This window comes from Rana temporaria, chromosome 6 (genome assembly GCF_905171775.1).
Source record: "Rana temporaria chromosome 6, aRanTem1.1, whole genome shotgun sequence".
NCBI lineage: Eukaryota > Metazoa > Chordata > Amphibia > Anura > Ranidae > Rana > Rana temporaria.
The window spans coordinates 203,034,356-203,106,444 of record NC_053494.1 but is presented as its reverse complement, the minus strand read 5'-3'; the positions used below and the strand labels follow the sequence as shown (position 1 = coordinate 203,106,444).

General features: G+C 44.6%; 1 protein-coding gene across 1 annotated transcript; it reads right to left on the bottom strand.

Moving 5' to 3' along the window:
• Window positions 1–12,422: 12,422 nt before the first annotated feature.
• On the bottom strand, window positions 12,423–70,181 carry TTLL4 (tubulin tyrosine ligase like 4). The gene is made up of 19 exons (XM_040358116.1): window positions 70,093–70,181; window positions 54,536–55,906; window positions 51,725–51,816; window positions 51,578–51,638; window positions 49,162–49,286; window positions 47,146–47,256; window positions 46,923–46,999; window positions 45,480–45,674; window positions 44,740–44,822; window positions 43,515–43,643; window positions 43,042–43,164; window positions 41,624–41,722; window positions 38,172–38,306; window positions 28,322–28,453; window positions 26,849–26,948; window positions 18,152–18,362; window positions 16,260–16,333; window positions 13,972–14,036; window positions 12,423–12,777 (listed from the first exon to the last, which is right to left on the bottom strand). The coding sequence occupies exons 2-19, from the start codon at window positions 55,822–55,824 to the stop codon at window positions 12,642–12,644; spliced, it is 3,237 nt and encodes a 1,078-aa protein (XP_040214050.1). The 5' UTR covers window positions 55,825–55,906; window positions 70,093–70,181; the 3' UTR covers window positions 12,423–12,641.
• Window positions 70,182–72,089: the final 1,908 nt, after the last annotated feature.

The window sequence follows — 72,089 nt, the reverse complement described above, 5'->3', positions numbered from 1 at the left end:
TACGTTTTCTCTTTTTCCCCACTTTATTTCCCCATCACGTTTGTCAGGAATCAGGTCTGCCAGTACTTACAAACTTCCTCGAACTACAAGCCTAAGGTTTCATCAAATGACTCCCGCGTACATCCACGTACAGTCTCTCTACCTTGACATCCTCTCTCCAGTCTTGCACCAACCAAAGGTAATAAAGCTACAAACAACTTATTCCAATGGTATTTTAAATGACCTCTTTCAATGTACGGGGGCTCAACCACCCTGCTAAACGAGCATTCCTGTGGAAAGAATCTCTCCAGGGGAGGGCTGGCAGGGGGGGCAGGGTGGAAATCTCCCCTCGGGCTGGTGACACTATGCACAGCCACCACTACCAAATGCTGTTTTTGCAGAGCAGGAATATGCCTGCTGGAGCTCTGCTAACACAGGTCACGGCCGCTGCTCACCTCCCACTGTGCAGCCGTGCCTGTGTCAGCTCCGAGGTAGATGGCTGCAGAGCTGAGCTATGTCTCATCTCACACATAGCTCAGCCTCAGCGCTGACATCCCCTTCTCTCTCTGCACAGACACGAGGAGAGATAGAGCTCATCTGCTCCTCCTCCTGAGTCTGCCCTGCCCACACTTCCCAGGCATGTGTGGGCACTGGACAGGAAGTTTGAACCCAAAAAAGCATCAGACAGCTTGCCTGTGCCTCAGCCTCCATCCTGGTAAACTCACCCTCTCTAGTCTCTCCTGCCTCCCAGTGTATAAAAAGGGGTGCTCTGTGGACATTGTTAAAGGAAAGGGGGGGGGCAGGCTTTGGTGAACAGAGACCCTCTTTACACAATAGTCCACAGCATGCACCCTTAAATCAAGTTTCCCAGAACACCCCTTACATCAGATCTGATGTATATGGGGTCTGTGCGGACTCCGATGTATAGGGGGCCTCTGTGCGGACTCTTGTGATCATGAAATTTTTTAGACTGTTTTCCTCGATCCATCACTTTTCCGCGCTTTATGGGCCACTTGACTGGACTTGCCCCCCAGGCAATCCCCTGAATCTCTCTATTTGGGATCTGATCTGACATGTGTGCAGGAGACATATTTTCAAGCTTCACCCACACCTCATTTTAACCACAAGCAGTTTCCACATATCTTTGCTGCTTCTGCACCACAAGAAAAAAAGGAAAGGAGTCCATATTGGGGTCAAAAACACAGTGGCCTTCACTTTACATGAATGCATCTGCAACCCCGAAGGCAGATATCCGATACTCTTGTGCGATATCAATATCGGACCTTTCACTGTAGTGAACATCTATGCCCATAACGCATACCAAATTCGCTTTATCCATAAACGCTTTTGCAAAATCTCAAAAATCAAAACGTGGCTCTCTGGTGGTATGCAGAAACTTTAATTTAACTGTGGATTGCCACATAGACCTATCCCTCCAAACCTAAAAGACTCCCTTTAGCCCTACAACCAATATTCCATAAGGAAGAGGTATATGACACGTGGAGGTGCCAACATGTTGGAGAGGAACTACACTTTTCATTCTCCTTCCCATAACTCGTAATCTAGAATTGATATGATACTAGTTGACATTTTTGTTGCAGGCTGTGTCCTCCTCCACTATACACGATAAAAAAAATGGTCAGGCCATGCCCCTATTGCAATATCCGAGTGGTGGAGGAACACACACCGAAACATGCTTATATCTGGAGAGTCAACTCTCAGCTATTCATCAGCCATTAATGTCCATCTCATCAATCAACATCTCCAAGAATACTTCCAGATGAACTCTCACTCAGTTTCGGACCCTTATACTGTATGGTGTGCCCAGAAGGCCTTTATAAGAGGTATATTTATACCAATGTCTTCGCGTATGAAGAGGCAGAGGTCAATGCAGCTTGACAAACTACTGAACAATATCAGGACCTTGGTCTATCTTAGTCAAACCTAAATTACACTCAGAGCGAAGACTTCTGCCAATTGAGGAACACGGCAAACACCTTAGAGCCCTTAAATTGACACATTATTCCTCAGGCAATAATGCGGGCAGATTCCTAGCCAATCGTTTTAAAGCAAAAATAATCCAATCTAAAATTGAGTTCCTAATAGAGCCACAGTACAAGACCAAAATAATTGACACAAAGAAAATTGCTGATGCCTTTGCATCCTATTATGGCTCTCACTTTAACCTAAAAAAGACGACCCGACACCCCCAACCACAGAACCACGAGATTGGCTCGTTCCTAGCTACCCTCCACCTACCTACTCTCACCGATGCTCAACTACAAATGCTCAGCGCACCTATAACTCCACACGAAATTGGTAAGGCCATTAAATCCCTCCCAATAGGGAAATCCCCCGGTCCTGAAGGTTTGTCAAACGACTATTACAAACAATTTATGGAAACCCTTATTCCATCTCTCTCTTCGCAGCTGCGGTGTCCTCGGCCTCTTTCCCTTCCAAGATGCTACAAGCCTATATTGTAACAATACCGAAACCAGGGAAAGAACCTACTACTCTAGCTAATTATAGGCCAATATTGTTGTTGAACACTGATGTTAAATTGTACGCAAAAATCCTGGCTCAAAAGGCTAATCCTCGTCTTACCAACTCTGATGAACCCAGATCAAACAGGCTTCGTTTCCAGGCCTCGGACACAACCAGAAGAGTGTTGGGTATAATTCGGCATGCTAGGTCTGGTCGGGTGCCTTCTCTGCTCCTATCTTTGGATGCTGAGAAGGCATTCGACCGTATTCAATGGCAGTACATGCATAAGACACTTAGAAAGTTTGGGTTTGTGGGACCCATCTTGTCCGCTATTTCAGCACTGTACTCAGCACCTTCTGCAAGCGTTTACATCTTTCCAAACCCTTCTTGATCACGAATGGTACCATTCCTGTCCCTTATCCTCCTCCATCTTCAATTTACTAATTGAACCACTTGCTGAAGCCATCAGAACTTCCCCAAAAATCACCGGGTTAAAATTCCAGAAAAGGTCCCATACTATAAACCTTTTCGCGGACTATTTTTAACCAGTCCAGAAACCCTTGCAGCGACTCATGACATTCTCACAACCTTTAGTGAAATTTCCTATTACAAAGTAAATGTTACCAAATCATTGCTACTAGACCTAGAGATAGACACTGCTTTACAATATAAAGTCCAAACTTCCTACCCATACACCTGGAGCACTGAAGGTATGCCCTATTTAGGTTTTCGATTGGTATCTGATGTCGCACAGCTAGTTGATGTTAATTACCTTGCTCTCATCGACAAGCCAACATAAGCTGCCAAGTGTAAACCATCATGGACAGGCCACCTCACATCCTTTTAAAATGATGCTACTCCCCCAAATACAGTGGAACCTCGGATTACGAGCATAATCTGTTCCAGGAGAATGCTCGTAATCCAAAGTACTCGCATATCAAAGCGAGTTTCCCCATTGAAGTCAATGGAAACCAAAAAATTTACTTCAATGGCATGCAATACTGCATGCGGCCAGAGGTGGGGGGCACCGGAGAGCCTCTGAAACGACTGGAAAGGCCCAAGGACAGCTCGGCTGACCTCAGCAAACCTTGGAAAGGCTCGGGAGCATAGTATTTCCAAGCAGTTACCGATTAAACACCTTCCTCTTCACACCCAAGCCTCTCTAATAGCGCGGAGAGCCTTTTGTTCCCTAAATCCTCCAAGCTCAAACAGTGGCAATACCTATCCTGCTAAAGGTACTGGAAACGATTATGCCCAACCTTTCCGTCACCAGGTGGGAAAAACAGAATTTCAACCCAGTAACATATGCTCAATGGCCAAAACCTTAATACAGCTCCAAGATGAGTTTTACATCCCATCCAGGGACCAATTCCTATACCTACAAATATCCCACTTTTTGAAATCCCTCACCTCCCCTCAAATACTGCTGCATAAACATAGTTGGCAATACTTCCAAAAAAGCATCTCCCTCTATCAAAGATACCCCCTTATTTTATAATCTACTGAAAAATAAACTTGTATTCCATAAATCCACCCTATACTTGAAATGGGAATCAGACCATAGGGAGACTTTCACCATTCACCAATGAAAATCAGCCTTTAAAGCAGTGGTTCTCAACCTTACTAGTGCCGTGACCCCTTGATAAATTTTCCCAAGTTGTAGGTCCCCTGGACCCGGAACTTGGCACACATATAGACCCATTTCTCCTCTACAAGTGTGCAAAGTTTGTTTGGGGTGGGGGGGAATTCTACAGCTGGGGAGCACCGATCTTTCAAATCTGAGCACCCCTTCAATAGACTCCCATGTTAAGCATCAGTCTAGTCATGGGCACAGTGAGGAATGCAGATGGACACCTTAGGCTTATACTCGAGTCAATACGTTTTCCCATTTTTTTTGTGGTAAAATTAGGTGCCTCGGCTTATATTCGTGTCGGCTTATACTCTTATATATATACGGTATATCTCAGAAATTATTGGAATTATCACCCCACCCTCTCCAGCCTAAACAATTTAACCTGGGAATAGAGATTTCCCCCCTGACTGCAGAGGAATTGTTACCCACATTCCGCTGGCAGCAAAGATGTTTATCACTAGAAGATGGAGATCCAACTTGGCAGCAATCATTTCTGAGGTGATCGACATAGTGAAGCACTATGGGAACAAACACCTCTGACCACAGCTGGAATGTCTGGAATTGATGAGCTGGAAATAACTAATGTTTATGTACGTTATTGGCATTTTCCTTGCCACCAACATATGCCTCGTTTCCACTGAGCGGATCGGTTCGGTACAGTACGCTATTTTGGGTGTTTCCATTATGAAAGTGTGCCATTAAACCGAACCATTCTGGGTCCTGCTTCAGATGTGGGGTCATAGATAATGGAACGGTTCCATTAAGGCGGAGATACAATACATTCCACTGATTGGTGGACGCGCTAGGCATTTTTTCTAAACCCTGAATGGTCCCTGACGGTCCGATTTGCAGTGGAAACGCTCACGAGAATAGACCGGTCCCATTCTAACCGCTCCAAATTTACTGACCCGAACCGTTGCGTTCAGTGGAAACAAGGCAATACAGACCTGCTCATCGAACCTGGCCAGACCACATTTGGGATAACGACAACCTACCCTACAGTTTTTATCACCTTTGTTTATTGTTCAACCCAATATTTTTGATTACTACATTACCAAGACAAAGTCTACTCTACTTTACTCCACCTTCAATATCCATTTTGTTTAATTCATTTTGCTCCCCCAACTTTCTATAGTTTGAAAGCTACATGTATAGAATGACTACTTATGTTCAATTATCATTTGTTCCACAACTTGTTATATTGTATAAGTGGTACTAAGAATGAGTTGGAAGAACATTTTGCAACTAATAAGGTTAATTGGCAACAGGTCAGTAACATGACTGGGTATTAAAAGTGCATCTTCGAGTCAGAGTCTCAGAACCAACGATGGGCAGGGATTCACCTGCGAAAAGCTGCATCTAAAAAGTTAAACCATTTCAGAATAATGTTCCTCAATGTAAAATTGCAAAGACTTTCAATATATCATCTACAGTACAGATCCTCAAAAGATTCAGAGAATCTGGAGAAATCTATAAGCGGAAGGGACAGGGCCGAAACACAATATTGGATGCCTGTGATCTTCAGGTCCTCAGATGGCACTGGATTAAAAACATGATTCTGTGATGGACATCACTTTATGAGCTCAGGAATGCTCAGGAATACTTCCAGAAATGGCCGTCTGTAAACACAGTTTACTGTCCCATCCAAACATGCAAGGTAAAGCTCGATCATGCAAAGCCATACCTGAACAAGATCATGTAAAATGGTCTGTTGCAAAGTGGAAAACTGTTCTGAAGTCCGATGAATCAAAATGTCCCATTCTTTTTGGCAACCATAGGCACTGCGTCACCCGGACTAAAAAGGAGGGGGACCTTCTGTCTAGTTATCAGTGCTCAGTTCTAAAGTCTCCATCTCCAATGGTATGGGGATGCATTAGTGCTAATGGAATGGGCAGCTTGTACAGTACATCTGAAAAGGCACCATAGAAGATATAACTAGGTTTTAGAGCAGCATACGCTCCAAAACAGATGTCTTTTTCAGGGAAGGCCTAGCACAGTGATGGCAAACCTTGGCACCCCAGATGTTTTTGGAACTACATTTCCCATGATGCTCATATAGTTCCAGGACAATGCTAAACCAGATACTGCATCTATGACAACAGCATGGCCTCCTAGTAGAAGAGTCCGGGTGCTTAACTGGTCTGCCTACAGTCCAGACCTTTCACCGATTGAAAACACTTGGCACGTCTTGAAATGAAAAAATATGACAAAGGTGACCCAGGACTGTTGAGCAGTTAGAATCCTATATCAGGTAAGAATAGGACAACATTCCTCTCCCAAAACTCCAGAGTGTTGTGCTAAACATGGCCCAGTGCCAGCTTTTCTGCGTCAAAATTACCTTTTTTTTTTTAAATAGTACATTTTCTTAGGTTAAACATTTTTTAGGTTTTCTATTGTGAAACAAAAAAAATAAAAAAAAAAGGGTTTGAGATTTACAAATCATTGCATTCTGTTATGTAGATTTTGCACAGCATCCCAACTTTTTTTTTCCCATCTGGGTATAGATCTAGATTTGTCCCAAGCATATTTAACCACTTGCTGCCCACCCACCGTCAAATGGCGGAGGGGGTGTCCCAGAATGGCCATACCGTGTTTCTAGGACACGGTGTGACCCCAATCTCTGTAAAGAGCTGTGGCTCTTTAACCATGTGATCGGCTGTGTCCAATCACAGCCGGTCACATGTAAACACGGCGATGCCGGTAATCGGCTCTCCTCGCCTCACACTGACAGCATGTGGCGAGGAGAGCTGATCAGCGGCATCTCCTCGCAGGGGACATCAAAACATGTAATCGGGGCACCAATTAGTGTCCATTAGCAATGCCAGTCAGTGCTGGCCATCAATGCCACCCAGTGCTCATTTGTGTCGCCTCATCAGGGCACATTAGTGAAGGAGAAAAATTTACAAAATTTACTGATAGAAACTAAAACTTCACCCCCTCAATTTTTTTTTTTTTTACAAAAAAAGGCCGAAAACAGCAGTGATTAAAGACCACCAAAAGAAAGGCATTTGAGTGAAGAAAATTATAACAATTTCACATGGTTACAGTGTAACATGTTCGCGCAATTGTCATTCAAAGTTCCTGGGCAGGAAGGGGGTGAAAGAGGCAAGTGGTTAAATTCACTTAATGTTGACTTATTCGCTACCTCTGCTGGCAGTCTCTTCCCAGTATCAACAATTCTTTCAATAAATCTTTCTCCTGTTAGTTTGAGGTCGTGTCCCTGCGTCCTTAGATCTTCACTCCATATTGAAAATACTGTCTTCCTGACCCTTATTTACACCAGGGCACAATGGTTTTCTACATCCCCTTTTCTCACAATACTGCATTGAGGTAGGTTGCAGTGCAGCAGACATGCTTTTTTTCCCCTGCAATGCACAGTAGGTCATCTGAAGTCACCATCGGTAGGCCAATAGAAATGAATGCAAGAAAAGACAAAATGCAGCACCTTCTAAGCGTAGCAAGCTGTTTAATGGGAGTAAAATGTTCAAAAACTTATAAAAGGCCTACTTACAAACATCAGTAGGTACAGGCAGAAATATAGAGATCATCCGCATATGTATCCCGGGGACCGTTTCGATGTCCTGGTGCAGGACATCGAAAGCCTGAGGAAGAGACTCAAAAGTTTCGAACGCGTGCACCTCCCGCACCCGGAAGTGACGTCATCTGCAGTCCGCAGTGGATACCTGACCTCAGCCTGTAGGTTCCGAGAGCGTCTCGGTTCCTGCCGCCGCTGCTGCACAGAGAGTGACATCCCCACGCTGCCTGCACCAGGACATCGAAACGGTCCCCGGGATACATATGCGGATGATCTCTATATTTCTGCCTGTACCTACTGATGTTTGTAAGTAGGCCTTTTATAAGTTTTTGAACATTTTACTCCCATTAAACAGCTTGCTACGCTTAGAAGGCGCTGCATTTTGTCTTTTCTTGCTTTTATACAGATTACACTTCATCTGTCAGCTGGCAGCCATCTAAAGCAAGGCTATAGTGATATAGTGCTATGGACATTTGATGGACTATATTTCCTTTATAGCACTGTCTTTTGGGACAATTTTTACTTTTCCTTGTCATTCATCCTTAGTCCCCATCCCTATCCAAATTTGTTTGTTGTGATCTCCAGACATCCACAGGGAGTGCGCTTGATTATCATGTTTTGTTTTATGTTCAATAGAAATGAATGCAATGTTAGAAGAAAAAAACAAAACAAAACAAAAAAAACGCACACACGATGCTGCCCCTCACCACCGCTACACACCGGACTCAGCCTGCATGCTAAAACAGACAGCATACAGCCGTGTACTAATTTTAGAGCATCTTGTAAGGAGTCTGGGTTTAAAGATGCTATTGAGACGCAATTAAGCCCAAGTCATTAGCAGCACCAGTTCAGATTGCTGGGTGTTCACATGGATAACACTGCATGCCCCACTGGAACATTAGATTTTTGAGTCTCCGATGAGGACATATTGTGTAACATCATGCGTGGTCAGATTGTGGAAATACCCCGGGTCAGTATTTTATGCAACCGATTTGTTACATTTCAACAGGTGGTGGTTTTATTATGCGATTAAGTATCAAAGGATCATCTTTTTGCCAATAAAAATAATAATAATTCTTGGTCTCCTTTCATCTCCTTCCCCATTATGATCATTTTATTTTCAAACCTAAAGTGTTGCTAAACCCACAAAAGTAAAATCAGTCTGTATATACAGTAGAGCAAGCTTGGTCTACTCGCTGTAGAATCTAAGGGGTTAATCCTCTGTATTGTGTAAAAAAAAAACCTGCCTCCCATTTCTTCCACTGTGCCCAATCTATCGCCCGATAACACAGAGCCTTGGACGCACTCTGCACATGCTCAGTTTAGTGTGCATTGCTAGAATTTTTTTATTTACATTTTTAGAAGGGTGCATAGGATCAGCACAGGGCCAATCAGCACTGTCCAGACAGAGGGTTAGGGGTCATTCAGCCTAAAGTGACAGCCAGAGGAGAATGAAAAAAAACTCCTCCTACAAGCTATAACCAGACAAAGAAATCATAAGACTGCTATATACAGCAATACCTTGGATTGCGAGTAACACCGTTTACAAGCATTTCGCAATACGAGTCATTTAAAAAAAAAAAAAAATCTGAACTGAGCGCTGTCCCTCAAGACGAGCAGGATTCAAGCCTCTGAGGTGTGCAGTACCGCATTTGGCTGGAGGGGGCGCTTGGGCATATATTCGGAAACACTCCGAGTGTCTCCGGCGACCCCCCCACCTCTGGCCTCATGCGGTACTACATACAATAGAAGTCGCCGTGGAACGAATTATGCGAGTTTCCATTGACTTCTATGGTGAATCTCACTTTGATATATGAGCGCTTTGGATTACAAGCATTCTCCTGGAACGAACTATGCTCGTAATCCAAAGTACCACTCACTACATCTACCATGTTTTCCTGCCTGGGCAACATCAGAGAAGAATCCTCCTTCTTTTGGTCTTTTAAGAACTTAAAAAGGAACAAAAAAAAAAATTAATATTACAAACTTTTTTTTATTAATATATATTATTTTGGCAAAAAAACACAAAAACACAACTGTCACTCATAACAGCAGAACAGACAAACAGTCGCATTCTAGTGAGACACCATGTGCTAAGGCTCCCTGATGCCGTCTTGTGCATACGATTAAAGTGTATCTATAGTTTTGGATAGCATAGGTAAGGGTTGAGCCTCTTTTTTTTTGTTGTCCATGTCATTCTAGGGAGATGTCTCCACACTTCCCATTCAAGGAACACAACAGGAAGTGAAAAGACATTGCTCCAAAGTGAGAGAAGACCCTTTTTGCTTTTCTTGGATTTCCACCACCCCGAAAGATAAAAGTTTTCCCAGCAGAGCAAGGAACAGTAACAAACCCCAGAATTCTAACCCTTTTCTGCTTCATCTAGAACAGGGGTCTCAAACTGGCGGCCCTCCAGATGTTGCAAAACTACAAGTCCCATGAGGCATTGCAAGGCTGACAGTTACAAGCATGACTCCCACAGGCAGAGGCATGATGGGACTTGTAGTTTCGCAACAGCTGGAGGGCCGCCAGTTTGAGACCCCTGATCTAGAACCAAGAAAATAAAAAGGCCAAGGATAAAACTACAAGGATTCTCTCTGAGAAAACAAAACTGCTGCAAACCTGTCACAGCCATATGCTAGGTGGTTCTGGCAAAGCTCTGGCACTTATCGGTAGGGTCTGGCCTCACACATTCCTATTGGCTCATCATTGCACTGGGCAGCCTATCTAGCCAAAAGGGTATGTGCAGAAGACCAGAAGCACCATTACAAAGTGGCGAAGCGATGCCTGTCCGTGCGACTTGACATTCAGCAACGACAGAAGGGTATGGGAGGCACATACACTATATTACCAAAAGTATTGGGACGCCTGCCTTTACATGAACTTTAATGGCATCCCAGTCTTAGTCCGTAGGGTTCAATATTGAGTTGGCCCACCCTTTGCAACTATAACAGCTTCATCTCTTCTGGGAAGGCTGTCCACAAGGTTTAGGAGTGTGTCTATGGGAATATTTTTACTATTCTTCCAGAAGACAATTTGTGAGGTCAGGCATGGATGTTGGACAAAAATCACCCCAGAGGTGTTCTATCGGGTTGGAGTCAGGACTCTGTGCAGGCCAGTCAAGTGCCTCCACCCCAAACTCGCTCATCCAGGTCTTTATGGGCCTTGCTTTGTGCACTGGTGCGCAGTCATGTTGGAACAGGAAGGGGCTGTCCCCAAACTGTTCCCACAAAGTTGGGAGCATGAAATCGTCCAATATGTCTTGGTATGCCGACGCCTTCACTGGAACTAAGGAGCCAAACCCCCCAAAAAAAAAAAAACAACACAATCTCACACCATAAACCTCCACCAAATGATTTAGACCAGTGCACAAAGCAAGGTCCATAAAGACATGGATGAGCGAGTTTGGGGTGGAGGAACTTGACTGGCCTGAATAGAGTCCTGACCTCAACCCAATAGAACACCTTTGGGATGAAGTAAAGTGGAGACTGCAAGCCAGGTCTTCTCGTCCAACATCAGCGCCTGACCTCACAAATATGCTTCTGGAAGAACGGTCAAACATTCCCATAGACACTCCTAAACCTTGTGGACAGCCTTCCCAGAAGAGTTGAAGCTGTTATAGCTGCAAAGGGTGGGCAACTCAATACAGTGGAACCTTGTATTGCGGGAAAAGCGGTTAACTAGTGGTCTGCAATACGAGCGCTGTATTTTGGAAAATCCTGACTCGGTTTGCGAGTGTTGTCTCACAAAATGAGCAGGATTCAAGCCAAAGCGGTGTGCAGTACCACGTTTGGCCTGAGGTGGAGGGGGCGCCGGAGCCATTCGGAAAACTTTGGAAATACTCCGTTCCCGAGTTTAGCCGAGCTGTCCTCGGGCCTTTCCAAAGCTCTCCGGCGCACCGCCACCTCTGGCCACATGCGTTATTGGATGCCATTGAAGTCAATGCGGAACAAGTTATTTTCATTTCCATTGACTTCTATGGGGAAACTCCCATTGATATGCGAGTACTTTGGATTGCGAGAATTGTCCTGGAACGGATTATGCTCGCAATCCGAGGTTCCACTGTTTTGAACTCTACGGACTAAGACTGGGTTGCCATTAAAGATAACGTGCATATAAAAAGGCAGGCATCCCAATATTTTTGGTAATAGTGTATGTCCCCCTTTAGTTGTCCATTTTATAACACCAGTGGTCTTCCAAACCCTCATTGTCACAGCCAAATAGCCAGCAACCTGGCAGCAAAGCTGGATGTTAAGCCCTGACCCACACATTGCTATAGGCTCATCATTTTGATGGGCAGCCCCACAGGCCATAGGAAATAAGTAGTAGGTAGGAAGGGGCAGGCAAGCTTCATCCCTATAGGGGTCAGAGAGATGGGCTTTGGGTTTGTGTCATTGCCGTCAGTTTGAAATGCTTCTGAGATCACTCAGAATTCAGTGACTGGTGCAGTTCACCTGCTTTAAGCAGGCTTTGCATATCTGTAGACTTTCATAGGAATGAAAATCCCACTTGAAGCAAACAAAAGCCCACATACCCTTAAGAAGAGACAAAGCTTTGGCTGCCTTTGGATGTGACAAATGGAATTTGGAATTAGGGAGCTGCGGCAGATATCTGTACCTCTAGAGGCCTACACATCATACCTGCAATTTTATTTATGTTACCCAATTACTAAATCTCTTTAGGGTCCCCGCAGATTGTGGAGTAGAACACTGTGTAGGGCCGTACGCAACTCACTTCTGGGAGGTACTTGGTGCAATTACACAGGAGCAGAATTATTCAGGACTCTTCTTCTACATCGAGGTTCCAGGCACTTTTATTCTAAGCATGGAACAGTATAGAAAAATAATTGTGTAATGGAGGGGTGCAGCTTCCTTCTCGCAGTATTGCATTTCTGTGTGGAGATACAGCAGTAAACCGGCACTTGATGTTGCTCCTCTTTCTTGAACCCATGATCCACTGAGGTAGACTGTGTAGGTCAGAGGAGATCGGGGCTGATGGCAAAGACCCTCATCACATGACCAAGGTGGACTCTGGCAAATTAGACAGCGATTGGCATAACCGTGTTCTCTCTGGGAGCTCTGGCTGATGATGGCAAGACGAGGTCTTTAAAGATACTGGCCTTTCCTCTGGAGAGATGAGTAATGAACTGCAAGGAAACAAAAAGTATATATAAAAAATAAAAAAGAAAATACTCCTAAATGAAAAATTTGCCATGTGCATCTAATATACAAGTGAACATTTAAAGTGTTTGAAAGGCAGAATTCGTTTTAGTTTCCCTTTAACAGAGTAGACCCAATTCTCTTCTCCGGTCCCCCGCAGGTCCCTCCCCCCTGCCCTCATAGCAGGCCGTCTGCTATGGAAGCTCGGTCCCGAGCCCCGCTCTGTGTGTCCCTAACACACAGAGCGTGGCTCATCCCCCACCCCCTTCTCACTGGGGGTGACTGACAGCAAATAGCTCCTGCTGCATCTTAGCCAATGAGGAGGGAAAGCTCCGGGAGCGCCACTGCTCTTGTGCATATCACTGGATTGAGTTATCAGGCTCAAGTATTAGGGGACTGAAAAGGAAGCTGCACAATGAAGCTGCACAATGAAGCTGCACAATGAATGCATGATGTTTAAAAAAAAAAAAAAGAAAAAAAACCTTCGACCTTTAGAACCACTTTAACATTTTTATTTTTAGAATTGCATTTAGCATAATAAATATTATATATCAGCTGCTAGCTTCAAGCGGAGCTCCATCCTAAAGTGGAACTTCCGCTCATCGGAACTCTCCCCCCTCCGGTGTCACATTTGACACCTTTCAGGGGGGTGCAGATACCTGTCAAAGACAGGTATCTGCACCCACTTCCGTGATTCTGTGGGTAGAGCGTCACTTCCCGCCCGTTGTGTTCTGGGAAAACACTCGGCTCCCAGAACACAGCGGGGACCAGTGAGGACGGTGCTGCGCGACTCGCGCATGCGCCATAGGGAATCAGGCAGTGATCCCCCTCACCGAGGATGGCGGTGGGGGCAGCAGATAGGTGGACGGTTGCTCGTCTTCTGCAGACGTCGCTGGACTCCAGGACAGGTAAGTGTCCATTTATTAAAAAAGTCAGCAGCTGCAGTATTTGTAGCTGCTGGCTTAATATTTTTTTTTTACAGAAGAGCTCCGCTTTAAGTACTGTAAGGTTATCTAGTAAAAACATAAAAAAAGTGAGAGCATGTTTATATTACAAACAGGGTTGTCTATTTTTACATTTTTGTTGGTTTTCCTGATCAAAATTAACCAGTCTAAAGACGGCAAGGCACACAGGCATTTCACAACACAACGACTAGACTAGAGTAGTATAGATGGACTCACCTGGGTGCCGAAATGTCCCCTCTGTGAAAGCCATTCAGATGGACCGCGCTGTGACCAGGAGATTTCTGTAATGGTATTTAAGCAATTAGACCATAAGGAAGCAGATATACAAAGCTACATCTAAAAAGGTTCCTCCTTATGCTTCAAACTATCCTCAATCCTAAACATTAAGCCTATTGTACTTTACAGGTTCAGGAGTTATACAAAAAACACACACAAACACACACACACACACACACACACACACACACACACACACACACTAAAAACTATTCCAAAAGAATAGAAAGTTACAACTTTAAACTTCAAAAGCACACCTAAAATGTCCCATAATTCCACGTGGAATCATTGGATTTGAAGTTTACAACAATAAAAACAAAGGAGTCCGAGAGTAAGCGAGCCAGTGCATTCGCTTAAGGCAAAACATACTTAAAGTGTCATTAAAAACCAGACTATGAAAAAAAAAAGTCAGAAAATTAAGTCCCAAATGATGACTTTGAGCTGGGCCCCTTTCACACTTGTGCGACTTGTCCTGCGACATGAGACTGCAAAGTCACATGACAAGTCATACCCCATGATTTCCAATTCAGTACCATTCATATCTGTGCGTCTTCAAGTCGCAGCGACCTCAAAGTAATCATGCACTACTTTGATGCAGAAATGAGGTCCATAGACCTCAAGATTACACAGACATTGCTTCAAGGTCACATTAAAATTGCGTTGCATAAGTGTGAAAGGAGCCTTAGCAGGTACAGCTATGTAAAAACACTGGCCCAGATTCAGGTAGAATTTGCCCCCTTTTTTTACGGAGGCACAGGGCAGCGTTTTTGCTCTGCGCCCCCGCAAATTTACTGCGCTGCGCGCGATTCACGAAGCAGGAGCTCCGTAAATTGCGTGTGCGCTCTTTAAAATTGCCCTGCGTAAGGGCGCCTAATGTAAATGATCCCGTAGGGGGCGGGAATCATTTAAATTAGGCGCGCTCCCATGCCGAGCGTAGAGCGCATGCTCCGTCGGGAAACCTTCCCGACGTGCATTGCGGCAAATGACGTCGCAAGGACGTCATTTGCTTCCAAGTGAACGTGAACGGCGTCCAGCGCCATTCACGAATCACTTACGCAAACGACATGAAATTCAAATTTCACGACGCGGGAACGGCGGGTATACTTTAGCATTGGCTGCCCCTACTATTAGAAGGGGCAGCCTTACGCTAAAGACGCCGTACGGAAACTCCGTAACTTGCGTACGCAGGGCCCGCGCAACATTGTGAATCGGTGTTAGTATGCAATTTGCATACTATACACTGACCACAATGGGAGCGCCCCCTAGCGGTCATCGCAAGAATGCAACCTAGATATGCGTGGCATAAGAGCCTTATGCCACGCAGATTTTAGGCTGCAGTCGGCGTTACAATGTTCCTGAATCAGGAGCATTCGTAATGCCGGAGCAAGTCAGCAATTGCGCTGCGTAACTATGGTTACGCAGGCGCAATTGCTCTCTGAATCTGGGCCACTGCAAATAAGTGCCTATACTGTTTAAAAATCCAGCAATACCTTTTCTCACCCTGTTCCGCACATGCCCAGTTGCTCTCCATTTTTATGCTGAATTTGTAGAGGCCCATCTGCAGACAGCCTTAAAGCAGAATTAAACCCTCCTATCCTTTACAGCCATGGAAGCTGCTTCTGTTTGATCTGCAACTGCCATGGTGCTGCACATGTGATCAGTTATGACACCAGCCATTTGATGGTTTGACAGTTTGGCCAAGGACACAAGCAAATGCGACAGCTAGCATTCTAGGAATGCAACTTTTTTTTGAAAATGGTAAAACGATCGGTTGAGTTCTGGGTTATGATTTACTGCTGTTCAGGGGCTCTGGGGTTCAGCAAAATGGCCGCCTCTGGCAAGAAGAAAACAAGAGCAATGCTATAAGCAATTTACAGCACACACTAATATGGAATATATGTTCCTTGCCTTTTGTATCAAGTTAGGGGTAAAGTTTCGCTTTAAGGACAATCTCAAAGTGCTAAAGATTATTTTAAAGTTCACGGTTTTTGTTTCCATACATCGGCTCCCATTGCCAGAACAGATCTGTGCATGGTCATTGTGGTTTAAGGGGGGGGGGGGGGGGGGGGGGGGGGGGGGGGGGGAGTCATTTCTCCACCAAATTTAAACTTCAGGGCCAGTTCTGAGCCCAACAGGTGTCTCTGGGGATGGAGCACCATTCTTAGTACTTCACAATTCAATACATCAGGCATACAAGGACATCCAGTAACCACAATAGAAGGACTCACCGATGGGGAGTGCGGAAGTAGAACAGAGCCCGTGTGAAAATTCATCGTGCAAAGACTTCTCAGCAGGTCACGTCCTGAGTAAAAATAAAGTAATGTTACCAACCAGAGTAAAAAGGATGCGAATATTAAAGGCCCAACAATGTTTCTTCTCAATGTCTCCAAATGGAAGGATTCCTGGTCCCATTTCCTCTACCGTTTAGTACACAGAAGTGAAGCGCTGACGTGCTTACATCAAGCTTACTTTTATGGGTCGCTACGATTGTACAGCACCCCGTTGCAAAGCACCCCCAGCCCCTGATGGGCAACTAGGCCTACAAGTGCTCTACATAGCACAGCACTGTCCACCACATGCCCAACAGGTCTGCCATCTCATGCACCGTAAACTGACTGCATTGTGTGAACTAGAGCCATTGGAATACATGAAAAAACCCCTGCATGCATCTTTAGTGGCAGAAAATAAAAAACGCACAAACTGCATCTGGTGTGAACTTGCCCTAAGGCATAAGGGGACCATTGGCCCAAAGCAGACAGGAGCCTGGAGTCAAGCTTCAACCACTTAGACCGAAAAATCTTTGCCCCCTTAATGACCAGGCCATTTTTTTGCGATACGGCGCTGCGTTGCTTTAACTGACAATTGCGACGCTGTACCCAAACAAAATTAACGTCCCTTTTTTCTACAAAATAGGGGATATGGCGATCTGCGATTTTTAGCAGGACTGCAACATTGCGGCGGACAGATCGGACACTTTTTTGGGACCATTAACATTTAAACAGCAATCAATAGCCACCGATTACTGTATAAATGTCAGGGAAGGGGTTAACAATAGGGGGCGATCAAGGGGTTAAGTGTGTTCCTAACTGTATGGGGGCTGAGCAGACTGGAGGAGAGAGGAAAGAAAAATCGCTGTTCCTGATCACAAGGAACAGCAGATCTCTAACACGCCCCTGTCAGAACAGGGATCTGTCTGTTTACATTGACATATCCCCGTTCCGGCTCCCTTTCCTGCGATCGCCAGTGGCCATCGTAGCCGCTGGCCACGTGCATCTGTTCCCCTGCCATACAGTGGGTGCATGCCTGCAACGGCTCATTAAGGGAGCCGACTTACACCTACAGGGATTTGCGGAAAACGTGCCGACCTGCCACAGTATATTGACGGTGGCTGGTCAGCAAGTGGTTAATAAGCAACTCAAGAGGAAAAATAAATAAAAAATCCCCTCTGGGTAATTTACAGGATTTTACCAAACTTTGTTGCAGATTCCTACCCTGCTGCCCCCCGCCACTGAATTTAAATTGACAGCAATGGGAACCAATGGCTCCTACTGCTATCAATCTGCCCAATGAGGAGAGCGACAGTGGCTGGAGCTGCTGCACTCGTGCACATTCCTGGATCAAATTGGGCTCAAGTAAGAAAAAGGGGTGTCTTGGTGGGGAGCTGCAGCACAGGTGGTTTTTCACCTCAATGCATACAATGCATTAAGGTGAAAAACCTTAAGGCATGGGTACTCAACCTGCAGCCCTCCTGCTGTTGCAGCACTACAAGTCCCATGATGCATTGCAAGCCGCTGAGAGTTACAAGCATGACTCCCAAAGTCAGAGGCATGATGGGAGTTGCCACAGGTGGAGCACCCATGCTTTAAGACTTTACAACCACTTTTACTTGCACTCACAATAGAAAAATTCCTAAACCAGTCTGCTTCCTCTTAGCACAAAATGTGTATACTGATGTTTGTCAGTACACACACACACACACACACACACACACACACACACACACACACACCTTTATACTACAGACTACTTGGACCAAAAGTGCTGTATCAAGCTTTATCGTCTTAACATTCACAATTTATACAAGACACCCCATTGCTGAAATTAATGAAAAACCTCTCACCCCTCTCTCGATCGTTGTAGAACTTTTGTTCCCACTGGTTTGTGAGAATATTGAGATAGCGCTGTTGCTCGAAAAAGCGCAAATATCGTGAAGAGATGGGGGAGGGGAAGACGCGTTCAAACTGGCCACAACGAGAAAGCTCATCCTCGGTCTCCACCAGAACCCGCACATCCTCTGGGGTCAGCTGCTCCAGTACCGTGGCGTAGAGATCCTACAAGATATGCACAAGCTGTTTAGAACCATGTGTAATATGTAAAAAAAAGTGTAATAAAGTGGTTAATAGAGCCTCATATCCCCAGACGAAGTTGGTTACAGAGAAACGCGTTGGTAAGTGTGATTTTATCATTTTATTAAAATTTTGGTGAAATACTACATTATGTGGATTTTCCTCTGCACTTCAACTTCCTCCATGAAATCTGTCTTGGCTTAGGAGATCATGTGACCTTTGCATGCAGGATCGTGGTATATATGGCTGCTATGCAGCAAGGTATCTAATGATCTTCTTGTGGGATCAGAGCAGCCGGTAAGAAGCTCATTTAATCTTTTGTGGTGCTTCCTTGTGGGAACACATTTTCTTTGGTAGTGCACATTACCATTCCTTCATGGCAAAGAAAGAGGAACTATTGATTTTTTAGAAAACCAAGCATCTTTTTAGAAGATCCCCATTAGCTGTCAGATCGGGACCGAGTATGTATGTATGTATGTATGTATGTATGTATGCATGCATGCAACATGTAACAATGGTGATTTTGTACATCTGCCCACTGACAAAGAAATCAGTTTATATGTTTTAATAGGTTTATTTCAACAGTGAAACAGAACAAAAATATCCAAAAAAAAAAAAATGCATTTTAATGAGAAAATATTTGATCCCCCATCAATCAGCAAGATTTCTGGCTCCCAGGTGTCTTATATACAGGTAACAAGCCGAGATTAAAAAGAAGTGCTTGTTAGCTGTATAAAAAAATAAAAAAAAACCTGTCCGAAGAAGCTAATCCGATTCCAATCTCTCCACCATGGCCAAGACCAAAGAGCTGTGCAAGGATGTCGAGGACAAGATTGGAGACCTACAAGACCATGGCCAAGCAGCTTGGTGAGAGGGTGACAACAGTTGGTGCGATAATTTATAGATTCTCCGCAAATGGAAAAAAAACACAAAATAACGGTCACTCTCCTCGGTCTGGGGCTCCATACAAGATCTTGAGAACGGTAAGGAATCAGCCCAGAACTACACAGGAGAATCTTGTCATTGATCTCAAGGGAGCTGGGACCAAAGTCACCAAGAAAACAATTGGTAACACACTACGCTGGGAAGGACTGTAATCTTGCAGTGCCTGCAAGGTCCCCCTGCTCAAGAAATCACATGTACAGGACTGTCTGAAGTTTGCCAACGAACATCTAAATGAGTCAGAGGAGAACTGGGTGAAAGTGTTGTGATCAGATGAGTCCAAAATCAAGCTCTTTGGCATCAGCTCAACTTGCAGAGTTTAGAGGTGAAGGAGGAGGTATGTTGTCTATGACCCCAAGAACTCCATTCCCACCATCAAACATGGAGGTAGGAACATTATGCTTTGGGAGTGTTTTTCTGCTAAGAGGACAGGATGACTTCACCACATCAAAAGGGACGATGTACAGGGCCATGTACCATCAAATCTTGGGTGAGAACCTCCTTCCCTCAGCCAGGGCATTGAAAATTGGGCGTGGATGGGTCTTCCAGCATGACAATGACCCAAAACGCAAGGGCAAGGCAACAAAGTAGTGGCTCAAGAAGAAGCATATTAAGGTCCTGGAGTAGCCTAGCCAGTCTCCAGACCCTAATCCCATAGAAAATGTGTGGAGGGGGCAGAAGGTTCAAGTTACCAAACATCAGTCTAGAAACCTTAATGACTTACAGAGGATCTGCACACAGTAGTGGGACAAAATCCCTCCTGAGATGTGTGCAAACCTGGAGGCCAACTACAAGAAACGTCTGACCTCTGCTTGCCAACAAGGGTTTTGCCACCAAGTCATGTTTTGCGAAGGGGGTCAAAAACGTATTTAACTCATTAAAAAAGGGATTCTTAATACAGCTTACCTGTAAAATCCTTTTCTTGGAGTACATCACGGGACACAGAGCGGCATATTCATTACTATATGGGTTATATGGAGTACCTCCAGGTGATGACACTGGCAATCTCAAACAGGAAATGCCCCTCCCTATATAACCCCCTCCCATAGGAGGAGTACCTCAGTTTTGTAGCAAGCAGTATGCCTCCCAAAATGGTCCCCAAAAAGAGGGGTGGGAGCTCGGTGTCCCGTGATGTACTCCAAGAAAAGGATTTTACAGGTAAGCTGTATTAAAAATCCCTTTTTCTTTATCGTACATCACGGGACACAGAGCGGCATATTCATTACTATATGGGATGTCCCAAAGCAATGCTCACAATGAGGGGAGGGAGAACATCTCCAAGACAAAAGGATTTAATTTAGAGATATACTCAAATCATAATAAATCCAACTTAGTTGAGAAAAATAATTTTAAATTTTTAACTCAAAAGGGAGCCCCCGGAGTCCGAGGGTCTCAAACTGCAGCCTGCAGCACTGCCTGCCCAAAGGCTGCATCAGTATTCCTTCTTACGTCCAACTGGTAGAATTTTGTAAACGTGTGGACAGAAGACCAGGTTGCCGCCTTGCAAACTTGAGCCATAGAGATCTGGTGGTGTGCTGCCCAGGATGCGCCCATGGCCCTAGTAGAATGAGCCTTTAATGATAACGGAGGAGGCAACCCTTTCAAGCCGTAGGCCTGAATGATTAACTGTTTAATCCACCTTGAGATGGTGGATTTTGCAGCTGCCTGCCCCTTCTTGGGCCCATCCGGTAAAATGAACAACACATCTGTCTTCCGGATCTTCTCTGTAGCTTTAAGATAGGCCTTCATGGCCCTGACAATATCCAAGGTATGCAACAACCCTTCCTTTCTGGAAGTAGGTTTCGGAAAGAAGGATGGTAATACCAAATCCTGGTTTAGATGAAAACTGGATATAACCTTTGGTAGGAAGGAAGGATGAGGGCGGAGAACGACCTTGTCCTTATGTAAAATAAGATATGGTTCCTTACAGGATAAGGCTGCCAGTTCCGATACTCTTCTGGCGGAAACTATGGCGACCAAAAATACCAACTTCCTTGTCAGTAAAACCAAAGGAATTTCAGCCAACGGCTCAAAAGGTTGTTTCCGTAAACTTGACAGAACAAGATTTAAATCCCACGGACAAATCGGGGATTTAACTGGAGGATTAATACGTAAGACCCCTTGAATGAAGGTCTTAACCAGCGAGTGGGTGGCCAGCGGCCGCTGAAACCACACTGACAAAGCTGAAATCTGTCCCTTGATTGTGCTTAATGCCAGTCCTTTATCCACTCCTAGCTGGAGAAAACTTAATACTCATCGATGGTATATTTGCGAGAAAGCCATCGCTTGGACTCACACCAGCCTACATAGGCCTTCCAGACCCTGTAATCAATCACCCTAGAGACCGGTTTCCTGGCTCTGATTAGGGTAGAGATTACTTTCTGAGACAGACCTCTACCCCTGAGAATCAGGGATTCAGCCTGCAGGCCGTCAAATTTAGATGCCGTAAGGCAGGGTGGAGGATCGGACCTTGCGATAGCAGGTCTGGCCGTAGAGGAAGAGTCCAAGGGTCTCCCACTACCATCTTCAGGATTAGTGAATACCATGCCCTTCTGGGCCATGCTGGAGCTACCAGGATGACTGGTATGTGCTCCACCCTGATCCTGCGCAGCAGGCGGGGTAGTAACTGTAGCGGGGGAAACGCATAAAGAAGTCTGAACTGATGCCAAGGGCAAACCAGCGCATCGGTTCCGCAGGCCATCGGATCCCTTGAGCGGGATATGAACCTGTCTAGTTTCTTGTTGAGTCTCGATGCCATGACATCCACGTCCGGCACTCCCCATCTTTGGCAGAGTGTCTGAAAGACTTGTGGATGTAGAGACCATTCCCCCGGCAACAGAGTCTGGCGACTTAAGAAGTCCGCCTGAAGGTTGTCCACTCCTGGAATGAATATCCTTGTGGGCTGGAATGCTGATTTTTCTCGATTTAGGACCCAGCCGAACCTCTCGAGGTATTGGACCGTGAGGGCCACTGCTCGTTCCAAGCCAGGAGACGAGTGATCTATGATTAGGAGGTCGTCCAGGTACGCTAGGATCGTGACCCCTTGGATCCTTAGCTGGGCTAGGACCTTCGTGAACACCCGGGGGGCCGTAGCCAACCCAAAGGGAAGCGCCACGAACTGGAAATGACGCGAAGCCACCATAAAGCGTAGATATCTTTGATGTGGCTGATAAATTGGAACATGAAGGTAGGCATCCTTTATGTCTATGGAAGCCATGAAGTCGTCCTTTTGGAGTGTGGCAGCTGCTGACCGCACGGATTCCATCCGAAATGAGCGGACCTTTAGGTAAGCATTTACCATTTTTAGGTCCAAAATTGGCCTGACATCTCCATTGGACTTTGGGACGATGAATAGGTTGGAGTAGAAACCCAGCCCTTGTTCTAGGGCTGGTACCTCTATTACTTCCTGGGAGAGTAGATGATTTAATGCCGTCATTAATGCGGGCTCCCTTCTCCGGATCGTTTGGAATCCTTGACTCCTGGAAATGAGGAGGAGGAAATCTTAGGAAGTCTAATTTGTAGCCCGTGGCCACGGAAGACCGTACCCACTTGTCGGGAATGCTGGCTTCCCAAACCTCTGAAAACAGACGCAGCCTTCCCCCCACCTTCGTGGGTGGGGGCGCCCCTTCATAAGGTCGGCTTGGGGGCTGGTTTTGCTGGTTTGCGAAACCACTGCTTCTTGCCTCTGGCCGCCTGGCCCTGCGATCTGCTATTGAAGTTGAAGTTTGATTTCGCAGGAGGCCGTCGATACTGCTTGGCATTAGAGGGCCCCTGCCCAGGGGAGTGCCGTCGTTTAAACGCAGCCCCCTGAAACTTCTTCTTAGTTGGCAAAAGAGTACTTTTGCCGCTAGAAATGGTCTGAATGTATTTATCCAGGTCTTCTCCGAAGAGTCGTCCTCCATGGAAGGGGAACCCTACCAGGAGCTTCTTGCATGGGGGCTCTGCCTCCCAGCTCTTTAACCATAAGAGTCTTCTCATATGGATAAGGGATAACGATAAACGTGACGCTTGCTGGATAGAATCCTTAATCGCATCTACCGTAAAGCGTATGGCCCTAGGGACATCCGAAAATTCTTCTGCTTGCTGGGCAGGAATAAGTTTAAGCATCTGCTTAGTTTGATCCGATAATGCTTGTGCAACCCCAATCGCAGCCACAGCTGGCTGTACTACTGCCCCTGCAGTAGTGAAGGAGTTTTTAAGTAGTGCTTCCAAGCGTTTATCAACCGGATCCTTGAACAACTGTATGTTTTCTACAGGGCATGTTAAAGACTTGTTAACACATGAGATGGCTGCGTCCACCTAAGGGGTTGCCCATCTCTTGGAAAATTTATCTTCCATAGGATACAAGGCAGAGAATTTTTTAGGTGGTAAAAAGATTCTATCTGGCTTGATCCAATCTTGGAACAAAACTTCCTCTAGCAGAGGATGGATCGGAAAAACTGCGTTGCTTTGAGGCGCCCTTAGTGAGCCCAAAGCTGAAACAGTCGATACTTGGAGATCTGGTACTGGCAAGTTGAAAGCACTATGGACCAAGTCCGTTAAGGCTTGAACCCACAAGCTCTCCCTTTGGGAGACTGCCCCAGACTCCCCTGTATCCGGATCCTCGATCCCCGAACCTGCTTGGTCTTCGTCCAAGAGGTTTTCCAATTCTCCTGCGGAAAGGACCTCCTCCTCAGAGGGTCCCTGCTCGGGTGACGGATAATTATCCTGTTTTCTGCCCCGCAGAGCCATGGTTATCATTTTTTCCATTCTTTTTTCCATCTCCTTTAAAGAGGTGGACAAAACCTCGTCCGTGACCACCCTAGGGTTGGACTGACCCGTGACAGTCCCAGCCCCAGATCCCGATGGTCCCAAGGCTCCCTCTGGGGAAAGCAGCGGCATGACTTTGTCCGAGACCTCAGACTCTCTGGGGGAATCCCCACCTATTGTACCCTCTGACCCGGATGCCATGGTACAATACCGAGGTACGCCCGCTAACTTATCGGTGTTTGGAACTATAAACAATTATTGTCCAAAAACCCGTTTGGGGGAAAAAACTGCCTTCTCTCCCTTTATGGATTCCTTTTTTTTTTTTTTTTTTCAAACCCAAGAAAGAAAAGACATTCTGTCCCCCTTAGTAGTATTGCCAAAGAAAAAACTGCTGAGATAGAAAAGAACAGCCTATTTCTAGGCTTAAGACAGTCCTATGAAGACCAATATCTTTTCTGGCCACTGTGTGTCCTCGGCGCCCCGTGCTGCCGCTCTGGTCTCTTCCTCCTCAGTTCCAGCATGAACTGAGCTGATGGAACGAAAAAGGTAGGGCCGCCCCTTCCTTAAACCAACTGACCCGCCCTTCCCCCCTCAGCCAATGGCGCGAAAATTGCGCTCATAACACGGGGACGCGCGCGCGCCCGCCGCCGACGGGGGTGGGGGGGTGGGGGGGAAGGGAGCCCACGAGGAGACCAGCGTTTGCCTGTCTTGCAGGCTAGGAGGAAGAACCCATGCAGCATCGCCTGGAGGCTTGCAGGTAAGCACAGCTCTCTTAACACACACACACAGCCACTCAAATGCTTTTCAATACTACCAGGGAGGTCACCTCTTATGGGGAAACAACACAGAGCCATCCTATCATTAAGATATGTGACTTACTTGCCAGATGCAGCGCATAACTTTAGGCATGTCCCCTGTGACCCCCCAGAAAAACCTGCTAAGAACCAAGTTCCGCAAGTTTCCCCTCCCTTACCTGCTCCATGCCGCAGGACTTTGCCAAGCAAGAGGCCCAATCTTCCCCCATCTCCGTGGGGCTGTCTAGACCTTCAGGCCCTGGGTTCCTATGAAGGATCCACTGTCCTGGGCCCATATAGCACCCTGGCAACAGAAACATTAGGCCCCCAAAGGTTTCTAAGTTCTGGGCCCAGGGTCCAGCTCTCTAAAAAGAAAAGCATTATGGGCTATACCCCAAGGGTTTGGGGTCCGGTTACTGACCACTTTAGCGCTGAGGCCTTTGGACAGAACCGGTTAGCTCACCTAATCCCAAGGATGCGGAGGCAAGCTAAACCATGACCAACACCTAAGACACTGGCGTAAAAACTGAGGTACTCCTCCTATGGGAGGGGGTTATATAGGGAGGGGCATTTCCTGTTTGAGATTGCCAGTGTCATCACCTGAAGGTACTCCATATAACCCATATAGTAATGAATATGCCGCTCTGTGTCCCGTGATGTACGATAAAGAAATACAAATCAATTTATAAAACTTTTATGAAATGCATTTTTCTGGATATTTGTTATTCTGTCCCTCACATCCCTCAAATTTTGGGATGAAACCAGAACAGTAATAGAGAGGAAATGATGCAATGGGGGCACCATTTCTGGTAACATCCCAGGATTCCTACACTTTGGAGGGACTTCTTCTCAGTTCCCCGTTATGGCTATAAGATAGGAAGTGAAGGAAAATCTCAAAACGGGCACATATGGCAGAAAAAGAATAAAAAATGAAATAATTTTGTTATATCTGCTTTAGCCAAGGTTCACAATGACAGCAGGGAAGGGGATATCACCGCTCTAGGGGGGTCAAACAAAGGTGAAAACCTCTCCTCCAGTTTAGAAGCCCAGGTGCTGGCAATGCATATAGCAATAAAACAGGAAGAAGTTCTGGACAGCCGAACTCCAAAAAATGTTTGCCTTTTATTCAAAAAATGAAATGAAAAATACATGCCACAGCAGAACGGACAGAAGAGCTGATGCGTTTCACACCAACAGTGCTTAGTCATAGCACGATTAAGCACTGTTAGTGTGAAACACTTCAGCTCTTCTGTCCGTTCTGCTGTGGCATGTATTTTTCCATTTCATTTTTTGAATAAAAGGCAAAAAAACTTTTGGAGTTTGGCTGTCCAGAACTTCTTCCCATTTTATCACACTGACAGCAGGATTGAAATCGTGCTTTCAGCTAAACTCGCACTATTTCATACCCGTGTGTCTGTCCGCTTTCGGGGGCGATTTCAGATACATTTGTTCGGGTTGCTGCACAGAGGTCTATACAAATCGCACCCCAAAGTCGCCAAGAGTAGTATAGAAACAACTTTGGGAATCAGTGCGGCACCGCAAAGTCGGCGTCGCACCGATTCGAATGGGGCTATTGCCGACAATAGCCGTCGATTTGACAGGTCAAATCGCATGCCTAAACACTGCAGTGTGAACCTAGGCTTGCAAGTGCAAACAAAACCCCTGTTGATCTGATCAAATTCAAAGCTATCCTGTTCACCTTTTCTGTCAATAAATTTCCATGCTTTAAAGATGAAGACAGTGGGATAGACTGGAGTAGTTTAGCAAAAAGAAAAGTGGGCAGGACTGACGTCACCTAGTCCACAAAAATTCAGTATGTTGTCAGTCCACAATAGAAAATTAGGAGCGGAATTGCATTTCTCGCAGGTCAACGGGTATATTTTTGTACTTTCAGGGTCTTAATGGAAAAAACAGGCAAATAGGCCCTGACATACACTTTAATGATAACATAACGTCAGCCAAGTTAAATATCCAAAGCGGACCCACCTTGTCTGGCAACTTCTGGCTAAGGTAATGTGCCCGCTTCATCTTTTCTTCATTCAGAATCTCCATGGAGCGCCCGCAGTCCTTCTCACTGGTGTACACACTGACAAGACAAAAGGGAGACTTCATTTTTCTACTAAAAAAACTTGGCTATTAGCCGAGCTGGCCTGTGCTACCATTCATCCAGAGGGGATGAATGGTAGCACATCCAAGACTGGAGCAGACAGAATCTGGAGCAGGCAATCTGCTTCAAGCTTTCATTTTTAAAACTTAACTGAACAAGCTAAGGTTAGAAGCCGGTTGGTTTCTGTGTACAGCTGTACCACTTGCCCACGGGGTACTTTCTCCCCCCTCCTGCCCAGGCCAATTTTCAGCACTAATCGCACTTTGAATGACAATTGCGGTCATGCTACACTGTACCCATATGACATTTTTAAGGAAACAGTATAGGTCGGGGGGGGGGGCTAAGCTGGAGGGCACAGTACTGGGATCTGTAATGGTTTTCCTTATGCAGGGAGTAGCTCAGGGAAGTTGCTGGATCGTATCTTGCACACTTATTCCCACCCGCTCTCTTCTCTGGTCCCTCCCAAGTGATGTCACACACAGGCACCCGGAATAGGCGCAGGACAGTGATGTCAGTTTTCCTCTGCATTCTTCAGCCTGTGAGCTATGAGGGGATACGATCCAACGTTCACCTGCTTGTGATGAATGAGTAGATTGTGGGTGAACCCCTGGGGAACTCTCGCAGAACCTGGGTTGAGAAACACTGCTCTAGATTAAAGTAAAGTGGTTATAAGCCCTTACAAACCACATTTTGCTATAGGTAAGCCTATAAAGGCTTTCCTGTAGCCAGCCTGGATATCTCCTAAACCTACACAGTTTAGAAAAAGACCCCCTGTATCTGCCAAAGTCATCAGCACATGTGCACTGAAGCAATGACACGTCATGCCATTGCTTCAGTTAGACTGTGCCGTTACCGGCGGCTCCCGCAGGCATGTAGTCACGCGGCGCCGGCCAATCACAGAGCCGGAGTCCGCAGCTCCGGAAGGAAGAGGGGTGTGAAGATGGACGCAGCCTGCAGAGGGGACAGCGCTGGATTAGTTTGAAGGTAAGCGTCGCATAATGGGCTAGTATGCCATGCATACTAGCCCATTATGCTTTTCATTTGCAGGGCTTTCAGTGAGCAAGAGAAGGAGTAAAACTCATCAGGGTGTACTTCCTCTTTAAAAAAGGAAAATAGAAAGCAATGGGTCCTTGGTGCAACTCCTGGAGACACCAAGGTAAGACATGGGAAGTGATACATAGACCAGGGGTTTAGTCCTTTGAAGATGGAGCAACTTTATAACTGGCCAAGTTTCTATAGGCAGGGCATGTACCCGAGTCTCCTTATGTCCACCAGTGACCAATGAGAAAAAAGAAAGAAGATATAATGCCTACGTAAGCCATTCCTTATGTACAGGTTTTCTTCTGCCTTACCTGGTAGGAGAGCCGCCAGAGCCAACATTACTGGTGTCTTCTTTATTGGGGAGGAGGAATCCGGCCAGATTGAGGAGATCTTTGATCATCTGACCTTTAATGTTGACATCCAGAGGTGAATTGGAGTGCAGACTGAGGACGACAAGAGAAGTCATTGTAAATCTTCTCATTTGTAATAGTTTAACAAAAAGACACACAAAACCAAAATCACAGTTGAATCTACAAATAGTAAATCCCAGCCAAACATCCAGTGGGTTTAAAAGGGGTTGTAAAGGTTTGTTTTTTTATTTTCTAAATAGGTTCCTTTAAGCTAGTGCATTGTTGGTTGACTTACTTTTTCCTTCCATTTCTCTTAGAATTTTTTTTTTCCTGCCTGAATTTCTCACTTCCAGTTCCTCCTCAGTAAGCTGTTCTGGCTGACTAACCCCCAGCCAGAACGGCTCGGATGATGGGGGCAAGCTTACTGAGGAGGAACAGGAAGTGAGAAATTCAGACAAAGAAAAAAACATTTAGAAGGGAAATTGAAGGAAAAAAGGTAAGCGAACCAACAATGCACTTAGGGCTGCAATTAATGATTATTTTCAAAAATCGATTAGTTGGCCGATTATTTTTTCGATTAATCGGATAATAGCTTTTTTGGGCCAATATGTTGGGCAGATTACAAAACACAAATTGCCGCAAAAACACATTACATGCTTTTCTGCAGCTTCTCCATTGAAGTATATTGAACCAAAAATAGCACCGTTTTGCGTTAAAAAGTCCTTGCCCTTTCCAAATACGCAGCAGCTGAAAAAAAATCATGGATGTGAACGTGTCCCATAGGAGAACTGTAGTGTGTTTCTGCAAAAAGCACCAAAAAACACAGAGGGTGTGACCCCAGGCCTGAGATGTTTAGTAACATAATGGGGTTGAAAAAACTAAAATAAGTACAAAAAGAGCAAATAATCATTACTGTGGGACAGTGAAAGTAATATGAAGGCGACTTTGTAGTTGGGACCTAGACTTTAAAAAAATAAAAATAAAATCCTAAAGAATTTGATTAAAGCAACTGCTATTGGTCTACTTGCAAGCCACATTATTTGGTGGGCATACTTTATCCTATGGATGAGGGGATGATGGGGGCTTAACCAGTAGCTTCCAGTTATTTAGCTGGACAAAATATTTAATTTAAGATTAATTTCCAGTATTGATATTTTATACATCGTTACACTGGTCCAGCTTGGACCAATGTCTATACCATACCTGGCTGATGCCCCTGGAAGCTGGAAATCATGTACACTCACTGGTATAGTGATCTCCACTTGCTTTACTGGTCCTGTAATTGGCGGCTGGCCAGCTGCATTCTCAACTCAGGAGGTCAGATACGCTGCACGGGTGCCATTCAGATGCATTTCTTTTTCTGAATGAATGCAAAGCCTTCTCTGATTGGATAGGTGGGGTGGTGACATCACACTCTACACCTCGTCCAATCAGAGAATGCTTTACATTCATTCACAGAATGCAAAATATTAGGTCAATTGTTGTTAGGTCCAGGCTATTCAGCTGACCTCCTGGGTTCACAATGCAGGAGGGCAGCTGCTTGGTGTGGGACCCAGAAGCAAGTGGAGATCACTGGAGTAGCAGTGCCTACTTCAATGGTTTCCAGGGGCATCAGCCAGGTATGGGTATATAAAGTTACAGTATCTCACAAAAGTGAGTGCACCCCTCACATTTTTTTCTAGGCCCCAGCTAGGTTGAGTCACCTTCTCTATTAGTCCTGGAGACCATTATCATTGAGACCGATGGTGATAGAAATTCCAAAATTTTACAGTTGGTACCAGAACAAAAGAGAATGGTAAATCTTACATCTTTACACCTGTTGTGGTGATGACTGTCTAGGACAGCAATTCTCATTTGTAGAGATTTTCCATTTCTTCAAACTGCATCCCTGGTACAGGAAGTAAATAGATCTCTCGCCAAAGAGGAACACGGGAAGCAAATTTTTTTTTTTTTTTTAAATAAGTGCTTTTAATCTTGCCCTACTCTATCCAATAGCCACAAACAAAAGATTTTGGCTATAGTTACACTTTGCCAATTCCGATTTCAAATTCCGTGCAATGGTTAATGAATGACTAGGAAAATAGTGACTAAACATATCTTTGTGAAGGCACAAGTACAAATAAAGTGGATGTAAACCCTCACATATATGCAGTGAAGTGAACAGCCTCAGCTGATACAAAGAGATTAAACAAATCTTCCCACATAAGTTTTACATGTATATCTGCTGTCTTCACTTTCTAAAGAGTGTAGAAAGCTGAAGATAGTGTGGGAAATCTTGTTTCCTGGTCCAGCAGTGGGAGGGGAGTTTGGGCATACACTGTGGGCAAGATTGGCCCTAGCGTGTCGTGATCCTACGGGGTAAAATGACCGCACCAGCCAAGCAGACACTGGCTGGAATAGCGCCCAGAGGCGATTCAGTTTGCATGTGTAGCGCTATACAAGTCATTCATTCATTCAAGATGATTGGAGGGAAGGAACGAATAAAGTTTCAGAGCTGTAGTCTGAATAGACAAGCTCTCTGCTAACCTCCCTTTAAGTTCCCACCCAGACACAAATTTTCAGCTGCTTTTATCTGGAGAGTCAGAAGTTATAATGCGGATAACAGAGGAACGGAGCAGCAGAAAGACACATGACTGAGTGAGATAAGTAAACACTACAGATTAATGTGCTTAAAGGGGTTGTAATGGTTCGTGTTTTTTTACCTTAATGCATCCAATGCATCCTATGCATTAAGGTGAAGAAACACCTGGCAATCACTGGCCCCCCAGCCCCCTGTTTTACTTACCTGAGCCAGTTCACCTGCTCAGCTCGTCCCCGCCGTCCTCTCCGGAGTCTCGGCTTTGATTGCGTAGATTGATAGCAGCGCAGCCATTGGCTCCTGCTACTGTCAATCAACTCCAATGACATGGGAGCTGGGGCCCGAGTCATACACTCGGCATCTATGGCCGCCGAGTGTATGACTCAGGAATGCTCCCACAAGGTAAGCCCCTTTGGAGAAAGCTTCCCAGAGGGGGGTTATCTAATGCAGGGAGGAGCCGCCAAGGGACCACTCTGCAAAACTAGCTGCACAGTGGAGGCAAGTATGACACATTTGTCTTTTTAAGGGAACTTTTAGTATCACCGAGTCAAATTTCATGAATGGGGCTTACAACCACTTAAAAATTAACCCTATTGATGGAGGAATGTTTTGGCTCCCAAAATGTGTTGGCCGTTCTATGTGATCACATAAAACAATTACATTTAATATTCAAATTATTTTTTGTTTTGGGGCTCCTTTCTGTATTTCTATGGCTTGAGTCACTTCCAGGTAATGCAACCATGTTGTAGGACAACGACCCAACCAAAGCTAGCAAGCTTGTTTGAAAGTTTCCTTTTGCTTGATCTCATTAATACGTTTTAAAGTCCCAGCGCCCTTCTAATATGCCTTTCTGAAGGCCATGTCACAGATGCCTTCCTATACAGAGTTAGACTATTTCCCCATACAGCATTGCTGGGATGGCGGCCATAACTCAGTAAGCCTATAGATGAAATCTGGGACCAGGGGTGAAGACTATAGGATATTTTTATGACCGAACAGTTCCATGTACTGACAGACAGCCGGGCCAAGAAAGATAACTCAATATAAGTTCAGTGGAGGGACTAGGGGTCAATAATACAAGATAACAATGCTGGGGATGGGAGACATAAGGGGCTAGCAGGTGTGCGGTTAAAGAAAAGCCAATTGACACTGCATTCCATCAATCATCTGTTATCACTGTGAACGTGTAAAGACACAGTGCTCTACTTCAATAGGAAGGACTTCACAAGATGAATTAAATGTCAATGCACAGGAATGTTCCCAGCAATTAGTAGGTATTTGATGCTGGATATTTTATATCATGAACATAGGTCATAGCAGTAACATTATGCAGCCCGAACAAAATGGAAGTTCCATGAAGTGCAATTTTGTTTAACAGTTTAGTGCTATAAAATCAAGTGGAAGGGTACAACCGATTGTGCATTGCTTCTCCTGTTTGCAGCACTGAGGTTTTCTGTTTCAATCCCAGCCAGGATATTCTCTGCATGAAGTTTTTATGTCCCCCCCCCCCCCCCCCCCCCGAGTTTGTGTGGGTTTTCACTAGTTTCCTTCCACAAAGACAGGTTGGCAGGTTAATTTTTTCCTGTCCAAATTGGCCCCTTGTGTGTCGGTTAGAGACCTAAAATTAAAAACAGGGCTTAAGGGTAGATATCGATGTAACTGTACAGTATGCAAAGCACCACATACATTGCTAGTGCTATAAAAATGCATGTGTGAAATTAATCCATTGATAAATAAAACAGAGTTCTGCATTTGTAACCTCCGTTTAAAATTTTATGGCAGAGAGGACAATATTGGGTTAATTTACTAAAACCGGAGTGCGCAAAATCTGGTGCAGCTGTGCATGGTAGCCAATCGGCTTCAAACCTCAGCTTGTTAATTAAGGTTCCTGCACTACTTTTAAAGTGCAACTTTGGCATGCCTTGCTTGCATTGACTTTTGTTTGTTTAAGCAAGTTGTGCCTTAGTCAGGCTGGAATGTCGGCTTAAACGTCACGCGGAAATGTTAACCGGGCCTAAAAAAGGATAAATTCACCTTTGGGGACATGTTCCATCCACTTCGTAGCTTACTGCTACAGCCGCTGCCTGCTCTGCTACCTGTAGTGACAGCATGCAGGGGATCTTCTCTCCCCTGCTTGCTGTCACAAAAAAAAAGTTCCGTGAATGGGAAAACTACAAGTCCTGACAGCTTTTTTGGCTTGTAGTTGCAATAGACTACCATGGTTGTTGAGCGCTCTGGTGGTTAGTACTCTCTTCCCATCAGTGTGCATCTGTCTGCCCGTACAAGGATACCGACACCAACAAGTCTACAGGAGTCCTGCATTGCACCTGCAATTCAATACAGGCTCCAAGAAAGGAAAAAAAAAAAAAAAAAAAATGTACCTTATTTTTAAGCTGCAAAAAGATGTGCGTTTATGTTTTATAAGGTGAACATATTCTTTCAGCTTTGACAAAAAAAATAAAAATTGGCCCCAAAAAAACTAGAAGTCGACTGGGTTCTATGCAGAACAGCAAGTCTAAAACAGATCAGGGAGGCCGAGGAGGCAGCCTACAGAAATAGGGAAATCCTGTACAACTAGACTAGAAATCTGCTGACAAAGATGAGAGCAGTAAAGAGGAACTGTCCTGACAAACTATTTTTTACCAATAACCCAGCATCAGTTTCAAGAGGCCAACAAAGCCTCTTCCCTCACACATCTTCAACCATTCCTCTAAGCAAAGCAGACGACACCCCTTCGTAGTTCAACGTTGCGGAAGGTAGGAGGTTTTTTTAAATCATAATCTTGCCACAGGGTTCCATTTAAAAGTACTTTACCAATTTAGTCTCCTGTCCTCATTCAACTTTAGTCCACATATCATTAAATTGGTAAAGAACCTCCTTATATTGATTTTAGAACGGCTTGGGATGAATCCCATCCAATCATTCCTCACCAGATGAGAAATCACCCAGTCCAAAAGATAGGATTTTAATCAACGTTGATGCTACAAAAAAGCCTTGATAAAGAGATGGGGCAGTAGAACCCACACATGGTAGGTCCTTATAGGGTTTCCTCTCACATGCATAGGAGGTACTTCTGCCTAAACAGCAACTTCAAACACAATACATGAAAGCTAAGCAACAGCTGAAATGTGCTATACCATTCAGATGGAATACTGTAAAGTAGATTTATATAGAGAGGAGTAGAAGGTACAAGCAAACAAACTCCCAGTTGGGTTCATAAGGGTGGCCCAAGTGGTCCAAAACCAGGGGAAAAGAAATAGGGGCATATTTGGGCCAAGCCAAGTAGTCCAGTAACTTACTTGCCTTATTTTCAAACTCAAAGTTTTTTTTGGGAAGTATAAGAGTAGTTTCTCTTTCTTGGTGTGTTGAGTAAAAGCAATGTTTTACACATTTCTTGTAACTGCCCAAAGCATATAGGTATACTTCGATGGACAAAAGACATACTTCTGCTCTGCCAACAGCGTCTCTGGTTCTGTGGGTGTTGCAAGTGCCTTCATATTAATCCTAAAGATTCCCGTTTTGACATAAAGGAGCCATGTGCAGTAGCCCTATAACCCTTTCCAAATATTAATGAAGGAGATGCGGCCTCATTGCATCAGAGATGTGTTTGGTGCGTTCTCCATTCACCACCAAATCACTGAGCCAATATGAGTTTGTGCCACAGGGGTTGCAAAGGTTTGATTTTTATTTTCTAAATAGGTTGCTTCAAGCTAGTACATTATTGGTTCACTTAGCCTTTGCTTCGATTTCCCTTCTAAATGTAAGCTTGGGGGGGGGGGGGGGGGGTTATAGTCAGCCAGAACAGCTTACTGAGGAGGAACAGAAAGTAAGATATTCAGACAAAGAAAAAAAAAACATTTAGAAGGGAAATGGAAGGAAAAAGGTAAGTGAACCAACAATGCACTTGCTTAAAAAGGAACCTATCTAGAAAATGGAAAACCAACCTTTACAACCCCTTTAATAAACAGGAGCAGGGTTAGAAAAGGCCCTTTGGGCAGGTCAGTAATACTTGACACCAGAGGCAGAAAAGACGAGGTAGTAAAGGCCATATCTATTTTGGACATGCAGTAATGAGAATCTGAGTGACATGAAAAACTGCTGCCATTCAGATGCCTCTCCCTCCACACATTCACCAACTCATACCTATGTATCCAGTGTGTAAATTCCCCCTGAGGCTTACTTGAACCACCCCCAAGTGGTCCATTGCTGTGTCGGGAACCGCATTAAAGTCCTCCACAAATAGCAAAGTGTTTTTCTATTTAGGAAGTCCATATTATAGATATATCCATCTTACCTGAGCCAAAATGTTACCACTTAGCAACAATTGGATTTGTAATGAAGGATGGTTTGCCTTCCATAAATCAGACAGAGCTTAGCTGGAATCTACATGCGATATTGGACTCCCTCATGCTTTTTAACTTCAGCGAAGGACACGTCGTTTTTGGACTTCAGCAGAAAATACTAGACGATGGTAAATCAATTGCCATTAAACTCGAGATCCACTTTAGGTGGGATACCCCAAGAACAGAGACTTTGATTTTTTTGCAAATAGGGGTCTAGTAGAAGCCCCTGGGAGGTGGTTGTCTGGGAGGAGTATGGTGGGCACTTTCAATCACAAATGCAGAAGATGCATTTAGATTAGGCAAGTGTCATGCACCCATTTCACAAGATAAACCCACACAATGTAGATTGCGACAAGACCCATTTTCAAGGTTGTCCAACGTAAATGAAATGGCAGCCAATTCTTCAGTGGAGACCCTAGAGGAGGCAGTCAGAGGAGATGAAGTATCACCCAAAGTACCAATTTGCTCTTCTACAGCCACTGTACATTCTCTTAGGGGGTTAAATCCTTGTTTAAGAAGGTATGGTCTCCATCTGTGTTGTCAGAGAGGCAGCAGGGGTGCCAAACCTTTTAAAGAGCGAGGACCACTTTAGCGACTTGGTAAGCAGTTGCAGGCCACAATAAGCGGAGTGGGCAGATGACAGGTCTGTGTCCACTCTGCATAATGCAGGGCAGACATGGACACAGCCCACTCTACTCTATGGGCCCTCCGATCTGATCCGCCCAGATGGAAGGGGATGGATCCCCTTCTGTTTCTTAGAGGATTAAATGTAAGCGGGTGTAAACGGACACAAGTCAGTTTACATCTGCAGCTCCATACAGGTGAACGATGGGCCCAATTGAGTCCACCTGTCCATTTTTCTGGCGTGTGAAAAAAGCTTAAGGCTGCTTTCACACGAATGCACTGTGGTACACACACACACACACACACACAGAGCGGGTGCAGCGCAGTACACCTGTAGCTTTCCTGCGGGTTAGCTGCACTTTGCCATCGACTTCTTAAAGGAGTTTCACTTCCCTTTGAGGAAATGACCCAAACCCGCAGGTAATAACATAAGAGTCATTAGTTCAGTGCAGGTAAAACACAGGTGCACTTTAGTGCATCTGCGGATCAGTTTGAAAGCAGCCTAGTACCCACTGCAAAAGAGATACGCTCACCTCATTAATACAATGATTTTTGAACATAAACTGACCTTTAATAATAGTCTTCCATTCAGGAATGTCCCTTGCTACAGGTATTACTGGCTGTTGTGGTCCCAGGCATAGTGCAATGGGTATCACTCCGCTTGTGGTAGGAGCCGGGCATATACAGAAAGCACCACCTTATGCCTCTGCAGCCTTGCTTCCTCTGGCGCTGGCTCTATTCAGAACATCGACGCTCTGGGATGGTGGGTCGGGAATCCGTGATCTAGGCTTGCCGACCCACAATCCCAGAGCAGGAAGTCGTGGGCCCGCGGTTGGGCACCCCTGCTTTAGAGTCTCTGTGTCCATTATCTGGATAAGTGTAGGCTCTGACTGTATTTGCCTCGCTTACCTCTGTCTGTTCAGTGGAATCCACAAGCTGTTCAGGGTGTACAGGAGAGAGTTCTCAAACTATGAATCTGCAGACAAAAAGTGTGCTGTAGCAGCAAGAAAGTCCCATGGGGCCCATGTAAATCTGGCTGGAATACAGCTGCCTGTGGGCTTTCACCACCTTGCTGCAGATTTTCAGCCAAGGAGGACTGCTTCACCGGGACAATTTTCACTAGAGATGCACTAAAACTTTGGCAGCCGAAAATGTAATTATCTGCATTTTGCCGGTAGAGAAAAAATGTGCCGATAATTGCGCTGAAAACGCATACGATTTTACTGTGCTTATGGTGTGTTTTTCATAGGTCATGCGACTCAAAATCTGCATACATTTTTTTTTTTAAACACTGGTGCATTGATGCGTTCTTGCTGCATTTTCAATTGGGAAGTGCGTTTTTAAATGCAGCAAGATTTTTTAACACAACAGAACGGAACAGTGTGAAGACATGCATGGAATTTAAAGAATTTTTCTTGAGCTTTTCTTGCACTAAAAAGGTAACGATCATGGCTGACATTCATATTCATTTAAAGCGGGAGTTCACCCAAAAATCAACTTTCTGCAAGTAGATCCAGCATACTGCTGACATCTGCAGTATGCTGGTCATTTTTTATTTTATTTTGGTACTTATCGTTTTAGCAGTATTTCTTCTATGGCTCCGAGCAGGGAATCCTGCGGGGAATGGGCGTTCCCGAAGGCAAGCAAGTTGATTGACGGCCTTCGATAGCGCGTCACGGCTTCCGAAAACAGCCGAGGTGACACTTGGCTGTTTACGGCGCCTGCGCCTGCCGTGTAGAGCTGACTGCGCAGGCGCCGTAAATTGCAGAGTGTCACTCGTGTGAATTTTCGGAAGCCGTGACGCGCTATCGAAGGCTGTCAATCAACTTGCTTGTCTTTGGGAACGCCTATACCAGGAAGTAATCCCCGCTCGGAGCCATAGAAGAAATACTGCTAAAACGATAAGTACCAAAATAAAAAATAAAAAGACCAGCATACTGCAGATGTCAGCAGTATGCTGGATCTACTTGCAGAAAGTTGATTTTTGGGTGAACTCCTGCTTTAAATACATGATAAAGTAAAAAAAAATTTTAAAAAAATAAAACATTTTTGGTATTATAACTGTCATTTTTAAGTTTCGGCCAAGTGCATTCTGAATTTTTGGCCCCAAAATTTCCATTTGGTGCACCTCTAAATTTTTACCATGGCACCACCTCTTAGGTAGTCCATGGTCAGAGTGTGCCGTGCAGCTTCTACTCTCTCATAAAAATGAATTACAGAAAAGCCTGTCAATATTTGGGGCTTCCTGTGTGCAGCTCAATATTACCTGGGTGAGATGTTCACTTCTAGGACCCAAGGCTTCAGATTCTCATCTAGCATAATGTCAAAGCCAAAGAGCTCATGGCAGCTGCGTGGGTTCTGGGCATACATCTTCACCAGGCTGTTCACGTACGGCTCAGACCTAAGAAAAGACGAACGTATTTTTTACATATTACCAATCACAAATTTGACACCATTGCAAAATGTCCTCCCTGTAGTCACGTTATAGAATAAGATGTATATAAAAAAAAAAAAAAAAAAATGTAAGTGACTTTATTTTTTATTATTTAGGATGCAACTAAAAACTTTTAAATTACCTTAAAATGTGCATTCAAACAGAAAAGTTAGTTGAAAGTTTGAGCCCCCCCCCCCCCTTCTTAAAAAAAGGGGGGGGGGTACAGTAAAATATCCGGTCCCCTACCTGTATGGTGCAGAGGAGAACTGTGGCTAGTTTTTAAAAAAACGAAGATTTTCTGCAGCTTTTGTTTTAATGCACAGTTTATTTCAGCCGATTTAGAAAACCATGTTTTTTTTTTTTTCTAATTCAATAATCATACTTACCTAGGTGGACGCAACATCGCTCTGATGCTGCATCTGTCCCCCGGAACCTCTAAGACTGAGAACCGAGCGATCTAACACCGCAGTTGGCTCGGTTTTCAGAGCTACCCGAGCAAAGAGCGGTGACTGTCAGTGGCCAGTTCAGGCTCTTAGTGGCTCGCTAAGAGGCTGAGCCAGGTGTCGGTCCAGGCATGTGGGCGGATTCCCCACTGCATTGTTAAGATCTTGACCCAGCCTGTACCGGCTCTGTGACGTCAGCAGACAGTGGGCTTCAGCCTTCCATCTGCTGAAAACAGGTCACAGTAGTGCAGAACGAAATACACTCCTGTGATCCACATGAGAAGTACAGCCAAACAAGCTTTGGCTGCACTTCTCCTTTAAGACACAAGTTTAAGAAAGCTTTTCAATCAAGAAGGGCAGCATATTATGACTAAAAGCCCATTTTGCTTTAGGTGTCTTGTTTATACAGTGCATCTGGAAAGTACACACAGCGCTTCACTTTTTCCACATTTTGTTATGTTAAAGCCTTATTCCAAAATGGAATCAATTCATTATTTTCCTCAAAATTCTACAAACAATACCCCATAATGACAACGTGAAAAGTTTTTTGAAATCTTTGTAAATTTATAAATAAAGTCACATGTACATAAGTATTCACAGCCTTTGCCATGACGCTCAAAATTGAGTTCAGGAGCATCCAGTTTCCACTGATCATCCTTCAGATGTTTCTAAAACTTGGAGTCCACCTGTGGTAAATTTAGTTGATTGGACATGATTAGGAAAGGCACACACCTGTCTACATAAAGGTCCCACAGTTACCAGTGCATGTCAGAGCAAAAACCAAGCAATGAAGTCCAAGGAATTGTCTGTAGACCTCAGACAGGATTGTATGGAGGCACAGATCTGGGGAAGGGTACAAAAAAATTTCTGTAGCATTGAAGGTCCCAATGAGCACAGTGGTCTCCATCATCCGTAAATGGAAGTTTGGAACCACCAGGCCAAACTGAATGATCGGGGGAGAAGGGCCTTGGTCAGGGAGGAGATCAAGAACCCAATGGTCACTTTGACAGAGCTCCAGCATGTCTCTGGAGAAAGGAGAACCTTCCAGAAGAACCATCTCTGCAGAACTCCACCATTCAGTCCTGTAAGGTAGAGTGGCCAGACGGAAGCCATTCTTCAGTAGAAAAGCACATGACAGTCCGTCTGGAGTTTGCCAAAAGGCACCTGAAGGACTGACCATGAGAAACAAAATTCTCTGGTCTGATGAAACAAAGATGAACTCTTTGGCCTGAATGGCGAGCGTCACGTCTGGGAGAACCAGGCACCACTCATCACCTGGCCAATGCCATCCCTACAGTGAAGCATGGTGGTGGCAGAATCATGCTATGGGGACGTTTTTCAGCGGCAGGAACTGGGAGACTAGTCAGGAGCGAGGGAAAGATGAATGCAGCAATGTACAGAGACATCCTTGCTCCAGAGCACTCTGGACCTCAGATTGGGGTGAAGGTTCCCAAGCACACAGCCAAAACAAAAAGGAGTGGCTACGGGAGAATTCTGAATGACTTGAGTGGTCCAGTCAGAGCTCAGACTGAACATCTCTGGAGAGATCAGAAAATGTCGGTGCACAAACACTCTCCATCCAACCTGATGGAGCTTGAGAGGTCCTGCAAAAAAAGAAAATGGGAGAAACTGCGGCAAAAATAGGTGTACCAAGCTTGTAGCATCATACTCAAAGACTTGAGGCTGAAATTGGTTCCAAATGTTCAACAAAATACTGTGAAAACTTATGTACATGGGATTTTTATTTTTAATACATTTGCAAAGATTTCAAAAAAACTTTTCACATTGTCATTATGGGGTATTGTTTGTAGAATTTTGAGGAAAAGAATGAATTTAATCCATTTTGGAATAAGGCAACATAAAATGTGGAAAAAGGGAAGCGTTGTGAATACTTTCCAGATGCACTGTATAAATTAAATATGAGGTCAAACAGCCACAGTTCAAGGTAACCTCTGGAGAATCCTAAAATTACACAGAGCCCTGAATGAGAGCGGCAGGATATCAAGAAAAATAAAACTTCTACTGAATTGGCACCAATTTTACACACACAAAAATTGTAGTCAGGGGTGCTCAACCTGTGGCCCATGGAGCACTCTGATGTTGCCCGTGACCTCATACCAGGGAAGCGCATGCCCAGGGTCAGCAACCCATTGATCGCGATCTGGGTTTGTCGACCTGCCAAGAGTGAACTACTATTAGGCCGTTTTCACACTGACACACAGGTGCAGCGTAGTGCACCTGCGGCTTTCCTGTGGGTTAGCTGCACTAAGCTATACACTTCTATTACATCCTGTGGGTTTGGTGCGCTTTTAGAAAGTCCACTACACCCACAAGATATAATAAAAAGGCCCATGTCAAAGTGCAGCTAAATCACAGGAAAACCACAGGTGTGGCACAGGTAAACTGCAACGCATCAGTGTGAAAACAGCCTTACAGGGAGCTCAGGACAGTAAGGTGCTCAATTACATTTGTGGTTTGGGGGCTGGTAAAACCCCAAACTTGAGGCATGTTTTTACTGCCCTCTCCCCCCAGCCTCACCCTCTGGTGTAGTGCCAGGGGTCCAAGTTTTACACTTGGACAGGAGGGGCGGCAAATAGATTAACGGATTCTCTCCATTTTCCTCCTACAACCGCAGAAAGCTGGCTTTTACTCCTCTAACTCCTGCTAGCATTCAGCGGCTGCAGGAGGAAAATGTTCATAATGCGATTCAAAATAAACTTGAAACTCTGAACCATTTTTATTGCGGCCCGCGGCCCGTTACCAAATCACTAATCAACGCTTGCTTCAAAAGGTTGAGCACCCCTGTAGTGAGAGAAGTTGCCCCAAGAACCCCAAACTCACGCAATTATTGTCTTTATCACCATTTCTTTGATCTTCTCCCAGATTTTCTCACTGCAGAATCCCTTCTGGTTGAGGTAGGTCCACAATGCCTTGAGTGCCCTGCACAAAGAAAGGGGTTGTTATACATGTGCTTTATCATTGTTCGATAAGGGAAATTGTGGCAATTGTATTTTATTTTTTGGGGGGGGCGGACCTTTTTAGGGGGGGACTTCCTGCTTCCCCTTCTAGGCCGCCTAGGTGTCTTCTCCTCTCCCCATTCGCGGCCGCTCTCTGCCAGCAATCTTCTTGCACAGTGCGCGCCCAGCTGTCACGGGCAGGTACCTAGAGTTGCTATGACGGTGCCGCAGAGAGAAGGGGGAGAGGAGCGAGGCATCGCTGGACCGTGGGACAGGCGAGTGTCCATTTATTAAAAAGTCAGCAGCTACACTTTTTGTAGCTGCTGACTTATCGGGAAAAACGGGTGGAACTCCGCTTTAAGCTGGCCATACATTATTAGTACAGTGCTCAAAATGTCAAGTCCTGAGCTACTAGCTAGGACTTAAGAGTTACTGGCCACCAGTTCCCCTATCCAACCCCTCCCCTAATTCCACCCTTGTAAATTAGCTCATTAAATGACACCGTTAAGGTTTTATGCAGAATTAAGTTACAAAAGTAAAAAAAAAAAAAATAATAATATGGTTTATGTTAATATTAACATTAACCATATTAAAATTGTTCTGACTGATAAAAGGATAACATACGATTGGCTACTATTAGGCACTGTATACTAGTGCCTAGTTTAGTAAATATTTTAATGCTATATTAAATATAGCATAAAAAAAATAAATGACACTTTCAATGATTTAGGGTGCAGAGAAACTTACAGCAAAGAATAGCACTGGACAGGACAGGGGAGCAGGAGCTTCCAAAGTTAACCTTTCCTATCAACAAGCTGGTGTTTGGTTGCCAGGCGGTTTGAGCAACCAATCAACAGCTTCTTTGCCGACTCCCGCTGTATGCCAGGCCTTGCTAAGAGAATGACAGGGGGTGGAGAATTGGCTTCCATTCAACCCCGCCTGCCAGGGGCAACTGTCCCCCTCTCCGATGCAGCCCCACACTTGCCCCCAGCTCATTTCCACTTGCCTAATGCAAGCAGGCGAGTGGAAATTTTGAGGGCTGCATTATGGTAGATCTGCAAATTCCAGCTAGAAATTCGATTTGACCTCACTAAAAATTGGACAGACAATCATACAAAAATTCCTAACAGATCATTTTCAACCAAAATTCTACTAGTGTATGGCCAGCTTTTGAAGCGTAGACGGGGGAAATGAACGTTTGCTCTTAGATTGGACTGAAAGGCCCCTGAATTCCACTTTTCATTTGTTCACCCCCAAAACTAACATGATGTAAATATGACCCCGGGCTCTGGCTCAATGTACCATTTATGTCCTTGGCAAGCCGTCTCATCTGTGTTGGCCTTGTAGGCTACATTTTTCTTATTGACGCTGTAGTTAGTTAAGTGCATGAACTTGTTGCTCAGACTTTTTAAGGAAGACGAATACCTGAGAAGACAGATGGTAGAAGAGTGGAAATTATACAGAGAAGTATGGCGATATGTCTTTTAAGAATAAAAATAAATAAATAAAAATCTGATAAATGAATGGCACCACGTCCCCGACTGGTTGAGTACAGCCTCAGATTCATGCAATGTATGAAAATGGAATATAACCTCCCCCGTGTAGTCATACAAAGTAAACGTAACATTCACTATTAAAATAAATCTGCCTTTTACAGAAATACTTGGCCGGAAGAGAGAGAGAAAAAAAAGTCTGTATGTAGATATGGAACTCCCTTAATAGCTGCCACTTGATCAGAAATGACAGTATGTATAAAAAAAAAAAAAAAAACCTACTTGCAGCTGGCAAATCGCACCAAGCCGTCGGTAAACAGGTACACTCTCAGGGGGTCATAAGACGTCACGTAAACATAAATCCTCAAGTCAAACTTGCTGCCACTAATGAGGTAGGGTTTGTGCAGGTACCTGACAACATACAATGAAAGCAGAATATGCAAATCAGTGATTGTTAACATACAAGGTAAATGCGGCGCCTGATACAGAGGCGCATATGTAGTGATTACATGTAATGCTGCATAAAAAGACATCAATATAAGTGGTCCGAGTAATAGACATCTAAAAACTAGGCTCATATTCAATGAAACTGCTACTGCAGGGGTTCTAAGCAAAGGACCAGTTTACTATCTTTTGGGGGGAGAGCAGACTGTGGCCAGTGGGAGTAGAAAGTGTCCTGGCATCAATTCTCCATCATTGATTTTAACTGGAGGAATAGTGTACTGTTTAACAATGAGAATAGTGCCCCATTGATGGTGTCAGTAGGGGGAATAGCGCTCCATTATTGGTGTCAGTTGGTGGAATAGATAAATGTAAAGAAAGTCCACATTCAGCCCCCGGGATGCAGTTTGGAGACCACTGTGCTAGAAATTATTATTAAAGGCCCCTTTGCAAATCAATGCACTGGGGCCCGAGGGATGAACTTCAAAACACCAAAAGGAACTTATGTGATCCTTGTGCTGCAAGTTGGGCACCAAGGATGTAAATAATGTAATATTGACATTCATATCCGTACAGACTACAGATCAGTCTAATAACTTCCAAGACACACATACATACACATACATACTTTAACTCCAGGCAAAAAAAAAAAAAAAAAGGATCCCGGCTGTGCATTGAAAATGTAGAGTCCTCGTTTATGTATAGGGGAACAATAAAAATAAATATACTTACCCAAACCTCCTTGCAGGTAGACCAGTCCCCCGTGCTCTAGGATTCTTACATCAGCTAGAACAAAGCTAGATCCATAGCCCCACTCTGAACATGAGAATGCTGGGGGGACAGTACACCGCCAAGTCGTTGGGGAGCAAAGGATCATGCAAGTAAAACCGTTTCTCTGCTAGATAAGGAGTTTTTAATGTTTGCAGTGCGAGCATAGCCCCACTGCAAGGGATCGTTTTTATTCTGCCTGGAGTTGGGCTTTAAAAGGCTTATTCAATAAGGCAGTGCAAACAGTACTTATGGAGTGTCAGGTTGCCATGATACAAGTTTGCAGTGTGTTGCCTACCTTTGTACCAGCAGTGGTCTCTTCTTAGGAAGCTGGCTCCACTTGTGTATAACCTGGATCCCCATTCCTCTGGCTGACGCTGGCTGAGAACAAAAGATACATCAAATTGTAATACAGATCTACAGAATGTATGAATAAACCAGTGCTTATTGTCAGCCTAAGAGCTGCTGAAGTCATTAGAATCCAAGGGCTTTGATTGTGCTCATTCCTTCAAAGTGGAGGAAGCTCCAATACAGGTGGTGTGTTACTCCAGTGTCACTAGATTTGATTGACAGCAGCGGGAGCCAATGATGGTCAAGAGCAGAGGCTCTCTGCCGCCTTTTATTAGCTGAGACACAGCAGCAGAAGCCATTGGCTCCTGCTGCTGTCAATCAAAGACAGCAAGGAGGGAGTGGGGGGGGTGGGGTCTAGCCCCGCTCTGTGTGTTCATAACACACGAGTGAGTATGTACGAGTGCCCCCATAGCAAGCGGCTTGCTATGGTGGGCACTCGGCGGGGGGACCCAAGAGGATGATCAGGGCTGCTTTTTGTAAAACCATTACACAGAGCAGGAACGTACAATATGGGTGTTATTTAAATAAAAATTAAAGTTAAACCTTTATAAATTGCCCTAATGAATAGCAGAAGAGAGGCTGAAATACATACATCACATCAGTAGAGGAGTTGAGTAAAAATTAGTCAATTTTGCCAAATTTACATCAATTCCACCCTTTGTGCTTTCATAATATCTGGCCCCATACCGGCTTAACGATCCATTTCTGCCGTGTTCCCCCCTCCTCCCAAGCTTTCTTCAACAGCTTGATATCCTGAGGAAGAACGAATGACTGCGGTAAGAAGTTGAACTCTTTGCGCCCAAAGCGAGCCTGCATCTTTGACAAATTCCTCCAAAGGCGATCCTTCCGGCCAATCTGAAAGGACCCTGGGAAATGATTCAGCTGGAGAGATTAAGAAAAAAAAAAAAAAAAGGCTTAGGATTTCTCAACCTTTTGAAAATGGAGGAACCCCTGCAAGAACGTTCAGATCTTAAAAGAAGTCCAACTAACATTACAAGAGACATTAGGGTGAACAGCAAATTGTTGATCAAACAACAAACAATCTGGCATATTTAGTGTTCATGACACAGGGCTGCTCTATACTTATTTTTGATAACATTACTGAAATTACAACCCCAATAAAAAATAAAAAAAAAATAAATGGGACGCTGTGTAAAAAAACTACATAAAAGACAGAATTCAATGGTTTGAAAATCTGAAACTCATGTTTTCTATTGTGAATAAAACATATCAAATGTTTAAACTGAGTAAAAAAAAAAAAATACCATTTTACTCACCGAAAGACTTATCCCCCTTTACGACCAGGCCATTTATTGCGATACGGCACTGTGTTATTACAACTGACAATTGCGCAGTCATGCAAAGCTGTATAGAATGTATGCAATTTTTCCCCACAAATAGAGCTTTCATTTGATCATCTCTGCGGTTTTTATTTTTTGCACTATAAGTACACAAATTTTTTTTTTTAAATGTCCATCAATTTAGGCCAATATGTATCCTGCTACATATTTTTGGTAAAGAAAATCCCAATAAGCGTATAATGATTGGTTTACGCAAAAGTTATAGCATCCACAGACTATGTTTTTTTTTTTGTTAACTAGTAATGGTGGCGATCAGCGGCTTATAGGGAGGGACAGCGATATTGTGGCGGGGGAAAAAAAATATGGCATCAACTGACACTTTTTGGGGACCAGTGACACCAATCCCGTGATCAGTGCTAATAAATATGCACTATCACTGTACTAATGACACTGGCTGGGAAGGGTTTAACATCAGGGGCGATCAAAAGGACAACTGTGTGCCTAACTGGTGTTTATTTTTTTTTTTTTTACTGTGGGGGAGGTGCTTTTACTAGGGGAAAGGCATGGCTCACAGGATACATGCCTTCTATACTGAAGGATCGGTGAGTGCAAGCGGATAGAGTCCGTGGTACCCACCGATTGGCTGTACTTCTTTAAAGCAGGCGATACAATGCCTCTTTGCTGCAAGTCAAACACTCTGAACGCATATCCGAAATGCAGAATGCTCTTCAGAAAGCAGAGCTAGAGTGAGCAAACCCTAAAAGTTACAACCTTTACGTTTTTCTTTTTTTGTATCTTTTTGGTTTAAACAGCATTGAAAGAACATTACCTTCTGGTATTCTCGGATGCCTTTGAAGGCCGTAGACTTCATGTGATGGCCCCAACAACCCAACCAGTCATGGTTCTCTACAGAAAAATGATACCAAAAAAAAGGCTATCAGCAAGTCAATAATCACTGGTAAGGAATAAGACTTCTAATTCAAGGAAAGTACAGAACTACTTAAAAGGTGTAGATAGGATTTCACAAAAAGAGACACAAGTATGATACTCACTTTTGGAAACACGGAAGTGGGACCGCGCAACAGCTTGTTTCACTATATTTGGTGTCACAGTACTCATTTTCCACTTCAGCAGCTTTCTTTGTGCCCAAGGCAGTAGTTCCACTGGAGAGACAAAATAATAAGAGAGCTTGTAATAGTGACTTATTCAAATATATGTTAACACCAACAATTAATTTCTGGTATTTATTCCCTTTTGGTATGTTGAACCATTGAAAAGGTTTTGTTATATCTGAGAAGCGCAAAAAGACATTTTGCTGATCCTGCCAGAAACGCAGTGAGCCGACAAATCTTCCTGTGCTGCACTCTTATCAGTTACATTGTTCTGATGACTACAGAACCCCCTTCATTTTATGGAGAAGAGGAGAGTAGTAGCCCTGTCTGCTTTCCTGAAACAATGCAGTACAGGGAATGAGAACTAATACACAGGAAGTGTATTACTAGCAGGATCACCAGATGAAAAATAAAAAAATGAATGCAAAACTACATCTGGCAGGTAACTTGCAATATATTAAATGGAGAACTTTACCCAAGAATTATACATTGATGGCCATACTGGGATTTTGTTTACTAAAACTGAAGTGTAAAATCTGGTGCATCTCCTCATACAAACCAATCAGCTTCCATGTTTTGTCAAAGCTTAAAGGAACACTAAAGGTTTGTTTTTTATTAGATCAATTGATTGCTGTAAGCTAGAGCATTTAAATATCACTTGCCTAGTTTTTCCTTTTGACCCTCCAAAATACAGTAATCCAGGTTTAAAAATGACATTTCCTGTCTCTCCTCTTCTTTCTTTCCACCAGCATCTGAGCGGTTTTTCATGGTGGAAAGCAGAATATGCTTACCCCCTCCCTTTGACTACAGCCCTGCGTGAAGATGCTCTTATCCCTCACAGGCATGGAGGCTAAGCCTAATGGGAACTGTAGTTCCCATTAGGCTGTGATTTAGCAAGAATGAATGCGCACCGCAAACCAGGAAGTCAGTGAGAACAACGATTCAGGAGTGACGGAGGTGAATAAAACAGCTCGATTTCAACAGGTATCAAACTAGTTATAATGCAAAACATTACTTTTTACTTTATCAGCTACTGTCAGACTTTAATTTAAGAGGAAAATATTTTTGTCTTTACAACCCCCTTTAAGTGAACAAGCTGAGGTTAGAAGCCGATTGTTTACCATGCACAGCTGCTCCAGTTTTGGCAAAGCACCCCCAAGGAGTGTCAATATTGAAACATTCTGTTGCCATAAATCTTTCAAATTGTGTCATTTTGTTACAAATACACAATTTGGGCAAAGATTTTGAGGCAGTTACTCACTCAAAGATTTATGTATTAAGCTGGCTACACATTAACTCCTTCCTGCCGAGGGTATGCAGATATGCGGCCTCGACTTTAGGGAGTTATACCGCTACCTTTTTTAGAGCGGGCAGTCATCTCTTCAGGGATAACAACCGATGCGGCTAAAAGCCGCTCAGCTGTTATACTAGAGAAGCGGGAGGGGATGCCGCATGACATGTTGGGCAACTACCTTCATTCTAAATTGTAAGCTCCAACGAGCAGAGCCCTCTGATCCCTCCTGTATTGTACTGTCTTTCCTGATGTAAAATACAGTTCGACATAAAATATTGTAACGATCGCCATTTTATTCTCTAGGATTCTCTGCTAATTATATATATATAATGTTTGGGGGTTACAAGCTATTTTCTAGCAAAAAAATGCAGATTTTTAACTTGCAAGCAACAAATGTCAGAAAAAGGCTTAGTCATGAAAGGGTTATACAATTTTCTTGTTCTATTTCTTTTAATTTTACCTACCTGATTGCATACAAATTAAAAAATGTTTAAGTTTGACCCAATATTATATGGTTTTGTTAAATCTAAAGGAAAATTGTATAAGAAAAAAAAAAAATTCTATAATATATGGGCAACTTTATTTTTTCATAAATTATGAACTCAACTCCGTTCTCTGTTGCGGGGGTATCCCATTGTGAAAGAAACATGTACACATCTTACCCTTCTCATCCTGAGTGCCAAAGTAAACAGTCGAAGGCATGTTGGGAAACAGGCTAGGGGTCAAGGCGGGCTTCAGAATAAGGTCCCCATTTACAGGCATCTCATCCATATTGTCAGCACATTGTCTAAAAATAAAGATCTGCATTTAAAAATGTTCCACAAGACCAGCATAATATAATCTGAATTGTATCACTCATACATTTAGAAACACACCTGACAAGATCAAGTAAAGTTTTTTGCAACTGCAGAAAAATACATGTTAATCCTGCCAGAAATCCAATATACTTACACAGAACTAAAATCTCCCAACAATGTTCCAAGTTCTGCCCCACAGACTACAGAACCCCTTACAAAGTATGTAAAGGAAATATGGAGACTAATCAGGAGAGCAGCCTAGGGTGTCAACAGTGCTCCGCCACAGATACAGTACAGCCAGTATGAGCTGTAAGGATCGCCAAGTGAAAATTAAAGGTTAAAAAAAAAGCAAGAGCAAAAATAAAAAATAGACAAACTCTTAATAAAATGGCAGTTTGAGGTGCAAGTCCCAAAAACTAAGATTGTTAAATCCTTCTATATAAACTATGAAAATAAGCTTTCCATTGTCCAAAAATTGACCAAGCACGTTAATTCTGCTCCTTTCCACATGTGCACTATAGATACCGGTGTACGCGTCCCAAAAGAGCCCATACAACTACACTTTCGTGCATGCCTACCCAATCAAAATTGCTCTGATCTGTCCTGCAGTTCCTAAAGGGGAAAGAAGAATGTGGCTTTCAAATCCCCAGACCTCTTCTGCAGCCGCTGCATGGGCAGCGAAAGCTAGACATAATCGTAGCGGTGGCCAGTAGAGGGTGTTAGTTCACCTTTTCATTCTTTTGTGAAAAGGTGAACCTACACTTTAAAAGACAAAGGGCCATATTCTCGTATATTTCCCGCGGGCGGCGCGTAAGCCATTTACACTCCGCCGCCCCAACCTACAGGAGCGAGTGCTGTATTCCCCAAACACTTGCTCCGTAGTTTGGGGCGGCGGAGTGTAAATGGCCCGGCGTAGCCACGCGTATCTCCAAGGGGGCGGCTTCTATTTAAATTAAGCGCGCCCCCGATTCTAACGAACTGCGCATGCGCCGGGCTTAAAATAGCCCAGTGCGCATGCTCCAGTTCGCGGCGTAAAACGTCAATGACGCCGACGTGTGCGTCATTGACGTAAAGTCGTATTCAAGAACGACTTAGGGAAACGACGTAGCCGACGGAAAAACACGACGCGGACCCGACGCCATACTTAACATGGCCTACGTGGGACTTGCGTAAACTTACCCCTCATATAGCAGGGGTAAGTTTACGCTTACGCAAACGACGTTAGCGACGGTTACGGGACGCGAATTCGTTCGGGAATCGGCGTATCAGGCTCATTTGCATAAACAAATGAGACCTGAACGTAAACGCCATCTAGCGGCGGGCGGAGTAATTACATTTAAGATCCGACAGTGTAAGTGACTTACACATGGCGGATCTTAAGTGTATCTATGCGAAAATGATTCTAAGAATCAGTCGCATAGATACACGGGCCAAAAAAGAGAGATACGATGGAGTATCCTGAGATACTCCATCGTATCCTTACTCAGAATATGGCCCAAAGTTCACAATAACAATATTATTATTAATAATAAATAAATAAATAAAATAAATAAGATTCTCATTTTAGCTAGAATCGTGCAGCTCTACCTGCTATGCACTAGAGCAGGGATCTCCAAACTACGGCCCTCCAGCTGTTGCAGAACTACACGTCCCATGAGGCATTTTAAAACTCTGACATTCAAAGACATGACTAGGCATGATGGGAAATGTAGTGACTGAACTGGAGGGCCGTAGTTTGGAGACCCCTGCACTAGAAGAGAGTACGTATCAGTGAGGCGAAGCGTCCATCAGTATGTTGTCCTGCAATTTCATGCAGCAACGTGTACCCCCAGGTAACAAACATTATGCATGCTTTAGGAGTCACCCAGCGACAGGAAGAGGCAAAAATGTCTAATTCAAGCAACATGCAGAGTTTTGATAAGCAAGAGCAGCAGTGAGATTTTAAAGTAGTGCAAGTGCTGTGAAGACATAATAGTAAAGAACTTTTTTTTTTTGTAAAAAAAAAAAAAAAAGTAAGGTTTAGAATAGATACACTTTAATGCAGCCACCACATTGGTAAGCTGCAACATATTGTTTTCACTGGCTAAGCTGTGTGGTGTAGCCAAATCTAATAATTTTTGGGGGTTTGGCTGCACCACACAGCTTTGCCAGCAAAAACAATAGAAAAGGTTTATCAATCTTCCACAAATGCTTTGGAAACCTTGGTTTTTGGTGAAGACAAGTCACGATAAATCACATAGGGTAAAAGAGAAGCATAATGACAATATGTAAAACATTATACCTGGGCGAGTCTGACATCAGTGAAGCGGAGGACACTTGGATAACAGTCAGGTCACCAGGATCTGAATTAGAACACAGACAATATTAGGAAACAGGAACCATCGAGATAAGATACAGAGGCAGTCATTTCTCATCAACATATACCAACCTTCCTCATCCTCCTCTTCATCCTGGCTGTCATCTAGACCTTCCGGAAGCTCCTCTTCGGCACAGTCAGGTTCACAGATTGGCACCAGAAGGCTACAATGAAAAACAAAGCTCAGAATAAAAGAATGTCAAACAAGTGTGAGTAGTGCATACAGACAAAATAAAAGCTGAAAGTTGTTGTAAAGCTTTGTTAAACGAAAAAAAAAAAAAAAAAAAACTGCCTAAAAAAAAAAACTTACATGCTCTGTGCAATGGTTTTGCACAGAGCAGCCCCAAACCTCTTATTTTGGGATCCCTCGCCGGGGCTCCAGGCCCCTTATCGGATGCCCCCAGGAAAAGCTTCTTTCCCTGGGGGCAACTGTGCGTGCTCGCTCCAGAGTCCCGCTGCTGTGTCCATTGCCCGCCCCCATGTCACTGGATTTGATTGACAGCACTGGGAGCCAATCACTCCCGCCAACAATCTGTCCAATGAGGAGAGACGGCGGCGGGAGCCATTGCACATCGCTGGAACAGATGGGTTCAGATAAGGAAAAAGGGGGGTCCCGTGGGCAGCTGCAGCAGAGAAGGTTTTTCACCCCATTGCATAGAACGCATTAAGGTAAAAAAAAATTAAAGTGAATGTAAACCCTCCATACACCCAGGGAAGTGAACAGCTTTAGATGATACACAGATGAACCAAATCTCCCTACATACGTTTTACATGTATATACTGTTTAGAAAGTTCAGATGAAATTTTCTCTTGCTGTTTAACAGTGTGTGATGTCTGGGCATACAGCCAAGATAGCTAAAATTGCAGATTGGAGGAAGGGCACACACCCCTTCATTATAGGCAGAGACTCTCGGAGGTGTTTTGTAACAGGGACAGCTCCCTGCTAATCTATTTTTTAGCAAACTCCCCTAACAGAAATTATAGGCTTTAGCTGATGTGTCGGAGAATTTGTCAGGAGTTATCAGGCTGATAACAGAGTAACAGGTCAGGAGAGAACTATGGGACTTAGCTCTTTGAAAAGAGATAACAAAATACTGCAGATATATGTGCCCAGCTCAAATTTCATGAATTGGGTTTACATCCACTTTAAGGCTTTATAACCACTTGAACTCCAGGCAAGCCAAGCATACAGATGAGACACATTTAAGGAAGCCTTTTTACCTCTCAGAAGGTTTGTATATTTGTTCATCCAGTTTTGAGATTTACACAGCATAAGCCCTGCCTGGTTACTAGGGGAGGTCCGACTTTAGTCTGCTGTAATTAACTAACACTTACAGGTTTCGTCTCTTCCTCAGCCTGCAATTGGTTGGTACAAGGAAAATCAGCAGACCGATGAGCTCACCTGTGTGCCACTCTGCTCTCTTCTATTAGCAAGCTTGTTAGGACATGAACACTATAGTACAACCAATTGGCTTTTTGTGCTGCTTCTCTTAATCTAAGCTCTGCAGCAGTATGGTCATGGAAAGATCAAACTGCTGGTTTAACACAGTCCTCAGAGGAAATTTGGCTGTGCAAGTATTAAGGACAAGAGTCTCCAAACTTTCTAAACAAAGGGCCAGTTCACAGTTCTTCAGACTAGACTATAGGGTGGCCAGACTGTGGCAATTGGGAGTAGAAAATGTCTCTGGTTTGGTTGTCAGTGAGAGAATAAAAATGATATTCAGTGTTCAATGGGAAGAACAGTGCCCCCCCACCCACTGGTGCCAGCAGGGAGGAACAGTGCCCCCCACCCACTGGTGCCAGCAGGGAGGAACAGTGCCCCCACCCACTGGTGCCAGCAGGGAGGAACAGTGCCCCCACCCACTGGTGCCAGCAGGGAGGAACAGTGCCCCCACCCACTGGTGCCAGCAGGGAGGAACAGTGCCCCCACCCACTGGTGCCAGCAGGGAGGAACAGTGCCCCCACCCACTGGTGCCAGCAGGGAGGAACAGTGCCCCCACCCACTGGTGCCAGCAGGGAGGAACAGTGCCCCCACCCACTGGTGCCAGCAGGGAGGAACAGTGCCCCCACCCACTGGTGCCAGCAGGGAGGAACAGTGCCCCCACCCACTGGTGCCAGCAGGGAGGAACAGTGCCCCCACCCACTGGTGCCAGCAGGGAGGAACAGTGCCCCCACCCACTGGTGCCAGCAGGGAGGAACAGTGCCCCCACCCACTGGTGCCAGCAGGGAGGAACAGTGCCCCCACCCACTGGTGCCAGCAGGGAGGAACAGTGCCCCCACCCACTGGTGCCAGCAGGGAGGAACAGTGCCCCCACCCACTGGTGCCAGCAGGGAGGAACAGTGCCCCCACCCACTGGTGCCAGCAGGGAGGAACAGTGCCCCCACCCACTGGTGCCAGCAGGGAGGAACAGTGCCCCCACCCACTGGTGCCAGCAGGGAGGAACAGTGCCCCCACCCACTGGTGCCAGCAGGGAGGAACAGTGCCCCCACCCACTGGTGCCAGCAGGGAGGAACAGTGCCCCCACCCACTGGTGCCAGCAGGGAGGAACAGTGCCCCCACCCACTGGTGCCAGCAGGGAGGAACAGTGCCCCCACCCACTGGTGCCAGCAGGGAGGAACAGTGCCCCCACCCACTGGTGCCAGCAGGGAGGAACAGTGCCCCTCACCCACTGGTGCCAGCAGGGAGGAACAGTGCCCCTCACCCACTGGTGCCAGCAGGGAGGAACAGTGCCCCCACCCACTGATGCCAGCAGGGAGGAACAAGTGCCCCATATCAGTGAGTTTGGAAACACTGATTTGGGAGATGAAAGGATAAAAATAACAATCTTACACTGGACTAAACAACCAACACCATGAAAATAAAAAAAATACAGTACAACTTACTCTTGCTCACTTGCTGCAGAATCTGGTCGGTCATCAACGTCTTTCACACAAGCTCTATTAAGATGAATGGTTGAGATTTGAGAAGCCATTACAGTTATGTTCTCTCGCTGTGCTTTTTCCCCAGTAACAGGAGGTTGGGGTTCATTTGTTATACTAGAAGTCTCAGTAGTTTGATATGAGGTACCAAGATTATTAGAGTCCATTTCTGAAGCAATCAAATTGCTGCCATTTAGTTTGGTGCAGACGTTGGCACTGTAAAGACTACCACTGTCGCCATTAAGGCAATGACTATCAGATATCAGGCTGCAAGGCGAGGTGTTTTTTGGAAGGTCTGGATGGAAGGCAGGTGGAGATTTTTCATCGCAGCTAGTAAATGCCTCTTCCTTTTGGTAAACTGCTTTAGGGGAAATGTCAAAACATCTTCCAGTTAATCGTCTTACAGCCTCCGTAAGTTGGACCCCTCTGTAAGGAACATCAGTAACGTTCTTATGTATTGGACAGGTAGCAGCCTCTGTTTTGGCTGCCCCTTGAATACTGGAGGAAACATTCCCTGTGCCAATACTATTGTGGGTTAATGTTGGAACCCCACTACTGAGAAAAACAGTCTCGCCATTATGCAAGGAAGCAGACTTTGCTCCAACATGTGGAGAAGTTTTGTTCTTTCTATTGTCCCCCTGTGGAGGCAAAGGCACTTTAGCACTGGTAGGACGTAGGAAAGCGTTCACAATTAGGGCCGGCCTGGAAGCATCTGAAGAAAGTTTTGGCGATAGCGTTACACTGGTAGGTCTTCGGATACCAACTTCAGTGAGCTCTCCTGCTGCACTGGGCAGAGGAAACTGATCCATCAATGAGGAGGTCATGGCACTAGCACTTCTAATAGATTTCGGAAAAGGCCTGACTGTAGAGGCATATGACCTCTGATCTTCTGCTTTTGATCTTAAAGATGGAGATTCAGTTCTACTGCAAGGTCTCTGGTGAATCAATGGTCTATGGAAGACCAAAGTGCTTTCAAGAGTTTCAAAGTATTTTGGCGGAGTCCTTGGAGGAGTTGGTGTTATAGACGCTGCCTTCTTACTTGGCTCAGAAAAACAATAAGAACTGGGAACCATACAGTGAACATGTTGACAGTTGTAGCCAAAATTCTTCTTCTCCAGCTTCCAGATAGGCAAGACCTGTGTAGTCACGTGGCTCTTTCTGGGTGGTTTGGGTCTCTCCAGCTGACGAGTCAGCTTTGAAATACAGTCACGTTTAAATTCTGCACCATTCACTTGAGCCCCAACAGATGCCATTAATGGCCATATCACTAGATCTTAGTCCAACATCTTCTGCAATGCCACATGGCTAAATATCCAGACCGACGGACGCTTGGGCCTAAAAGGGAAGACAAAAATAGATAGTATGAATATGATTATATAGTGTATGCAAACCAACAATGAACTTTGGCTGTACTTCTCCTATGGATCACACTGTGACCAGTTTTCAGCAGACTGAATACCGCTGTTGGCTGAAGTCACGGAGCCGATCCAGGCTGGGGCAAGATCGTGACAATATGGTCAGGATCCGCACCTGGTTCAGCCTCTCAGTGAGCTGTTGAGAGCCGGAGCTAGCCGCTCCCGCCCCCTCCACAGCCCAGCGTTTCGGTGTGTGTAGGGAGGACAGAGAGCTGGTGACTGACAATCACCAGCTCTCTGCTCACGAAGCTCTGAGAACCAAGCGATCAGCAGTCTAAAGGCCCGTATACACGATTGGATTTTCCGACGGGAATTGTGTGATGGCAGGCTGTTGTCGGAAAATACTTGTACTCTGGGAAATGCTCCGATGCTTCACCCGTTACCTGGGCAGTCAGGGATGATCGGTGCAGCGGGAGGAGGTACAAGCACCGATCTCCCTGTATAAATTTCAATACAGCCCGACAGCTTCTCCCCAGGCCCCCCCTCCCCTTTAGTAACATTTAAACAGCAGCGATCGGTGCTTATACCCCCCCCCCCCCCCCCGCCCCAAGACGCACCGATCACTGCTGACTGTCCCTGTATCCTCCTCCAGTCCCCCTCCGTGCTTCCGTCCTCCTCCATGCTCTGTGTCCTGTCTCCCCCTCCATATCCTCCTCCACTCCCTCTGTCAGGATGTAGAGCGGAGGTAGGAGCCGCTAAACCCGGCTCATACCTTTTCCGAATGAACAGAGTCAGTGATCACTGACTCTGCCCATTCACAGAACTGAAACATCGTAACCTGTGTTTACGATGCTTCAGTTTATGAATGGAGAGGAGCCGCTGTCTTCTCTCCATTCATTTTAGCTGAGGCTGCAGAGAAAGGGACTGGGGAATCTGTGTCCTTAGTCCCTTTCTCTGTCTCAAAGGGGAGATGCAAGGGGTCTGTTAAGACCCCTGAAATCTCACCAAAGCCCCCCCAACAGGAAAAAAAAAAACTGACAAGTATCGGTATCGGTGAGTACTTGGGGGGGAAAAAAGTGTCAGTACTTGTACTCTGTTTTAAAAAAGTGGCATCGGGACATCTATACATACACACACACACACACACACACACTAAAAAATATATCCAGAGAGCCGATCGTTTTCTGTGCTTTCTGCCTTTTCAATTCCCATATTTCTCTGTGGACTACAGAACACCTATTACCAATGTTACTACTAATGACGGCGATCAGCGATTTTTTCCGTGACTGCAACATTATGGCGGACACTTGACAATTTTTACACATTTTTGGGACCATTGTCATTTTCACAGCAAAAAAAATGCATTTAAAATGCATTGTTTACTGTGAAAATGACAATTGCAGTTTGGGAGTTAACCACAAGGGGGCGCTGATGGGGTTATGTGTGACCTCATGTGTGTTTACAACTGTAGGGGTGTGTGGCTGTAGGTGTGACCTCATCGATTGTGTATCCCTATAAAAAGGGAACACACGATCGATGACGCCGCCACAGTGAAGAACGGGGAAGTCGTGTTTACACACAGCTCTCCCCGTTCTTCAGCTCCGGGGACCGATCGCGGGACTCCAGCGGCGATCGGGTCCACGGGTCCCGCAGCTTCGGACTAGGTCGCGGGCGCACGACCCACGGCAGGGTACTAGCACAGGACGTACTTGTATGTGCATGTGCCCAGCCGTGCCATTCTGCCAACGTAAATGTGCAGGAGGCGGTCCTTAAGTGGTTAAAGGGGCAGAAGCACACTCAGCACATGGAAGCAAAGGTGCCAGTGCGCTGCCTGACCACAATGACATAAATACAACAAACACAAGTCACTGTCCCTACCTATGACTGGTCTATACAATAAGGAGAGCTGGAAAGGGCCCAGAGGCGATTAAGTTTGCATGTGCTGCGCTATATAAATATATACACACACTTGTGTGTGTGTGTGTGTGTGTGTGTGTGTGTGTGTGTGTGTGTGTGTGTGTGTGTGTGTATGTATGTATGTGTATGTGTATGTGTGTATATTATATATATATTATATATATATATATATATATATATATATATATATATATATATATATATATATATATATATATATATATATATATATACACACACACACACACACACACACAAAAACATGGAATGTCCAGGCTCAAACTTACCGACCAATCAGCAACCAACCAAATTCACCTGTCTAACAGTGTGCGTTTTTAACACACACTGTTAGACAGGTGAATTTGGTTGGTTGCTGGTCGATAAGTTCTTAGCCTGTATATTCCATGTTTTTGCCAGTGTGAAAGTAGCCTTAAATGAATCCGAGGTTATGCACAGTAGACAACAATACCGTCCAGGGCTTGATCATCTGCACAGTATCTGATACTCGGCAGACAAAGGGCTGTACACCAAGTCATAGGCCAATTAGCCCAGCAACCGGTAAAGATTACATCAAGCATGGCTCAGCGCAGTATTAATTAAGCCTTTCCTCTACTGTTCTCTAAGATATTAATGAGGATGCATTTCCTAAAGACAGATTAAATGCCTGAAAGGCGCTAGCTTGAGAATAGGATTCCAGCACTCCGCTTTTAAAAACCCCTCATAACCAACAGAAAAGTCTGTAAAGGTTCCCGAGTACAAAATCATTTAGAAAAGAGTGCAAAGAGACAAGGTGAGGATACTGTCAAAGAAGGACAGCAATAAACCAGACTCACATGCAAATATAAAATTTAGAAATCAAAATGATCACAATCTCAACAAAGCTATGGAATGAAATGTCAACAAAGCTATGGAATGAATTAATAAAAACTGTTTACTATAAAGTGAAGCTGTGATTGGCCCACAGCTATCAAATGGTACCTGGGCCAATCACAGCACCCTGTACCATGTGATTAGCTGTAGCCAATCACAGCTGGTAACCACTTGCTGACCACCCGCTGCAGTTTTACTGCGGCAGCATGGCACAGCTGGGCGAAACGATGTTATGCCGCTTTGCCCTGTGGCCACTAGGGGCACGTGCCCGCTGCTCGCCCCCGGAGCCGAAGCGAGTTTCCGGCAGGCGTGATGATTGCCGGGCACCCGCATTTGCTCGTGACACAGTGAGAACTGGAAATGGAGGCCATTGGAGTACGGGGACCACATTGTCCAGTGTTGAGATTATTGGAGCTTTGTGACATGGTGCATTATCCTGCTGGAAGGAGCCATCAGAAGATGGGGACACTTACTGGAAAAAAATCCTGGCATTAATTAAGGTTATAATCAAGAAAGAGAAGACCCATGGGTAGTCCTTTTTCATGGGGGGGGGGGGGGGGGGGGAGAGAATACAAAAGATCCCTGACCCCCCACCTGCTCAACGCAGCCAAACGATGGATACCTAAGAAATGGAGGGAAGTAGAAAGTCCACAAGTTTGGGAGTGGATGGACTCCGTTGAGGACACATATAGGGAGGAGGAGTTGAAGTACCGGGTGGATGGGGACAATGTAGGTTCCAGGGACAAATGGGCTACTTGGAAAGAATTAAAAAACTTGGAGCCTTGCGGAAAATCTGAGAGAGTAATGAGGAAGATATAGAAGTAATAGGATTAAATCAGTAAAGATGGGGCAGTGGAGTCACGAGATGGCGGGGTGGGGGGGGTGGGGAGTAATGTCGGTTACATTTCTGTTCTTTTCCCTTTCTTTTTCACCCCTCCTCCTGAATATTTTTTCTCGTCAAAACCAACTAAAAGAAGGAAAAAAAAGGGAAAAGCATGAAAAATGCAATTTAAAGTAATTATTCTTCCGCATATGATGCTAAACTCTCACGGAGACGATGGGGGTCCATCATCCATGAGAAAGTCACCAAGATTGTTAAGTCTGAGCGGAAAGAATATAAAAAAAAAAAAAAAAAAAAAAAAAAAAAGAAGAAGATGGGGACACTGTAGTCATAGAGGGACGGACATGGTCAGCAACAATACTCAGGTAGGTCATGGCCTTTAAATTATGCTCAATTGGTAATGAGGGGCCAAAGCGTGGCAAGAAAATATCCTCCACACCATTACACCACCACTACCAGCCTGAACCAGTGATACAAGGCAGGATGGATCCATGCTTTCATGTTAATACCAAATTCTGACCCAACCATCCGAATTTCGCAGCTGAAATCAAGACTCATCAAACCAGGCAACGTTTTTCCAATCTTCTATTGTCCAATTTTGGCAAGTCTGTGCAAATTGTAGCCTCAGTTTCCTGTTCTGAGATGACAGGAATGGCACCCGGTGTGGTCTTGTGCTGCTGTAGCCCATCTGCTTCAAGGTCGGATGTGTTGTGCGTTCGAGATGGTATTTTGCATACCTTGGTTGCAACAAGTCGATATTTGAGTTATTGTTGTCATTCTATCATCTGGAAACAGTCTGCCCATTCTCCTCTGACCTCAAGGCATTTCCCTCCACACAACTGGATACAGTGGAACCTTGGTTTACGAGCAATTTATTAAATTTTTTTAATTCTGACTCAGTTTGCGTGTGTCTTCTCGCAAAACAAGCAGAATTCAAGCTAATGGGGTCTGCAGTAACGCATTTGGCCAGAGGTGCGGGGGTGCCAATGACACTGAGAACAGTTTGGAGCCATTCAAAAATACTCCATTCCTGAACCCGAGTGTTTCCAAGATCAGCCGAGCTCCCCCTACCTCTGGCCACATGCGGTATTGCATGCCATAGAAGTCAATGTGGAACAAATTATCTTAGTTTCCATTGACTTCTATGGGGAAATTCGCTTTGATATGAGAGTGCTTTGGATTACAAGCCTTCTCCTGGAACGGATTATGCGCGTAATCCAAGTTACTACCGCATTTCCTTTTTCAGATCAGTCTCTCTAAATCCTAGAGATGGTTGTGCGTGAAAATCCCAGTAGATCAGCAGTTTTTGAAATACTCAGACCAGCCGTCTTGCACCAACAACCATACCACGTTTAAAGTCACTTCCTTCCTCATTCTGTTCTGCTCAGTTTGAACTTAAGCAAGTCGTCTTCATCACGACTAGATGCCTAAATGCATTGAGTTGCTGCCATGCGATTGGCTGATTAGCAATTTGTGCTTCCAAGCAATTGAACAGGTGTACCTAATAAAGTAGCAGGCGGGTGTATATTTTGCAGATGGCTGCCAACGTTTTCAATCTCGCCGGTCTGGGCATTACCATACAGGTGGTCCACTAATCTCTGGCTCCAGGCTTTGGTATTCCGTCCCTTGCATTGATAGCAAATATAAAGTTGTAATTGAATGCTGTGGGTGTACATGCTACAGACAATTACACTTTTTAGGTCGCCGCAAAAAACAAAAAAAGAACAGCAAGCGCTGCATGAAACAGAGACAAGCTGCTCTGACTCAGCACAATCTATTCTCACAAGCGATGGCTCCCGTCCAGCATACGTGCCGCTGCCGCATGTTATTTTCAGAGTCTGACACCAGGCGGGCTCCAGCGACATTCCCCCTTCGCTCATCTTCCTCACCAGCTGCCATTACATAACTTTGTGTCTTAAGAGGGAAAAACTAAATTGTTTGTGGATTAAAGATTTAAAACAGCTTAGGTTTTACTATGGAACCGTCCAGGTTTATGGGTCAGCACACTGGCGGGGAGGGCCCCTCTGTCACAATGAACAGCTGAGACATGTGCTGGAGAATCTGGAGGATGTGTCAGCTGAGATCAAGGAAGTGAAAGCTTGCCAAGACACAGACAGAGGGGACAATGGCAGGTCTAGTGCCGAGGCAAGGAGTGCAAATGGAGTTCTTATCTTTACATTTGATGTTATGTTTATTTTTTTATACTTGCAGCTTGCAGGGGGGAAAAATGTATGTCAGCCAAGGGCAGGAATACCACTCAGTGACTGCATGAAACCAGCTATAATTAGGGTTGCCCCGATACCACTTTTTGAGACCGAGTACAAGTACCGATACTTCCCCCCCCCCCCCCCCAAGTACTCGCCGATACCGAATACCGATACTTTTTTTTGAATGTCATGTGACAGTGGCATTTTTTTTTGTACACAATCTTGTTTTTTTTACAGTGATTTTTTTTTTGGGGGGGGGGGGATTAGTGGATTGTCAGTGTGTTTTTTTTATTATAATTATTATTTACACATTTTATTTTTTTAATTATTTATTGCAATTTTTTTAAATCAGCCCTGTTGGGGGGGCTTTGGTGAGATATCAGGGGTCTTAACAGACCTCTGACATCTGCCCTTTAAGACAGAGAAAGGGACAAAGGACACAGATTCCCCAGTCCCTTTCTCTGCAGCCTCCGCTGAAATGAATAGAGAGAAGCTTCTACCTCCGCTCTCCATCCTGACAGATTGAGGGGAACAAGGCGGCACGGAGGGGGAACAAGGCGGCACGGAGGGGGAACAAGGCGGCACGGAGGGGGAACAAGGCGGCACGGAGGGGGAACAAGGCGGCACGGAGGGGGAACAAGGCGGCACGGAGGGGGAACAAGGCGGCACGGAGGGGGAACAAGGCGGCACGGAGGGGGAACAAGGCGGCACGGAGGGGGAACAAGGCGGCACGGAGGGGGAACAAGGCGGCACGGAGGGGGAACAAGGCGGCACGGAGGGGGAACAAGGCGGCACGGAGGGGGAACAAGGCGGCACGGAGGGGGAACAAGGCGGCACGGAGGGGGAACAAGGTGGCACGGAGGGGAACAAGGCGGCACGGAGGGGAACAAGGCGGCACGGAGGGGAACAAGGCGGCACGGGGGGAGAGCGTCACGGAGAAGACTTGTAACTCCCCCACCACCCAATACATGACTGCCCAGGTATCGGGTGAAGCATTGGAGCATTTCAGCCGAGACAAGTACCCGGGAAATGCTCGGTATCGATACTAGTATCGGGACATCCCTAGCTATAATAAAGCGATTGTAAGGTTAAAGTGGATGTAAACCCGAATTTTTTATTTATTTATTTTTTGATGTCACAGTGTACAGTATAAGATTTCCTATCACATAACAAAACCTGGGGAATGCCCAGGGAAAAACCAAAGCCTACTTACCGACCAGCTCGCAGAACAGCCAATTAACCTGTCTAACCGTATGCGTTAAAAACAGGGGTTTTGTCCGCACGCATTTGCAAACGCATGCGTGAGCCACAGAGCCGCGCCAAGGCAACCCTGTAATCTGTGGTCCTAACACTAAACAATGAGTGTCCCCACAATGGAGGCAAATGCATTCTAATGGATAGATGGGGGCAGGTGGACTGAAGGGGAGTCACCCCTCCTTAAAAGGTGCAGGAGCACATGATTTTCTATCATCTGTGCCCAGTCTTGCCACACAGAGTTAATCCAGCTCCGAGAAATCCTTGTTTATTGTTCAGTGAAATAAAACTGACTTACAGATAAAAACCTTGGTCCGTTCCACCCCCTTGCTGTGAATGACAGGTTATTTATATATCTCATGCACTAGCCTGGAGACGGGCATTTTTTAATTCCCTCCCCCATTCCTTTTCTGAAGTCATGTGGTTACTTTTCTGAATTTTGACTGGATGTTAGTGATCATAGCAGAATTTAGTATAAGGAATACACAAGAAAAAATGTATGCCGACAAGGGGGGTGTAGAGGAGGGCGTGGAGTCTGACATCTCGACTCCAGACAACAGATCCACCCACAGAATCTGCAGTTTTTCAGTTCTTATAACAGACAGAGGGGAGACATTTGACAGGTAAGGATACATGCAGGAGGCATCTATATCCGTATAGATCAGTAGTTTAAAAAGGATGAGAGGGGTTTACATCCACTTTAAATAAAAAAATAAAAAATGTTATATTTACCTGTTCTGTGTAATGGTTTTGCACAGAGCAGCAACCCCCCCTTTTTCTAAGGTCCCCCCCAGGAGCTCCTGGCCCATACCACCCGAGTACCCCATATAAAGCTGCCTGCTATGGCGGCACTCATGCAGGCTCACGCCAGAGCCATGATCTGTGTATATTGACACACACAGTGCAGCTTGGCCTCAACCCGTTACTCCCAACCCCCGCACTCGTCACCCACTAGAAAGATAAAAGAAAAGAGGGAACACCAGCCTTGTGCATTATCCCAAGTCAATTTATTTGTATAAAAAGATAAAAACTACTCACATGAAAGTTAATACGCATAAACGGCTTCCATCCCATGGTAAAACATTCCTGGGACCTTTACTCTCCAGATCATAGAGAGACGTAGGGGTCGCTGCTGGCCAACGCGATTCCAAGGTAAACCTTATCCCCAGAGCCAAACCGTCACCCATCCTGACCCCCTGAACCCGTCCTAACCATTTGGCATACTGCGTTCAACAATCTCATTACAAGGAGCAGTAAACACTGAGGCACACTTTAACCCAGGGGTCTCAAACTGGCGGTCCTCCAGCTGTTGCGAAACTACAAGTCCCATCATGCCTACATCTTTGGGAGTCATGCTTGTAACTGGCAGCCTTGCAATGCCTCATGCAACAGCTGGAGGGCCATCAGTTTGAGACCCCTGCTTTTAACTGCTTCCTTTTTGGCAAAATCCAACTGCCATTTGAGAATGGGTGATGCCTCCATATATAAAAATCAACGGTCATCCATAAAATGTTTCATTCCTTTTTGTCTAGTACAGGGGTGTCCAAACTTGCATTGAGGGCCGACCATTTTGCCTGACATTCTTTGAACCATTAAAATTTGGTCTAAGTGTGTTTTCCTGAGCACTAACTGCCCAACAAGAATTCTCTTGCCTTTGTGGCTGTGTGTGGTGAAGAGATGAGCTTGGCGTGTTTTTTGGACATACCGTATTTATCGGCGTATAACACGCACCTTCACTTTAGGAGGGAAGTTTCAGGAAAAAAATGTAAATAAAAAACTGTGAAGCAAAATAAGGGCCATTGCCCGTCAATGCAGCCTAATCAGTGCCCATCTGCAGCCTCGCCATTGCCATGAATGCAGCCTCATCGATGCCCATCTGCAGCCTCGGAGTGGAGGGGGGGCGGGATAAGCGCCAACAGATTACATACAGGAGAATCTCCTGCTTACACAGCAGCCTCTTTAATACAATGTCCCGCCTCCTATGATGGACAGAGGAGTCGTCCAATAGCAGCCCAGGAGACGAGACTTCCTATTACAGATGCCGCCGAGTAAACAGGAGATTCTCCTGGATGTAATTTGACAGCACTCGTTCCCCCCCCTCCCTGTCCCCTCAGAGGCAGCGCCGATAAATACAGTATATATCCAAATTACTAGGGGGGCCACATTAAACTGGAACGGGGGCCGCAATTGGCACCCGGGCCGGACTTTGGACATGCCTGGTCTAGTACATAAAATCAGAAAATTGGATGACAAAAAATTGATTGTGAAATGATCGTATAATCTGACTTTCGGGAGCCGATCACGACAATTCTAGAAGATGATAAATTCTCAGATTATAGCAGAGTCAACATTTTTTTTTTGTAATCAGTACAGTAATAGTCCGAAAGAATAATAAAAAAAAAAAAATTGGATGACCAAGATCGCGCATGCTCGGAAATGAAAGAACACGTTACATCAGTTCCAAAGTTGTCTTCTGTCCTACGAGAATTTGCATAACTTCAGTAACTTCCTTTTACATCTGAGACTGGCATGCAAAACAAAAAAAAAACAAAAAAAAACATTCATCCGATATGCTTATTGTTTTCAATAATTTAAGTCCGATATACACAATGAACATATTGGATGAATGATTGTCCGTTTTTTGTTGCATGCTAGTCTCAGATCGAAAATGGAGAGGTTACGCAAATTCTTGTACAACAGAAGACAACTTTGGAAGTGATGCAATGTGTTCTTTTATTTCCAAACATGCGCGGTCTTGGTCATCAGATTTTCTTTAAATTTTGATAATTGTTTTCAATAACTTAAAGGGGTTGTAAAGGTAAATGTTTTTTCACCTTAATGCATTCTATGCATTAAGGTGAAAAAACATCTGACGGTGCCGCCCCCCCCCCCCCGTTTTACTTACCTCACCCCTCGAAAGTCCCGCGCGCGACCACGTGATCTTCTTCGGTTCCCAGCCTGGCCGTTGATTGGCTAGGCTGGACGGATTGATAGCAGCGCAGCCATTGGCTGCGCTGCTGTCAATCACATCCGATGATGTAGCATGCCGGTGGCGGGGCCAAGTGATACAGTCGGCGGCTATGACCGCCGCTGTATCACGGAGAGCGCCCGCAAAAGCTTTCCAACATGCGAGCTCGCTCGCATGAAGGTGGAAAGCTTTTGCGAGGAGGAGCCGAGACAGCCGCCGAGGGACCCCAGAAGACCGGATTCGGGGACACTCTGTGCAAAACGAGCTGCACAGTGGAGGTAAGTATAACAGGTTTGTTATTTAAAAAAAAAAATCTGCCTTTAGTGTTTCTTTAAGCTTGGTAAACACACTTATCTAAATTTGATTAGAAAACAAAACAAAAAAAACCTGTGGGGTAAAATCCCCATTATCTATGCTTGTTACTTTTCCAGGAAGCCGTTGTGATTGGGTAGTTTTGCACACCTCTCTTTACTGAGGTGACAATGTACAGAACACGGTTATCTTCTGCGATATTTACACTGCGTATCAATGCGGTAGAACAAGCACAGACATGCATTCTGTAGCGACGGGTCATGCGACACGGCAGAAAGAGGCTGAATAAGGCGCTCAGTTCTATCATTACAAAGATGAATTAAGAGTTTCTGCATACCAGTCCGACCCACCTACAAATGTATACTGACCGCTGGTATTTACTGGAAATCATACTCTAAAGCCGCCATTAATTTTCGTGAAAACAGGAGAAGAAAACACATCCACATAATGAATACTACGGCTTCATTTACTGGAACACAAGCTCCAGTCTGTTACAGGGGCCTTAGTGGCTGCATGCTGGAATCAGTCCAATGTAATACATCATTGTATAAAAGCTTATGAAAGAAAAACTGGAGGTGTTGCACACAGGAACCAATCATGTACTTTTTTTATGATAAAACTGCTGAAACCTGATTGGGTGGCAGAGCCTCCGCAAATTAAAAAGTGTATGTATGACCAAAGCTTTTAGATATGGAAAGAGTGGAGAAGAGTTAAAATCCCTACAAGTCACAGAGATGCAACAGGAAGTTGGAGAAAGTTTCCCAAAGTGACAGGAATTCCCCTCGTAGCCTAGGTTTAGACACTCATCTGAAAAGCAATCCACATGGGGATCACTTTTCAGAGACGATTGGCAGCTGGCAAGGAGGAGATGTGATGCTTCCTCACCGTTTGTTTTAACCCCATTTTTGCCAAAAAAAATTGCACCACCACGTGCTTGAGGAACTTTTCTGGCGCTTCCCCATTCACTTGAATGAGTCGGGATCGGCCAGCTTGCCACCTGCGCTACGTTGGATAGTTTTTGCTGCAGGCGCAAAGTAAAGCATTGCGACATGTAAATAAGAGATGCGCCGAAATTTCAGCAGCCGGAACATTGTGGCAGAAAATAGTATTATCGGCATTTTGCTAATAAGAGAAAAAGGTGCCGCTAATGGAGCTGAAAAGGCATGCGATTATTTCTGTGCTTGCATGTGTTTTTCATAGGTCATGTGACTCAAAAACCAGAACAATAACATAGGTGCGTTATTGATGCATTTTAAATGAATTTCAATGGGGTGGTGCATTTTTTTTCTTTTTAACTGACCCAAAAATGCAGTAAGATTTTTAACACAACAGAAGCGCAACAGACCAGTGTGAAGCCATACATAGAATTTAAAGGGATACACTTTTCATGAGCTTTTCTTATGCTAAAAGGTGTTGATAATGGCCGACAATTTCACATTCATGATATTAAAGTGGAGGCTCACCCCAAAAATAAATTTTTAACATTAGATTGGGCCTAATTACGGGAAGCAGAATCGGGTGTTTTAATTAAAATCAATGCAGTACTTACCTTTTTTGAGATAGATGTTCTACTGCCGCTTCCGGGTATGGGCTGCGGGACTGGGCGTTCCTATTTGATTGACAGCCTTCCGACTGCCGCATACAGCGCGTCGCCAGTTTCCGAAAGTAGCCGAACGTCGGTGCGCAGGCGCCGCACCGATGTTCGGTGACGCGCTGTATGCGACCGTCAGAAGGCTGTCAATCAAATAGGAACGTCCAGTCAAGAAGACCATACCCGGAAGCGGCGGAGAACATCTATCTCAAAAAAGGTAAGTACTGCATTGAATTTAATCAAAACACCCGATTCTGCTTCCCGTAATTAGGCCCAATCTACTGTTAAAAAAAAATTTCGGGTGAACTCCCGCTTTAAGTAGAATATAATCCAATTATATATACTGTAAAAATATATTTTATTAAACTTTCATTTTTGGCCAAGTGTATCCTGAATTTTTGGTTTCAGTATCAAAATTTCCATTCGGTGCACACGCCTTTTCACTGTCATTGCAGCTTGGGGTGGTGCGCTAAAAACAACTCAAACATGAGTTAAGGATTTTCGCCTCGCTTTTCTTTTCGGCAACAACAGTACAAAGAGGACGAATCTCCCAAAATGGGTCGGCAACAAAAAAGGTGACAGCGCTTCTAACCTTTCCCCATTCCAAAACACAAAAAAAGTTTTGTGCTCACAAATCACTGATTGTATTTGGACTTTCAGTGGTTTGACTGTTTTTCTTTTATTTTTTTAAGGCTTCATGTACACGGGACGTTTTTTTACAACCTATCTTGAACGATTTGGCTTGACATATAGTAACCCATGTTTAAAATGTCTGTTTTGCCTTGTTAACATCCCGCGTTTAGAAGAGAAGAGAAGAAAAAATAAAAAAATAAGTATTTTTTTTAAATGACAAACAACGCCTATAAACGAAGCGCGGCTAAACGCAGGTTACCGCGTTGGAAACTTCAGCGTCTGAACTCATTTTTTTCACTTTAAAAAAAAACGCAACTGCCTAAAAACGACAGTAAACGGACCTGTGTATATATACACATAAGATAACATTGAATGAGTTCGGGGGCAATTGCAAAAAGTGTTCAACTGCCTCTGAACGTCTGTTTAGCAGCCGCAGTGTACATGGGGCCCAACTCATGCATTTGTTGTGCTTTCTAATACCAGTACTACACACACTATTCTAGGGGACACAACACATCACCAACACTTCGATTACCATATATACTCGAGTATAAGCCAAATTTTTCAGCACATTTTTTGTGTGTTGAAAATGCCCCCCTCGGCTTATACTCTAGTCACCTTTCTGCGCCCGATCTCCCGGACTTTAGGGACCCGGTACCGGACGTAGGTCCCCTGGCCCCCAAAACTTAGCACACATGTAGCCCCACTCTTCCTCTACAAGTGTGCAAAGTTTGTTGGCCGGGGAGCACCGATTTTTCAAAGCCCTTCCATAGACTCCCATGTTAAACGGTAATTTCGGCAGTGAATTTGGGGACTCGGTACTGGCCGGTTGTAGGTCCCCTGGACCCGGAACACATGATGCCCCATTTCTCCTCTACAAGTGTGCAAAGTTTGTTATCTTGGGGACCTACTGCTGGGAGCACCGATTTTTCAAAACCGAGCACCCCTTCCATAGACTCCCGTGTTAAACGTCAGTCGAGGCGTGAGGCACGGACACCCTAGGCTTATACTCGAGTCAACAAGTTTTCCCTTTTTGTGGTAAAATTAGGTGCCTCGGCTTATACGGTATGTTAGATTTATGCACACTTTTTTTATGTGATTTTTGTGCAGTTTTCCCAGATGTAATAAATAAAACTTTATACGCAAACACATACATGCATTTACATACACTACACTGTCACATCGTGTTTTCTCTGTACAGCTAAACCAGCTGTGAAATGTATTTCACCATGGACTAAAATTGGAGTGAGATTTATGACAGAAGGCAACACAATCTGGTCGGTCACACGGGTTGCAAAAAAAATACACACACACACACACACACACACACACACACACACACACACACACACACACACACACACACCAAAAGTAAAACAAAAAAACTAAACTTGGACCATACAGAAATGATAAAATAAAAACAAAACAAGACCAAAACATTCCTTCTATATTTGGACCAATTTAATATATATATATTTAATACACACACACACACACACACACTCTTATCAAGAGGTTAAGAGTTACTAAAAACAAGATATATATTGTGAAGAAAATTCCCAGTTAGTCTTACCAGTAACGATATTTCTAAGGATCTCCACAACAGCAAAAACAAAAAAAGTTGCTGGCCTGGAAGTTGATTGGCGCCTACAGAAAACAGAAGTAGATAAAATAAAACTTCCACCCCTCTCAATCCTCAATTGACATGAAAGTAGATTACCTCCACCGATGCACGAGGGGAAGCAAATATTAAAAATAACCACATGATAAAGGGTGGGAAGTAAACTTGCTGTGCTGAAAAATTCTTAGAAATATTGTTACCAGTAAGACAAACTGGGAACTTCGCCAATCCACTTCCAGACCAGCAACATGAGAGGAGAAGCAAGCAATGAAAAAGCTCATCACATGCTAGAAACATTACCTGTAGAACTTTTTCTGCAGATTAGGAGGTTCTCTTGTAACAAGACCTGGTTCTCTAAGGCTTGGTTTCCACGTGTGCGACTTGTCATGCGACTTGGGACTGCAAAAGCCCATGACAAGTCGTACCCCATGATTTCCAATGAGTACCTTTCATATTGGCGCGACTTCAAGTCACGGCGACTTCAAAGTAGTCCCTGCTCTACTTTGGTCCCACTTTTATGCGACTTGAGGTCCAGGACCTTAAAAATACAAAGGAATTGCTTCAACTCACATCAAAATCGCGGCAAAAAATTACATAAAAATTGTGGCAAAAAAATAAAAAATTCTGCTGGTATGACTGCCTGGTAAACAGGGGTCCATACCTTAAGGTGAGAGTAGCCATTCCTAAAGGAAAGGTGGAGGGATCACTTATTTAAAGTTAAAGTCACCGGTGAAGATTTGGAGTGGTTGTCACCTTATTCCTTTGGAATTTTTCACTTTTTGGACTGTTTTTTTGCATTATTTATGCACCATTCAGGATTAATTTGTTATTGGTATAACTGTGTTTTGCACTTTCGTTTAATTGTATTTATATTGCGCTGCACTATTTCTTATACATTTTTGCATCTTTTGGATTATGCGATTGTCCTGTCAGTGTTCAGCTTGCATTCGTGAAGGGGGAGGTTTATTTTATTTAATTTTTTCACTGATTGCACCCTTTTTGTTTTCTAAAAAAATAAAATTGCACGACTTTGGGGTTGCATTAGTGGAAACAGACCCAGAAGCCTCATAGACACAATCGGATCTTCCGACAACAAACGTGCGATGGCAGGATGTTTGTACGCTCCATCGGACAATTGTTGTTGGATTTTCCGTCCGCAAATGTTTTATAGCATGCTTTAAAACTGTCCGACAACAAATGTGTGTTGTCGGATTATCCAATCGTTTGTACAAAGTCAGTCGGAAAAAAAATCCAAAGTATAAACACGCATGCTCAGAAGCAATGCCAACCATAGCCCAACATTAGAAGAAGTTGCCCAAAGGGTGGCGCTAAAGAGCAGAAAAGCCACGTAGTATGTTTGTTAGCCGATAAAAGTTTTGCCATTTGTATGCAATACAAGTTCACTGGCCAATGTCCTTTGGACAAAATTCCACGGATTTGTCTGATGGAAATACGATCGTGTGTACGAGGCCTAAGGCCGCTTTCACACTGAGGCGTTGGCGGTAAAGCGGCGCTTTACCGTAATTTTTGCAGAGACATTTAAGTGTTAAAAATATGCAAATATATATATATATATATATATTTTTTTTTAATAAATAAACACACAGGACGGGGGCAAATACTTTTTCACAGCACTGTATGTGATAGCCACATTGCCACACCAAGGCACCTCAGATAAGGGTTGTCTCTAACTCTGAACTATCTTGAGTTTGACCAACTATAACATATACAGCAATGCACAGAGAACAAGCTCACCCGGATGCAGCCCCTTCCCTCCTTAACCAGTTGAGGACACTGGGCATGCTACAGATGCCCAAAACACCCTTTAAAGTACACAGGACATGTGTAGCACATCTAGTATTCCTGCCCCTCTTCCCGAATTAAAATGAAAGCCCGGAGTTGATTTGAAAATACAGCAGCTTTAGAAGTTGCTACTGTAAAACAAAAAA

What these genes read in the sequence shown, in the direction of transcription:
- TTLL4 (XM_040358116.1), bottom strand. Translation starts at nt 55,824, where the DNA reads ATGGCATCTGTTGGGGCTCAAGTGAATGGTGCAGAATTTAAACGTGAC. An exon ending in TCTGCAGCAAGTGAGCAAGA is followed by an intron (nt 51,817 to 54,535) that starts GTAAGTTGTACT and finishes TTTTCATTGTAG; the next exon opens with CCTTCTGGTGCCAATCTGTG. An exon ending in AGACCACTGCTGGTACAAAG is followed by an intron (nt 43,644 to 44,739) that starts GTAGGCAACACA and finishes GTATGTTGTCAG; the next exon opens with GTACCTGCACAAACCCTACC.